This window comes from Asparagus officinalis, chromosome 7 (assembly GCF_001876935.1).
Source record: "Asparagus officinalis chromosome 7, Aspof.V1, whole genome shotgun sequence".
NCBI lineage: Eukaryota > Viridiplantae > Streptophyta > Magnoliopsida > Asparagales > Asparagaceae > Asparagus > Asparagus officinalis.
In genome coordinates this window covers 19,567,228-19,639,316 of record NC_033800.1, presented here as the reverse complement: position 1 = coordinate 19,639,316, position 72,089 = coordinate 19,567,228, and the positions used below count along the sequence as shown (strand labels likewise).

The 72,089-nt window shown below is 38.1% G+C and overlaps 1 protein-coding gene and 1 pseudogene across 2 annotated transcripts; both read right to left on the bottom strand.

Annotated features, from left to right (window-relative positions):
* On the bottom strand, positions 23,393-36,110 carry LOC109851018 (acid phosphatase 1). 2 transcript variants are annotated; one of them, XM_020421122.1, is made up of 4 exons: positions 36,069-36,110; positions 24,981-25,375; positions 24,282-24,494; positions 23,393-23,770 (listed from the first exon to the last, which is right to left on the bottom strand). In XM_020421122.1, the coding sequence occupies exons 2-4, from the start codon at positions 25,358-25,360 to the stop codon at positions 23,593-23,595; spliced, it is 771 nt and encodes a 256-aa protein (XP_020276711.1). In that variant the 5' UTR covers positions 25,361-25,375; positions 36,069-36,110; the 3' UTR covers positions 23,393-23,592. The 2 variants fall into 2 exon arrangements, with proteins under 2 accessions (XP_020276711.1, XP_020276712.1); XM_020421123.1 differs by lacking the exon at positions 36,069-36,110 and having other exon boundaries at positions 24,981-25,430.
* On the bottom strand, positions 36,689-57,599 carry LOC109846786 (annotated as a pseudogene).

The following is a 72,089-nucleotide window of genomic DNA, read 5'->3' as shown; positions in this document are numbered from 1 at the left end:
ATCGAGTGATCAAACCTTCCTACAGTTAGGGTCATCTCAAACTCCTGCTTGGTCAAACCTTCCTACAGTTAGGACTAAAACCACAACTCACTCTCGATAAATGAGAAATTCATTCTTAGTTCAGTAATCAAACCTTCCGACAGTTAGGGTTATCCGAATCTTTTCGATACTCAGAGTGGAGATCCCACTCTTAGTTTCATCTTTTCGGAGTCTGGGGGTGGAGATCCCACCTTGAGTTTCCTTTCTGACTGTAGATAGAATATAAAATTCTTCCTCTTCAGTCCCGGGGGATAGAATATAAAATTCTTCCTCTCCCGTTTTCTAGTCCGTCTTTGTTCCGATAAAAGACACAATTCCCAACTTCCAATCCGGGCATTTTGTGCACGGGGAATGTTATCTCAACTCCTAAATAGAGATAAGTCTACGCCTAACACGCGTTGCCGGTTTAGTCTTTCACCGATTGAAAAAGACACCAAGGTCTAAACCTGGGGAATTTTATCCCGAAGCCTAAGAAGGGATGAGTCCACACCTAACACGTGTGGCCGGGTAGCCTATTCCTGTAACAAAGGCGAAGCCTATGTATTCGACATCATAACACGAAGTCTAAGAGAATTCACTCTCTTAGCACAACGTTACATGCGGAACGGATTTAGATAATCCGCATGCTAGCCCGATTTTAAACGGTAATCGGTAAAGGCACATCAAACCCGTTGAGGGCTGGGGGTTTGCCAAAAATTCCAAAGTCTATGTCTAACACGCATGGCCGGTTTAGTCTTTCGCCGATTGGAAAAGACACCGCAACGTTCGACGATTCGAAACCTTAGGGTCAACGCCGGTCAACGCGTAACCCTAGGTCAACGCCAGTCAACGCGTTGCGATTAAACAGTCAATGTTCGACGTTTGAAACCCTAGGGTCAATGCCGGTCAACGCGTAACCCTAGGTCAACGCCAGTCAACGCGTTGCGACAAAAAGTCAACATTCGACGTTCGGAACCCTAGGGTCAACGCCGGTCAACGCGTAACCCTAGGTCAACGCCAGTCAACGCGTTGCGACCAAAAGTCAACATACGGTGATCTGAAACCCTAAGTCAGCACAATATAACAAAGATAGTCAGTTCAAAGTCAACTCAATGACACAAGCCAAACTCGACTCACTGGTGGTAGACTCGAGACTCCGACGACGGCCAGGCGATAAACGCAGCGCCGGAAGAACTTCGGTTATTCGTCAAAGCATCGAATAGACCGAAAATCGAAGGAGCCAAGAGTTGAAGCTAACTACAGGTCCTTTACGCCGACTGAAGGCTGGACCAATCACATCCAAAGTATTCTAGCCTCTTCTATAAAAGAAACGAGTCCGGAACGCTTTGGAGGGGGTATCTGTAGGCATCGAAAATTACCTATAGGTCTCCACGAACAGCTCAGTGTTAAGGAACGATAATGAACGTCACTATCTGGTTCACAGGAGTTCGATTGACGTCGGTGAACGCTTGAAGTGAATCGACGAACTACGTGAGCTGACAGAATTTCGGAATAACGAAGGCACAGGCTAATCGAGAGCCCCGCGATGTTTACAAAAAAGAACAACGCCTTTCGTGTCTCGTTCGTTCTACAGATAATCCAACCATCGGGGCTGATAGAACTCTTCGTCAGAATTCCAACGCAATTCGAATCACTAAAATCCGAGTTCGGACGGAGAAATTACAGCGGAGTGTCTCGGATTTTTGGAGACACCCCAGGGGTGTCCTAGATTTTTGGGGACACCCCAGGGGTGTCCTAGATTTTTGGGGACACCCCAGGGGTGTCCTAGATTTTGGGGACACCCCAGGGGTGTCCTAGATTTTTTGGGACACCCCAGGGGTGTCGCCTATAAATAGAAGCCTTAGGCCTCACTTTTGGGGATCTGGATTTTTGGAGAATTGGCGAAGCCCTGCTGGAGTGAAGAGTGATCGAGCACTTCAATACAAGAGAGTTCTTCATCAGATCTGCATCACCCGCATCCGTTCCTTAGCATTACCCCTCGTCGGTAATCCTAAGAAGAGCAAATATCTCGCTTTATCCGAGATAGGCGCTCCAAGTTTCTAGATCTCCTCGCGGATCGACGAAGCTCTGCCCAATTTTTCTGGATCAGATCTGATTGCCAGGTAGTCCACGGATATCGACGTCCCCGTCACAGGCTAAAGACCTACGCAAGCAAGAGACGATAAACGGATCTTGTGTTTATTTTCAAGAAAGTTGTAATTTTTATTTTCGTTATTTGAATTCATTTGTAACGTTTGAAGTTTTAATGAAATCAATGATGAAGGCAACTTTTGACGAAAACAACCCTGAGATCAAATTTGCTTTTTGGATGAATAGTAATCTGAGAGTTACTATCGAGGCTGCGCGGATTTTGAGGGGATAGAGAGAAAAAGAGAGGGAGAGAAATGTTGAAATTCTCGATAGCTCGATTGTCCGATTGTAATGATTCAAAAGCCAATGTTTTCAGAACGACGTCGTCGTCAAGGGTACGGTGTTGATTTCTTCACGTGTGTTAGAGATTTGTGATGAGACGGGTTTTAGGGTTTTAGTGCCCTAGAGGTAACGATGTATTTTTTCTCTTTGTGATTTGATCCTCAAGTTCGGGTGTAACTTTGAGGGATTATACTCTCGATTCATAGTTGAATATTGCTCTCTGGATTACCCCGTGGATGTAGGCATAATTTGCCGAACCATATTAAATCTTGGTGTTTGCTTTCTTGTGGTATTTTTCTTGGTGCTGTTATTCATTTAGTGTTTAATTCTGCAGATCAATTTCCATAAAATTTCCTAACAAGTGGTATCAGAGCTCTGGTTCGAGGAGTGCTTTGGGATGGAAACGATGGAGAGTTTTAGCACAATGATGAAATTGGATGGTTCTAATTAGCAAATATGGAAGTCCAAGATGAAAGATATTTTGTATTATAAAGATTTACATGACCCTATTGAGGGAGATGCAGCTAAGCCAGAAAAAATGACTGATAAAGAATGGGAGAAACAATATAAGAAGGAAATTGGTTATATTCGGATGTGGGTCGACGTTAGTGTGTTTCATCATGTATTGGGTGAGACTAATGTGAAGTCTCTTTAGAAGAAGCTTGAGGATCTCTATGAGCAGAAGACCGTAGGAAACAAGGTGTTTATTATGAGGTGGTTGGTGAACTTGAAATTCAAAGAAGGAAGGAACATAGCAGGACACTTGAATGAGTTCAAGAGCTTGATTAATCAGTTAGCTACTATGAAGATGACTATCAATAATGAGTTACATGCTTTATTGCTATTAGGTTCTTTGCCAGACAGTTAAAAGACACTAGTTGTGACAATCAACAATGCAGCTCCAAATGGTGTTTTATCGATGAGTATGGTTACTAGTAGTTTATTCAATGAAGAGACTCGGAGGAAATCTACCTGCACAGATAACTCACAGGCACTTGTCACAGAGAATAGCGGCACGATCAAGTACATGAACTAGTCCAGAGGTTGTGGCGTATCCAAGGGCAGATCAAAGTCTAAAGGAGAGCTTGTTTTCATTGTGGGAAGTCGGGTCATATCAAGAAGAATTGTTGGGAATGGAAGAAAGAGCAAGCTAGGAACAAATATGAAAAGAAAGATGAGAAGAAGAAAGCAGATAGTGATACTACAGCTACTTTGTGTGAGACTGATGTTATTCTCATCTCCTGGGAAGAAGACTGTATGCATGTTACAAGTCAGAATTTCGAGTGGATAGTGGATACATCAGCTACATGTCTGTGACGCCCCTATTTTCACACATGGCTGCAGTTCAAGGTAAATCCAGAGATGTCAAACCTGTCATGCACCCACACTGTGTAATAACATATTTCACTAATCATAGTAATATCCTCTAGTAGAATCAAAAAGAAGTGTATGTACAAAACATGCAAAATAAGGTAAATAAATACAATAGACATGGTATAGAAGGATAAATCTCATAAATAAAACCATGTCTCAAATGAATAAAACTGTAAACACCTAATCTCTGAAATAATATAAAATATCTCGACATGAATCAACTAGAAATGTAACTAAGGCTCATAGCCTTTACAAAATGAAATACAACTCAAATAACTGAATGGAAACATAAATCTACTGTGGAGCCTCTACTGATAACTAATACGATGATGACTATACAAGAACTCCGTCATCCTACGGCTCTCTGAAACTTTGAGCTGCCTAAAAAGAAATTTTAAAACAAAAAAAACAACAATAAGAGTGTCAGAGCGCTACATCAAGATCACCTCCATCCGCCCCCAGGGGATGAGGAGCGTCAGAGCGCTATAGCAAGATCATCTCCATCCGTCCCTAGGAGAAGGGTTGCTAGATGAAGTGGAGGCTCTACCTATTAAACATAGTCTACCTAGATTATTTTTCCCGTATCTAATAGAGTTAATATTTAGACACCTACAAGATGAGACGTAGTACGTCGAACGAAATAATCCAAACAAGAAAACCCTCATGTATATATCATATGTCTCAAATTGTAGATGTCTAAACATTAACACCAAACTAGAAATAAACAATCTAAATGAAATCAATAATTAGAAACCCACAACACGAGACTGGCACGTCGAGTGAAATAATCCAAACAAGGAAAACCTCATGTATATACCATATGTCTCAAATTGTGAATCGCTAATCATTGATCCTAACCTAAGAATAAAATAAAGTAATACAAAAAGTAAAGACATTCATAATATCATATTTATAATATCTTTCACTATCATTGGGAAGATAAGATGAATATCAGCATATAACTTCGTGTACTTTTAAGGGCAAAGTACATCGGTCATATATCTCAGCAATGAGTCATATACATAACTGACATCCGCCAAAGACTCAGGCTATCAACAATTGTCTCAATGCAAATCCTTGCAAGATTCTAGTTCATCGCATCATCATGCGGGACGGACTACCCGGTCGATATCCTAACAGTGTACACGGGTCATTAGTCTCATCGCATCTCTGTACGTAACACGAGTGCGGGATGGACTACCAAGTAGGTATCCTAGAAATACGACTCACAAGCCTCATCACACCCTAGTACGGGATGGATTGCTAGATAAAGCATCCTAAAACCGACTCAATGACCTGTACTAATAGTATATCGACGTACTACTCCATGTAGCACTGAGCGGTGCTCATCAACGATATCCAACATGTATATAAATGTGTAATCAACCTTTATCTCAAGTGTAATCAACGATATCCAACATGTATATAAATGTGTAATCAACCTTTATCTCAAGTGTAATCGAAACAAAATTCGTCATAATCCCCTTTCATGTATATAAATGTGTAATCAACCTTTATCTCAAGTGTAATCGAAACAAAATTCGTCATAATCCCCTTTCGGGATACTTGTGGTGTGCTACGACACTATTCAGGTGTACCCATGACTGTACATGTATCATCGTGCCGCTCGATCCCCACGATCGCATTAAAAAATGTAAGAAACAAAACTACATATCAAAAACACATGACTTTACCGGTCGACCGCCCCCCAGGGCGTCGGTCGACCAGCTAGAGCAATATCTGATTCTTAGGTTTTCAGGTTTGCATAATTTGTAACTATATTTAAACACTTATTTATATCATCATGATACATATAACAATATTAAAACTTGAACATTAACTAACATAAGATTATCTCTATAAAAATTAAACTTTTGATTTAATCTAATTAGGGTTAACATCCTAATTAATCAATTTCTCGAATAAAACATTAAATTTGTCCACAAGATTAACTGAACATGATAAACTACATAATTAACAGAGATGAAAAATTATTTAAACATGTTTACAGAACTTATTTAAACATGTTTACAGAACTTAGGTTTCACAAACCTAGGGTTTAAACATCTCTCTTTTACATGAAAACTCAATTAATAATAAATATAGGGTTTAAACATGATTAAGACATGATTAGCAAGTTAAAAACAAAATTAAAAGTAACCCTAATGATTATAATCATATTACTAACATAAACAGTAAGAAATAAACTTCATATCTATCATTAGATTAAGATTTAACCTCAAAAATCATGTTTTTAAAGTATAGGGTTAAACTTCAACATGAAATTCATCATTGTAATTAATAAAAACTTAATCTTTACTAAGAGAAGGGTTTGGAGGAAAATGATCTTGCCTCAAACACTGCTGTAAAAACTCAACGATGTAAGAAAATAAGTTCTCCCTTGCCAAAAGCCGACAAACTCGCCTTCTTCTCAGTGTTTGCTTCATAAAGCTCTCAAAATTCACCAAAAAGTAATCTAGGATTTTTGAGGGGAGAGGGTGGCTGCTAGGGTTCAAAGATTTGATAAAAAGAGAGAACTTTTGTGAAAAATATAGATATTTATAGAGACAAACTGGAAACAAACATGTTTGACCCGAACCAGTAAACCTAGTCAGACTAGGAAAATAACATTCGATATTTTGGCTATAACTTTCTCATCTAACCTCAGAATGAGGTGATCTAAATTTTTTTGGAAAGATATTAAAAAGTCCTACAACTCTTGTCATTTGAGTATTTCCAAATTCTTACTGTATCGTTGTGTAAAATATAAAAACTTTTAACTGGTCATTTTTTCAGATTTAAGCTCGTGCATACCGTGCATGATTTCACTCCTATATTCATATATATATATACATTGGATTGATCTTAAATCTATCCATAGTATACTCAAATATCAAAATATGTTATTTATCACTATATAACATATTTATTATTATTTTTCACATAATATTCAAATTTTATGGGGTTTTACAATGTCATGCTACCTCCAATCAGAACCTTTTCATATCGTATAAAGCAGGTGATTTTGGCAATGTAAAGATGAGTAATACTAGCTACTCGAAGTGTTGACCTTCTTGTTTTGATGATGTTTAACAAATAATTTACCACTAATATTGTTTGTCTAGTATTTGTGTTTTCTTATTTATTATAGATAAATAACAAGTTAGAGGATGGATAAAATCGCGCATTCATTCACGATCATATCTAATGGAGGTTGGCAGAATTGTGGAGTGAAGCCTACGCAATTCAAAGTTAAAGATTCAAGTTCAAGCTTCATCCGCAAGTATACCAAGATAGAGCTTCGTTGAAGATCACAAGCTTGGGTAAATTTAGTTTTAGGTGTTATATTATGTGTGTTGGTACTTTAAGCTTAATATAATATGCATACACATTTTATTGGTTTCTTTATATATATATATCATATCATATAATATAATATTATTATTTTATTAATATATATACTACTATTATATATATATATATATTATAATAACATATATATATATATTATATATATAATAATATATATATTTTATATATATATGATCATATGAGAGAAAATGGTATACTTGGTACCAAGGATCCTTGGTAGTGACGTGGACACATCTTGTCCAACATCACACCTTTAATAGAGGAAGCCTGCAACTCCAAGGGTTGTAATGTATGGACAAGAGTGTCCACATCATCTACCAGGATCTGGACCCAAGTATAACCCATAGTTCCTCTTATATATATATATATATATATATAAAGTATATACTATATACATAAGTTAAGTTTTGGTTTCTATGTATATTTAGTTATATATATACATACATGGTTTTGAGTTTTCAAGTTTTAATATGAAACAATTGAATACAATTGAAAATACATTTCTTGTTTCATACTTACATGCTATATATGATTTCATCAATATCATTTTATTTAGTTCAATGAAATCATGTTTTAGTGCATTATATGTGTATTTTGATAAAATACTATATTCATTATTTATAGACTTCATAACAATAGTTTATATCTTTTTTCAAGTCTATAAAATAATTTTGTATTGTTTCAAAACATGGTTAAGCTAAAATGTCAAAACTCATATGTTCATATTTTTATGTTTTGGACTATTTTACAAAATGATGATATTTTTTATTTGGGAGGTCCTTTTTGAAAACTAGTTTTTATAGCATGTTTATTATCATGTCTACAATCATTTTCCAAAGTTTTATATTTTTTTGAATTTATTTGATATTTTTAAACAGGGTTTCAAAATCATCAAACTGTTTCTAAACCTGTTATTTCTTATATCTGTTTGCGGTCAACCTCCACGGTCGATCGCGCCTGTGATTTTCCCTTAGTAGCCAGCAAAGACTTTCACGGTCAACCACCACGGTCGACCATCAGTCTGAAAATTCCCACGGTCGACCGTAAAAAATTTTGGAATTTTTCTCAGACTCAAAAGTGGCTCGCGGTTGACTGTGAAAATTCCACGGTCGACCGTCATTCACCCCAATGGTCATTTTGGTACAGAATTAGATTTCTGATTCTTAGGCTTTTTGGTCTTTTCCTTTGGGGTTTTTGGCTGAGGTTTTGGGAGGCTATAAATACCCCCCTTGCTCTCATCTTTCAAGTATCCAAGAAAATGTTTTAAAAGAGTTTAACAAGGGTTTAAATTTGTTTTGTGTTTGTTTAAAAGAGTGTTTAAGAGTTTGTTTGTGAAGAGAATTTCACAAGAGTTTGAGGAGATCATCAATCTTGTTTGGGCTTCAATCTACATCCCTCCACTCTTGTTTTAGAGAAGTTTTCTTAAACTCTTTATCTAGCTTGTTTATGCTTAATATGTCATATTTATTTTGCTAGATTAAATTGAGTTTAGACTTGTTTTTCTCATTGCTTACACACACAACCATTGAGCTTATTGTATTTTCATACTTAGTATAATTTGGGTTGTGGGGAGTTGTAACAATTAAGAGTGAGCTACATTGAGTTCTTATCTATTGTAGAGATCATATTTGTTGTTACATTATTAGTGTTGTAAAGTTTTCGGTGAGCTAGAAAACCGAGTGTGAGGAGTGAACGTTGATGGGTGAGCGATGAAAACCGACATTGTGAGTAATTGTGAACGTTGATCGGTGAACGTTGAAAACCAATATTGTGAGGTATAAACGTTATTCGGGTGAGCGTAGAAAACTCGGTTGTGATAGTGGATTTCTTCCTGGGAGTGGGGAGCGGAGACGTAGGACGGAAGGTCCGAACTCCGTGATCATATTATGTGTTTGCATTGTTTATTTGCACTATCACTCTTGTTTTGTTTATTATTTATTTTACCCTTGTGTTAGTTTATATATCATTGCTTATATTTCATCGTATACATCATTGCTAGGATATATCCCTTTGCTCTTTGTTCATATTGATTATTCTTACTTGTAACATATTGTATATCTCTTTTGCAAGAATAATTTATTAATAATTTTTAATTGGCATAAAATCGGATTAGATTAGCATAAGACCCTAATCACCCCCCCTCTAGGGTCTAACACGAAGATTATGGAACTTGATGATATATACTTGCAGATAGATATCGGACTCACATTGGTCTTGGAGAATGTGCGACATGTTCTCAATTTATGACTCAACTTGATTTTGGGTCTTACTTTGGACCAAATGTGATATGAAATTCAATTTGGTGGTAGAAAATGTAAAATCACCAAAGGCTCTTTTGTGGTGCCTAGAGGAAGTATATGTTGCAATTTATATAAGACTCGAGCGAAGGCTTCATATAATTCTTTGAGCGTGGCTCAAGACGGTGACACTCTCAGTTTGTGGCATAAGAGGCTCGGGCACATGAGCGAGAAGGGGTTGTAGATATTGGCAAAAAAGTCTCTAATTCCCTTTGCCAAAGGTTCATCACTCACCCCTTATGATTATTGTTTGTTTGGCAAGCAACATAGAGTTTCTTTTAGTAAGCCATTGAAAAGAAAAGATAATATCCTAGATTTAATTTATTCTAATGTTTGTGGTCCTATCGAGGTGGAGTCATGGAAATAAGTATTTTATCATATTTATTGATGATGCATCGCGGAGGATGTGGGTCTTCTTATTGAGGACAAAGGATCAAGTGTTTTTAGTCTTCTAGCAGTTTCATGCCACGATGGAGAAGTAGACAGGAAAGAAATCGAAGTGTTTGCACACCGATAATGGAGGGGAGTACACTTCCATTGAGTTTAGATATTATTGCTCCAAGCATGGTATTTGACATCAGAGGACAGAACCTGGCACACCGTAGTATAATGGAGTTGCAGAGAGGTACAACAGAACCATTATGGAGAAAGTCAGATGTATGTTGAAGATGACGAAGTTACCTAAGAGTTTTAGGGCTAAAGTTGTTCGCACTGCATGTTACATAATCAATAGGTCTCCTTCGGTTCCTTTGGGTTTTGATATTCTAGAGAGGGTTTGGTCTGGGAAAGATATTTCTACTCTCATCTGAAGGTGTTTGGTTGCAAGGCATTTGCACACATTCCAAAGGAGAAGAGACAGAAGCTTGATGATAGGACGGTTTCTTGCATCTTCCTTGGTTATGGAGAAGATGTTGGCCTTCTTGTTTTGATGATGATTTAACAAACAATTTACGACTAATATTGGTTTTTGTATTTTGTTTTGTGTTGTTTAGTATACATAGAAAAATGAGCTACATTGATATTGAAGCCTATGCAAATCAAGTCAACCAATCAAGTTCAAGCTTCATATGATTCATTCTTGGTATACTTAGTATAGGTTTATATGTAATGTGTGCAAATTCTTCAAGCTCAAATTTACACACATACTTATTTATGATATTTCTCAAATCATAGGTGTTTTTATGCAAAATATGTTTTAATATACTTTGGACTATACAAACATTATTAACATATGTTATTAAGTCCATAAAAACATTACACAAGTTTTCAGAATTTGATTTGAGCTAAATGTCAAAAGTAACATGTTTATAAACACATGTATTTTAGTATTTTTTGAATATTTCTGAGATTTCACAAATGATAAGAGCAAATTGAAAAATTCCTTTTCCAACATGTTTATATTCATGTTTATAAACTTTTCCCAAATTTTATATTTTTAGAATTTATTTGCTATTTTTAAAAGAGATTTAAAATTCGTGATTACTATTCATTACAGGCTGAAAACTTGTTATCAGTCGATTGATGAAACTGCTTGTAATCTTTAAAAGTTTCTATTTTCTTATTCGGTCGACTCATCAGTCGATTGATGGGTCATCAGTCGACTGATGAACTCTTCAGTCGACCGACGAGCTGTTATCTTCCTGTAACGGTCAGCTCGTCAGTCGATTGATTCAGCTCATCAGTCGACCGACGCCTGTAACGGCTATTTTTTTAGACTTTTGTATTTTTATCTTTTTGCTGGGTTTTCTTAGTTTTTGGGCTTTGATTTTCATCCTATAAATTCCCCTCACTATTTTAGTTCTTGAGTACATCTAAGAGGGTTTTAACAAAAGTTTTAAAGGGTTTTAAAGTTTGTTTCTTCTCAAGTTTGAGTTTGGTGTTTGTTTACAAAAGAGGAATTTAAAGTTTGTTTCTTCTCAAGTTTGAGTTTGGTGTTTGTTTACAAAAGAGGAAGCTTGCATTTTCAATTGAGGAATTCATCCTCAATCTTGTTTGAGTTTGGTGTTTGTTTACAAAAGAGGAAGCTTGCATTTTCAATTGAGGAATTCATCCTCAATCTTCTTCATCATCTTTCGTGTTTAAGAGAAGTTCTTCTAACTCTTTTATCTAGCAATTTATATTAATTTTTTATATTCATATTGTTGCTAGTTTGCTAATTGAGTTAGATTTCATTTGAACTCATTTTAACACACACATCCCTATTTGAGCTTTTAGTATTTCATATATTATATATTGGGTTGTGAGATTGTGATATTGTGAGAGTGAGCCTAAATTGTGTTCTCATCTATTATAGAGAACAAATCTTGTAATTGAGCCTTATTGTGAGAGTATCACTTTGTAATACACATTTACACCGAGAGGAGTGCGTGGTGAGGACGTAGTCGATACCAAGAGGAGTGGCGTCGGTAGTAAAGCCGAGTACTTGAGGGAGGCGATACGTGAGGACCAACACTTGAGGTTGTAGTTTGTATATGTACATTGTGAGTGTCTTATAGAGTTTTTGGTGAATTAGAAAACCAAGTGTGTAGAAAAGTTCCAGCTTCCAAACCGGGTGTGTCGTGATAGTGGATTCTCCCCGAGAGTGGGGAGCGGAGACGTAGGTCGGAATAACCGAACTCTATGATCATATTATTGTGTTTGATTTGCTCTTTGTGTCCACTATTTATTTATATTGTTTCTTGTTTATTTTGCCCTTTGTATATATATCCTTACTTTAATTCAATCGAATATCTATCTTGCTAGGATATATTTATTAATAACTTTAATCGGCATTAATATCGGATTAGATTAGCATTGACCCTATTCCTCCCTCTAGGGTCTTTCAATTGGTATCAGAGCTTGGTGCTCTTGATTAGCAGCTTAATCGCCTAGAGTCAAAGTTCATTGTTCTTATATTCTTTTGCTAATCTTGTTTTGTTTTTTTATTGGTACCTTGCTTGCATATATATCATGGACATGCATGGTGCACTTAGTCTTGGTTATGCTATTAACATTGCTCATAGAATTAGTAATTTTCCCTATGAACAATGGTGTGCTAGATTTAACATTTTTGCTAGATCTACAAATATCGATATATGAAAAATTATTGAATGCGCTTGTATTGTAACTAGTACGGAGAAATCTAAGTGGAGTAATAATTATAATAGATTGTTTGCTATGAACAAGTCTTTGTTAGAATTTCTAATTGATGCCTTTGGCTTATCTTTTGCTAACAAACTTGATTCTTTTGATAATGGTTATACGTTGTGGAAATTAATAGAAGTATATCAAGGGGACTTGGAGGCAATCCGACAACATTTGGAGGATTCGACTTCAGGTTCAAAAGGAGCCTCATCTTCATGCATATGACCACTAGGCGATAGCCCTAGTGAGGTACGTGAGTCCGACAACGATAATGATTTTACTTTTGATGAGCTCGCACATGAATATGAAAAATTATTGCATGGTCATAAGAAATTAAAACATAACTTTAAAGAATTAAAAAGCAAGCATGTTCAATTAAAATCCGTTCATGAGTCCCTTGTATCTAAGTTTGATCTCATTGCAAGTGAAAATGTTAATCTTAAAGAATACAATGAGAAATTAAGATGGGATATTGCAAGTTTGACTCATGACAAAAAGAATACCATGTTAGAAGTAGAGGCTAGTAAAAATGAATTAGATACTCTTGTTTGCTCTACTTCTTGTGACAATGCACATATTTCAAATGATGAGTTGAATCAAATAAAGAAATAAATATCATCCTTAGATTCAACATTACATACATACATTACCAACAATAAAAAGCTTATGGACTTGTGTGCAAATTCCCATGAAAACACTTCTAAGAAACCTATTCACTATGCACACATGTATAACAAAATTTACAAGTGTTCTATTTACGGCCGAAAAGGCCATATTGCTAAATTTTGTTATGATGCACAAAAACCCACCATGCCTAAATATATTGATCCTTGTACATCCCATCAAGCTTCATCATCACACACACTTGTACATGCACCTATTGCACATCATAAACATGCCCACGTGTACAAGTGTGATTTTTATGGTCATTCGGATCATTTGACCAAATTTTGTTTTGATTTGAAGAAGGTTTCTCATTTGCAAAATAATTTTCAAGATAAACCTATTTTTGCAAATGATTTTCGTGCACCACCACTTGGTCAACATAAAATTTTTAAACCCTTTCATTGAACCCATTGCAATCGAAAAAGATATTTATATGAGTATTGTTTTAACCATGTCTGTGCACCATATACGCCCAAATGGGTTCATAACACAAGAGACTTGAGCTTGAACGATAAGGGTCATGTCCCTAGACTCTTCGGTACAAGAGTAATTGGGTACCAAAACATGTTTGATCTTTAAGAATAAATTTTTTAGCTTTTTCGTTTTTCATGTTCTTAAAGACGATTTTTATTTAAGTTCTATAAACAAAATTGAAAACGATTTTATGCTTGGTATTTGATTTGAAAAGTTATCATGATTCTCTTTTATAGATTTTCATGTTTTCATCCTTTATGAATTGATACAATTTTTATCAAGATGAGTTTTCTATGTCAAAACATCATTTTTGTTATTATACATGGTTTTCAATTTTTAAGTTTGAACAATGTGTTTGTGTTTATGAGTTCATTATAAAACCACTTATATGATGATATTTATGTGTTTGTGCTTATGGATCATCTATTTGTGCTTTATAATGAATTCTGTATGTGGATTGATCAAATTTCACAAAGAAGGTTCTATTTATTAATCAACCATATTTTTCTTTATACTTTGTTCTTGAGTTTACATATGAGAGGATTATACTTTAGCAACCCCCCTCCCCCCGGATTTATTGATCTTTAGTTTCATATCATGTTTACCGGGTATTCATATGGATTGAAACGTGCTTGTTATGATTTGTTTTATCCTAAGCATAATTTTCCTTAATCTTTGAGGATAAAACACAAAATTGTTTGACATTATATTTGGCATGGTTGTGCATATAGTAAAGATGTTTCTCATATTCAAATTGATACAAAATATCTCTTAGTGGATATCTTTAACTAACCTTTTCGCCAAGAGATTGTTTATAAGAAATGATTGAGTACTCTTGTCTTTTGAACTCAAATATTTTCTTGATCATTTCTTCATTAAAACAATATTTTATGCTTTTTCCATGAACTTTCACTTGAAATCTCTTTTGGTATCATTTATTCATGAATTCTCATAATTTTTCTTTCATGAACAAAATTTGTGTTTTTCATGAGTAGCTGAAATGTTTTGAAGTGAAGGAAAAAAGAACACATGGTTTGCAAGTTGAAGAAGAGCCTCTATGATTTGAAGCAGGCACCAAGGCAGTAGTACAAGAAATTTAACTATTTCATGTTGAGTAATGGCTACCAGAGGATAGTTATAGATTCTTGTGTATATTTTAGGAGATTTTTTGATTCTAGCTTCATTATCCTTTTGTTTTATGTGGACGATATGTTGATTGTTGGTTAAGATAATCAGATGATCAGTGGAATAAAGAAGGAGTTATCTAAATCATTTAACATAAAAGATTTGGGATCGGCACAACGGATTCTTGGTATGGATATTACTCGTGCCAAGAAAGCCAAGAAGTTATGATTATCACATGATAAATATGTTGAACGGTTGCTTGATAGATTTAACATAAAAGATGTCAAGTTAGTAAGTACTCTCCTTGCAGGTCATTTGAAGCTTATCAATAAGTTTTGGCCGACTACAAATGAGGAAAAGAGTGAGAGAGATAAAGAATATTCCTTACTCTTTAGCTATACCAAGATTTGCTTGCTTATGGTATTTTCATTGGTGTCGCTATTCATTTAGCAAATACCAAGATTTGGGGGTCAATTTTAGGATTTAGGATTTAGGTTTACGGTTGTAATTGGGTTTTAGTGTTGTAATTAGGGTTTAGGGTTGTAATTGGGGTTTAGGGTTGTAGTTAATAATATTTTTTAAATTTTTTGCATTTAAATGATATAATTTTGTTTTGCATAGGTTGAACAATATGATTTTTATTGTTTGCTCTTATGGTGGAACGATTAATTATGGAATGAATAATATGCCAATGTACGTCGGAGGGGTGACAATCAGAAGTGTGTTGCTTTATTAATAACAAAGGCAGAATATATTGCAGCCACAGAAGCTGGTAAGGAGATGGTTTGGTTGAGAAGATTTTTGCAGGAGTTACGTTTGCAGCAGGACAATTATCAAGTTTTCATTGATAGTCAGAGTGTTCTTGATTTGAGCAAGAATTCTACATTCCACTCCAGAACAAAACATATTGATGTGTGATATTATTAGCTCAGAGAAGTTATTGAGAAAGAGGAGTTAATGCTATAAAAGATTCACACGGATAAAAATCCAGTAGATTTTTTAACGAAGATTGTTTCCAGAGAGAAGATCGAGTTGTGTCGGCGATTGGTCGATATGAACTCCCGTTGAGGAGTTACAGATTGGGATAACTCCTCGTTAGGGTGGAGGAGGAGATTGTTGTGGGTCCAGCCCCAATTGAGTCCCACAAGAACTAGGCCAAATTGGTTGTATCCTACTAAAAAAGGATTTGATGGACCTATTCCTAATTCGAATAGGAAAGGAGGACCTAGGGATAAAATTCCTTTATAAAAGGAGTTGGGCGTGAAGAGAAAAACCCTTAGATTAATTTTTCTTTTTGGATAAACAGTAACCCGAGAGTTACTGTAGAGGTTGCATGAATTTTGAGTTGAGAGAGAAAAAAAGAGGGAATGGATAGCTCGGTTATTCGCTTGCAGTGATTCAAAAGCCATTATCTTTAGAATGACGATGCCGTCGAGGGTATGGTATTGATTTCTTCACGGGAGTTGGAGATTTGTGGTGAAACGAGTTTTAGGGTTTTGGTGCCCTAGAGGTAACACTATATTTTTTCTTTATGATTTGATCCTCAAGTTCGGGTATAATTTGAGGGATTGTACTCTCGATTGATAGTGGAATATTACTCTCTGGATTGCCTCGTGGACTTAGACACGATTTATCGAACCACGTTAAATCTTGGTATTTGCTTGCTTGTGGTATTTTCATTGGTGCCGCTATTCATTTAGCGTTTAATTCCGTAGATTAATCTCCATAAAATTTCCTAACAAGGCCAAGGATTCCAAGATGAGGCTCGATCATTTAGGGGGAATAACTTGCTTCTAGGGTCATATTCCAGTGAAGAGGAAGATGAAATTTTGAGATAATTGCAGATACATTCTCGAGAGTTAAACCACTTATGCCCCTGCTAAACATTGTTATTAGCACTTACACCCTAATGTCTAAACAAATTTTCTCTGATATCTACCCTTTAGGTTCTATAAGTTATTTATAATAGAGAAAGAAGGTTTATTATGGACCACAATAAGGGTGCAAATTGTAGGAGAACGCACCTCGTCGGTGACTCGTCGGCGACGATGAAGATGAGGCGAGGCGAAGTCGCCTGCATGTAGAGGCGAGGTCGAAGAGGGTTGGAAGCTCACCTGAAGGCGAGGTGGATGACCCGACTCGCCTGATGGTGCGGTCATGCAGGCGAGGGTGCTCGGATGAGGTTTGTGCAGGCGAAGGACTCGCCTGAAGGCGAGGACGAGTGAGGTGAGGTCGAGACTCGCCTGATGGCTTCGTGTGCGGGTGTACGGGCTGCCTGTTGATTGGAATCGGAGCTTGCTTGTTTGTGTGGGAGCCAGCTGTAGACAACTGGAAGAGGGGGCTCACCTAAAATTTCCCTAGGGTTTCCCTATAAAAGGGAAACTCTGTTCTCGTGAGCTCTTTGTGCAGATAGAGCGCGATTTAGGAGTGTTGATTTTCTCTGGCGACGACTCCTCATGTTCTCTCTCTGTTTTTTTGTTTTAAGCCCCATATTGTTCATGTTCTCATTATTAAGGGAAGAGGAGTTGGTGATATTAATTGGGGATTTGAGTTAATAGAGAGAGAGAGAGAGTATTTGAGCATTGATTTTAGATTAAAATCAATTGCTATTTGTTTGAGAGATCTCAAGTTTGAGATCCTCTCTCTTATTTATAATTTCTTGTTTTTAATAAGAAATTATTATGTCGCTCCCGTGGATGTAGGCAAATTTGCCGAACCACGTAAAAATCTAGTGTCTTGCATTTGTGGTAATTATTTTTGGTTGTTGATTAGTGTTCCAATCTTATTTGTAATTGTGTGCCTTCGATTCCGCTGCACACAACAAGTGGTATCAGAGCTCCGCATTTGGCTTGGGGTTCGTTTTGGAGAAGAAAGGTAGGGTTTGGATTCTCGTTTGAAGAGATTGGATTGTCAAGATGATCGAAACAAGTACATCGGGATCGTCTCTATCGAAGGCGATACAAGGGTTGAGCATTAATAATACAAAAATTAATGTTCAAAAATTTGATGATAAGATAAATTTTGGTTTGTGGAGGTGTCAAGTGATGGATGCATTAGACACCCAAAATTTAGAGGAGACTCTTGAATTACAAGAGAAACCCAAAGATATGGAGGATAAGCTTTGGAAGAAAATGAACAGTAGAGCATGTGGAGTTATTCGATTATGCTTGACGCCGGATCTCATTTATGATGTGATCAACGAGACGTCGACGAAACAGTTGTGGGAAACACTCAATGAGAAGTATTTGACGAAGAGCATTGAGAATTGGCTTCACTTGAAGAAGAGGTTTTACTAATTCAAGATGAAGAGGAGAGTTTCCATTAGAGAGCATGTCAATAACTTCACAAAATTGCTATCAGATATGGCCAATGTGGATATCATGATAGAGGATGAAGATAAGGCAATGTTGTTGCTATGTTCATTACCAGAGGATGATTTTGGTACATTTATCCTTACGATGATCAATTATAGAACCACTGTCAGCTATAAGGACGTGACCTCAGTATTGGTGAACTATGAGTTGAAGAGAAGAGATAGTGAACCCTCCGAGAGGGCATCGGGAGATGCATTGGCAGTGAGAGTCCGTAGTCCAAACCGCCGTCCATTTAATCGCTCCAAGTCGAAGCAAGGAGGTGGCTATAAGAGTGTTGGTAAGAATCAATGTCGCTTTTGTAAAGAAGAGGGACATTGAAAGATCGATTGTCCCAAGTTGAAGGCCAAAGCCGGGAAGAATAAAGGGAAAGCCATACAGGTTTCAGAGGTGAATGTTGCCAAGGCTAGTGGCAATAATTCAGATTTAGATTTTTCGGGATACTCATGTCCATCATTACCGTCAGTTTGTTATGCCGACTCTACGGAGTGGATGTTGGATTCAGGTGCTATATACCATATTTGTCCTAGGAGGGATTAGTTCTCTAGCTTTGATGAGTTGGAAAGAGGGGATGTCGTGCTCATGGGTAATGATCACGTATGTCCTATCGGTGGTGTTGGTATAGTTCAGATCCGGATGTGTGACGGAGTGACTCGGGAGCTGAAGAAAGTGAGATTCGTTCCTCAATTGATAAAGAATATCATTTTACTTGGAACTTTAGAGGCAACAGGCTATAGGATGATCTTGGAGAATACAACTCTGAAGGTCACGGAAGGGTCCATGGTGGTAATACGAGGTGTCAAGAAAAACAACATTTACTACTTGAAGGGAAAGATAGTAACAAGGGGTCTGGCAGCTTCGATTACCACAGAGGAAGATACTACCAGCTTATGGCACATGAGATTGGGACACACTGGTGATAAGTTCCTGCAGGTATTGGAAAAACAGAGGCTATTGAAGGGTGCAAAGACCTGCAAGATGGAGCTGTGTGAACATTACTTACTTGGGAAGAAGACAAAAGCGAAATTCGGCACCACAATTCACAATACTCAAGGTATATTGGATTATGTTCATACTGATGTTTGGGGTCCTTCCAAGAACACGTCTCTTGGTGGGGCTAATTACTTTATCACTTTCATTGATGATTATTCTAGGAGAAATTAGGTATACCCCATAAAGCATAAACATGAGGTTCTGGATATATTTGTGGAGTGGAAGAAGAAAGTGGAGCTGTAGACATATAGAAAGGTGAAGGTACTCCGTTCGGACAATGGTGGAGAGTACAAGAGTGATCCATTTCTACAGTTTTGCTGGGATCATGGCATTAGACGACACTTCACAGTTAGGGAGACACCACAAAAAAACGAGGTGGCCAAGAGATTGAACTGTACCTTGCTGGAGAAGGTGCGTTGTATTCTCTCACAGAGTGGATTGGCTAGATTCTTTTGGGCCGAGGCGTTGGTTTATACGAGCCATCTCGTGAATATGTTGCCGTGCACTACGATACATGGAAAGAATCCTATGGAAAAATGGTCTGGTTCAGCGGCTAGTGATTATGAGTTGCTTTGGATATTCGGGTGTCCAGCTTACTATCATGTGAATGATGGGAAATTAAATCCGGGAGCTAGAAAAGCAATCTTCGTGGGCTTTAGAGATGGAGTTAAAAGCTTCAAGTTGTGGGATCCACAAGACAAGAAGATGATCATTAGCAGAGATGTCACGTTTGACAAGGCTCACATGATGAGATCTCAGATTCCTCAGTAGGTGGAGGAAGGCCAGACTAGTGGGGTATCGCAGCAGGTGGAGAATGATGTAACTCCACAGACTTCAAATAGCACTATATCTATTAAGATTTCTACAGAGGTAGTACTAGGAGGAGATGATATGACAGATAGGCAGGTGGAGGATACAGTAGATATTGGGACTTAGGAACATGATCATGTTCAGGAGTCTATTACAGCTAATAGACCAAGAAGAAATATTCGTCGACTAGCTAGATATGATGATGTCATGGTTGCATATGCTTTATTAGCAGAAGTCATTGATGATTTGGTTCCTTCTACATTCAGGGAAGCAGAGTCAAGCTCTGATTCGATTAGGTGGAGGGAAGCTATGGAATATGAGATGCGGTTTCTTCAGAAGAACGATACTTGGGAACTTGCAAAGCTACCGAAGGGTAAGAAGACTATTGGATGTAAGTGGGTGTATGCAAAGAAAGAGGGATCTTCTATTGGGGACATTCGGTTCAAAACCAGATTGGTTGCCAAGGGATATGCACAGCTAGAGGGCGTTGATCACAACGAGGTATTTTCACCTGTTGTGAAGCATTCGTCGATTCGTATTTTATTAGCATTGGTGGTATAGCTGGATTTGGATTTAGTCCAGATGGATATTAAGACAACCTTTCTATATGGAGATTTAGAAAAGGAGATCTACATGACACAACCTATGGGGTTCAAAGATGTAGGAAAGGAATAATTGGTATGTAAGCTGAAGAAGTCTCTGTACGGATTGAAGTAATCGTTGTGACAATGGTACAAGAGATTCGATGGCTTCATGATTGGCCGAGGGTACACGAGAATCCCATATGACCCGTGTGTTTACATGCACAAGCTATAGAATGGTGAATATATTTATTTGCTGTTATATGTTGACGATATGCTCATAGTTTTCAGGAATACTTCAGCTATTAGAAAGTTGAAAAAGGAACTGTCATTCGAATTTGAGATGAAGGACCTTAGAGAAGCAAAGAAGATATTAGGTATGGAGATTGAGAGAGAGAGGGTGAAAGGAAGGTTGAAGTTGACACAGAGGAGTTACTTACAGAAGATGCTGAAGAAATTCAGTTATGATGGCAATGTCAAGGCTGTGAGTACTCCATTAGCTCCTCACTTTAAGCTATCAGCTAAGATGTCACCTGTTTCAGTTGAAGACCGTGAATACATGTCCAAAGTTCCATATGCTAATACGGTGGGTAGCTTGATGTATGCGATGGTGTGTAAAAGGTCAGATTTATCACAGGCCGTGAGCATGGTATCAAAGTACATGCATGATCCCGGAAAGGGTCATTGGAAGGCTGTGAAGTGGATTATATGGTATATCAAAGGTACCATGGATGTTGGTTTGGTATTCAAGAAGAATTAGAAGAATGAGCAGGATTGTATTGGTTATGTGGATTCCGATTATGCGGGGGAGCTTGACAAACGCCGGTCTACTACTAGATATGTGTTTACACTAGCAGGAGCACTGGTGTATTGGAGATGCATACTTCAGTCTGCAGTGACTCTCTCCACTACGGAGGAAGAGTATATGGCGTTGACTGAAGCTGTGAAGGAGGCTTTGTGACTGCAGGGGTTATTGGATGACCTGGGGATTGCACAGGAGATCACCAGGGTAAATTGTGATAGCATATCAATTATCTATTTGGCCAAGAACCAGGTGTATCATGCCCGCACAAAGCACATTGATGTCAGATTCTATTTTATTCGAGGCGTATTTGATGATGGAGACGTCGGATTGGAGAAGATCCACACAAAGGACAATCCGGTAGATATGTTGACCAAAGTTGTCACCGGAGTAAAATTTGGTCATTGTTTGGAATTGTTGAACATTCTTCATTGTTGAGGGCCTTTGGAAGCCATTTGGTGAACTACGTGAATGCTTGATTCCTTAGGCAAGAGGATATGTAGGCAGTCATTTATGATGCAGCCGATTTGGCGAGTAGATACCGACGTTTGGAGAGTGGTCTCATTCTCATTTGGGTTCCTGACTTGTTGTGGATTGAGTCCATTATCGTGAATTGCTTCACTTCGTATTGGACACAACAAGTGGGACATTTGGTTTGGTTGGTGTCGGCTCAATTTTGGAAAAACTTCGCCGAGGTGGAGATTTGTAGGAGAACGCACCTCGTCGGCGACTCGTCGGCGACGGCGGAGATGAGGCAAGGCAAAGTATCCTGCGTGTAGAGGCGAGGTCGAAGAGGATTGGAAGCTCGTCTGAAGGTGAGGTGGATGACCCGACTCGCCTGATGGCGAGGTCGTGCAGGTGAGGGCGCTCGGGCGAGGTTTGTGCAGGCAAAGGACTTGCCTGAAGGCGAGGACGAGTGAGGGAGGTCGAGACTCACCTGATGGCTTCGTGTGCGGGTGTGCGGGCCGATTGTTGATTGGAGTCAGAGCTCGCCTGTTTGTGTGGGAGCTAGCTGTAGACAGCTGGAAGAGGGGGCTCGCCTGAAATTATCCTAGGGTTTCCCTATAAAAGGGAAACCCTGTTCTCGTGAGCTCTTTGAGCGGACTGAGCGCGATTTGGGAGCGGCGATTTTCTCTGGTGGTGGCTCCTCACGTTCTCTCTCTATTTTTTTGTTTTGAGCCCCATATTGTTCATGTTCTCATTATTAAGGGAAGAGGAGTTGGTGATATTAATTGGGGATTTGAGTTAATAGAGAAAGAGATAGTGTTTGAGCATTGATTTTAGATTAAAATCAATTGCTATTTGTTTGAGAGATCTCAAGTTTGAGATCATCTCTCTTATTTGTAATTTCTTGTTATTAATAAGAAATTATTGTGCCGCTCCCGTGGACGTAGGCAGATTTGCCGAACCACGTAAAAATCTGGTGTCTTGCATTTGTGGTAATTATTTTTGGTTGTTGATTAGTGTTCCAATCTTGTTTGTAATTGTGTGCCTTCGATTCCGCTGCTCACAACACAAATGGATCTAATAAGGATCAGATACGATACTTAGCATACTTGTAGCTGCTTAGCAATCACAAATATGTTTATATAGATAAGGAAAGCACAGATACTTAGTATATTTGTATCTACTTACCAATCACAGATATTTAGATAATGAAACCCGTATGATACCTGTATCAAATAAAATCAGATACAAATATGGATCAAATAAGAGAGAGCATATACGGATACAAACAGATATGAAAAACACATATAAGATCATACCTGTAAAGATAATATTTTGGCAACCGTATGATAAGAATATATCTTTCGATCATCAAAATTTACCTCAAATACGTTAATCTAATATCAAAACATTGCAACCGTATGATCAATATATATTCAAATAGTTCAGATATAGATCCAGATATTTCATAGTATATTCATATTCGTCCTATCAAATATATCCACAAGCACAGATATTTTTTCGCACCCCTAACGACAATTCATCGATAGAAAACTATTTCCTTTTCATTTCATAAGTTGCTTTTATTTTGAAAACCTTAATTTGATTTATGATGAAGCTAAGAAAAGCAAGAAAAACTTGTAAATATTCAAGTATGGCTTACTTTGGCCACACTCCGAACATAGAGAACATGCATACAATTTGCTTCAAGGGACAAAATACATTGGATTAGGCAATTTAAATGTACGATCACCAGAACAATCTCCCATCAAATCGCTCCATTGATCTCCAATGTTTCCTCTGATTCTATAACCCTCGTCAACCAATTGCTTTCTCATTGAAGATTTGAACATTGCTGCTCCCATTCCTCTGTATAATGGATTTCTACAGTATTTCAACAAAAGAAATGGAATGAAAACTAAGAAACCAATTGAAAAAAGTATTGGCATCAAAAGAATAATTATGGTTAATCCTTTGGTAACTCAAGGTTTATCATATAGCTGTGCTTTGTAATTAAGATAAAATATAACTGAGGAGTGGAGTGTTATGAATTTTCATATCTCCTGCAGAGAACTATCATAAACTTGTTTTATCGTCGAAAATTGGCATGGCTATTTCGAATGTTTTTCTACAAATAATAAGAAAAACAATCTCAATTAAATGGTCTATTTTAGTTTTCTGCATAAGGTATGAGAATTTGCTTCTTTTTTTTTTGGTGATAAGAAGCATAGCAAAATTACCATGACTGTTTGAAATGTTTCTATATACATGATGAGGGGGGAAAATCTCGGCTATATTAAAAGGTCTAATCTAGTTTCTGCAAAAAGGATGAAATTTTGTGGTTTTTGATAGTTTAAGACAAAAGAGGGATAAGAAAATGTTTTTAATGAGGCACCTCATGATCAGCTTCTCATAGCCTAGAAATCCTTGCATGAACAAATTCTGAGTTGTTGATAGTCTTAATGTTACTTCATCTCTTCCAGTAATAAGAAAAACCTTGTAGCCACTTTGTAGCAACCTTCTGTATAATCCAAGAACTGCAGGAATTGCTGGGCACATTCCTCTCTCTGCCCAGCTCTTAAAGGACATAGGATCATATGGAACACCTCTGGAAAAAAAAAATTATATGTCGACTCTTTATTATTATAATATAATGCAAATATACAACTATTAATTAAAGTGCTCCTCAGCTTATGGAAATGTTCAGTTTTCATCTTCAACGTCCAAAAAGTTTATTTAACTGGAGAAAATAAGATAGATAATATATATGAAGAGAAAGGAAGAAAGGAAAGAAACGTAGTGTATATGGAGATAAGAGGAAGATTAGAAGGGAAAACAAACAAATCAATTCCTTAAAATTTTATTATGTTCATGCATAAGATTAAAAGAAAATTTTCTGTCTTTTTGCAACTTTGCATAAGTATTATATAATCCCAACTGATGCTACAACTAGTTATCTGAAAGACTCACTGGGTTCTCTCTAACTAGTTCCCGAAGAACAAAATAACTTCTTTAATTTGACCAAAAACAATCTACTTAACATTCAAAACTTTAACTCAAGAATTACGCGAGTACAGGAATGAGGAATACTTACCCAAAGCGCTTGTTCCCGTAGTACATAACATTTGAGAGGCAAGTGTCATCCACATCAAAAATCCAAGCATCCTTTCCATCATCAGAGGGCACAGTTTCATCTAAATACGCGAATATTTGCTGGATAACAACTCCAACATCGCTATTATATTGACCCCCAAGCATGTAGTTCTCAATATACGTGACACATTGAGGAGGAACAGTATGAAAATACCGAACATTGTTGGCCTCAACTCCAACTCTCCAGCTGAGACAGTAGCTTGTGTAATATGGCATCGGGTACGGGTAGAACCCTGGCATTTTCATTGCAGGGGCTTGAGAGAGGAGGTTGGCGAGGATTAGAATTAAGAATTCCCATATCGGCCTTATCAGCTGCATCATAGTCTAGCTTGCGCCCTGCATGTTGTAATGTTTATATTGTTGAGAGAAGTTCCAAGTATAGGTGGGTTCAGTAACAGGGCAAGATGCCGAGAATTTGTTTAAATTGATAAACGATACATAATATACATGAAAATGAACTACAACAGCTTTTTGAATCAAGGTGTCACACATTGATCGCACGATCAGGTGATGAAAAGCGTGTGCATATTTGAATCGATTTGATTTAAAGCTGTGGTATCTTAGAAAGTTAAAGTTCGTTTTGAGAATGTTGAGGAGTTTGAATTTGATTGGGAGGATGTGTTGGCCTTAAGTGGGGATGTAGTGTTTCATTTGATTTACATGAGATTATCTTTTACTATTCTTTTGACTCGGGAAGTGTTTGGTCCAGATATACTCTGAGAGGGACCCGAATGAATCCAGATGAGGAAATTGGGCAGCCAAAAACAGAGTTTGGAAAAAACTTTAACAGAAAAGGAAGATTTTTCTTTTTTAGTGGCCTCTTTATTCTTCATCCACTCTAGAGCGTTGGTGGAAGCAGTTGGTTGCATGTTATTGATTTTATTTGTACTTTCTTAGGTTAAGGATGTGCAAAAATATTAAAATTTTAGTTTCTTTTATGAGATTAGTATATGTGAACTTAACTATAGATTGTCATCATCCCATCTCTCGTCCACAGCCACCTAAAGAAAAAGGTTGATATTGTTTTCTTCCTTTATTGGAGTTCTTTGCTGTTGACATGTTAGTATTAGTTAGGACTTATTTGTAAGTTGTGTAAGGGGCCTATATAAAGCCCAAGAGATCTCATAATGAATTAGGGTTTTCATTTACAACTTGGTATCAGAGCCTCCACAAAAAAAAACCCTAACCCTAGCCGCCGCCCCCCCCGCCTCTCTTCCCAATGCAGCTGCCGTCTCCCCTTTGATCACTGTCCGATCAGACCCCCCCCTCCGCCTCTGCAGAACAGCCCCGCCCTCGCTGTTCCGCCTGCAGGCAACCCGACAACAGGCCCCCCCCCTTCGACGCACCTGGAACGCCCCGCTCTCTCCTGCTTTCGACCTGCAGCAACAACGCACTTCCCGCCTTTGACGCCTGTTCGCGACAAAGACGCGCCCCCCCCCCCTCCTTCCCTGATGCGACGCCAGACGAACGCAGTACCCCGACAGCCGCCCCCCCCCCTTTTTTTGACCGCCGCTTGCTGGCGCTATTGTGCGACTCGAGTTTGGCATGGGTTCCCTCGACTCAGTCCTCGAACTGATGACAGGAAGAGTATATATCTCACAGCGATGAGATATATCACTATTTTTTGATTCTAGTTTCCTCTGAGAAACGAGAATTTGTTGGAGATCGTACTCTTGTTGTGCAGCACAAGTGCTGCCGAAATTTTCACTGCGCACAACAAGGGTTTGACGGTGTTGGGTCTGAAGCTTGATCGATGGAGGAGATCATCAAGAAGTTGAACCCTGCGGAGGTCTCAACTTTGATGAAGTTGATGAAGTTGTCGGCTGATGAAAGCGCGACAAGACCATCGAAGAAGTTGGAGCTTCCGACCATCGATCTGAAGCTTGATGGACCGAGTACCTACCTGAGTTGGTCACGACGGGTGAGATACACCCTTGCAGGGAGGAACCTGGAGGGTTACTTGACCGGAGAGAAGACAGAACCGGATGAGGACTCGGGAGGACGAGATGAGTGGAAGTCCACTCATATGTTGGTGTATATCTGGCTTCTCAACTGGTTGGTCCCGACGATCGCCGCCACGGTGGATGGCATTGAGAAGGTGAAGGACGTTTGGGAGAAGTTGAGGAGGACATATGCTAGAGTGGAGAATAACCTAAGGGTATTCCAGATTAAAGGAGAGATCGACGCCACAGTCCAGGGAGAGAGGACTGTACAGGAATATGCTACAGAGTTGGAGCGCCTGTGGCTGGATTATGATCATTTTTTCCCTCGGGCTAGCTGCAAGGACCCGGGATGTAAAGAGCGGGGGGCCTTTCTACAGGAGAGGACTATGGTGTTTCTCTAGGGATTGACATCAGAGTTCGCTCAGAGAATCGCATTGCTGCTAGCTCAGCCGAAGATTCCCACGCTTGAGGAGGCTGTCTCTGCTATGATCCAGGAGGAGACTCGCATTCGGCTGCAGGCGGGGACAGGTGGACTTCCTGTGGTGAAGTCAGCACTGACAGCCTCTAGCAACACTGGATCTAGGGGAGAGACTCGACAGTGCTACAACTACGGCGTGGACAGTTCGGAGGTCGTGGTCGTGGCCGTGGGGGTCGACGAGGTGGAAGAGGAGCAGGGAATCGGGCGAATCTGACGGTAGCAGAAGAAGAAGAAGCTGAGGTGGTCTTTACTGAGGAGGACCGTGCTCTCCTGGCGATACTAAGGAAGAAGCAGCAAGTAGCAGGGGATGGAGACTTGAGGAGCGGGACTGAGGAGGCATCCACTTTGTTCTTCGTCAGAGGCAATACTGCTACCTATGCTCATCCGACCAAAGGTACTGATGACATACATGTTCTTGCTTCTATGTCTCCCAACAGATCATCAGAATGGATAGTCGATTCCGGCGCGTCTCGGCATGTGACAGGTAATGCTAGTGAGTTCTCATCATATACTCACTTAGCATTACCTGATAGTATTCAAACAGCTGATGGTATATTTCAGTCGGTGGTTGGTAAGGGTACAGTCGATTGTACTGGTTCTGTAACTTTGTCCAATGTTTTGCATGCTCCTTCATTTCCAGTCAATCTTTTATCCATTAGTTCTATCATCCTCCAACTAAAATGCATCGTCTCTTTTGATATTCCCAAGGTAATCTTCCAGGAGAAGGGGACAGGGCGGAGACTTGGGACTGGCACATGGCGTAGTGGACTGTGGTATCTGGATCGTGAAGGGCTGGATTCCACATTGGTATCAGTCGTAGAGGAAGCAGGAGCATAGAAGTTCTCGTGTATTTGACTTGGTACATTCAGATGTTTGGGGGCCTTGTTCCACAAGTTCTATGAATGGATACAAGTATTTTGTTACATTTATTGATTGTTTCTCTCGTGTGACTTGGTTATACTTGATGAAGAATAAGAGTGAAGTGTTTGGGTGCTTCCAAAACTTTCATAGGAATGTTCAGACTCAATACGGAGCAGTGGTGAAGATATTGAGGTCGGATAATGGAACAGAGTATACCAACAGAGCGTTTGAAGAATATTTATCAACTCAGGGAATACATCACCAGACGACCTGTCCATATACACCAGCTCAGAATGGAGTAGCGGAAAGGAAGAACATACATCTTTTAGAGTTTGCTAGAAGCATGATGATCTCTATGAATATCCCAGAAACATTGTGGGGGCAAGCAGTGTTGACCGCAGCAGCGCTGATCAACAGAATGCCCTCGAGAGTGCTGGATTGGAAGTCTCCGTGTGAGACATTAAAGAGAGATAATGGTGGGATTCTTCCACTTAAAGTGTTTGGCTGTGTGTGCTTTGTGAAGGACAACAGGCCATCTGTCGGGAAGGTGTTAGACCAACGGCTCAGGGGGAACTACTTACCTATAGTAGGAAGGGGAAACAAATTGCGGGAACAGTATCTACAGTGCCACTGGTGCCAAGTCCCTTGCCAACGCCTGTCCCGACTCCTGAGACACCTACACCACCACCAGATTCCTCTCAAGGTGATTCCATTCCTCTTCCTACTCATCCCACACCAATAACTGTACGGAGGACTACTCGCAGTAATGCGGGAAATCCTCCCGATAGATATGGTTGGGATCTTGCTCAGTTTGTATCATATTCTAACATCCACCCTGCACATGGAGCATTCATTGCATCTCTGGACTCTGTTACTATACCTAACAATTGGCAGGTTGCAAAGAAGGACCAGAAATGGAAAGCTGCTATGCACGAAGAGCTAAGGGCCCTTGAGAAGAACCGCACTTGGGAGTTAGTAAAGCTACCAAAAGGGAAGAGAGCAATTAGATGCAAGTGGGTCTTCACTGTGAAGCAGAATCCAGATGGACAGGTTGAACGCTACAAAGCACGTTTGGTGGAAAAAGTATATAGTCAGACATATGGCATCGACTACGATGAGACTTTTGCACCGGTGACAAAAATGAGCACTGTTCGGACCTTAATCTCTCTGGCAGTAAATGGTGGATGGAAGCTACACCAACTAAATGTGAAGAACGCATTCCTTCATAGAGATCTAGTGGAGGAAGTATACATGGAGATACCACCAGGATTCGGTACAGATCAGACAGTGGGAAAGGTCTGCAGATTAAAGAAGTCTCTCTATGGGCTAAAACAGTCTCCTCGTGCTTGGTTTGATAGATTCAGGAGGGCTATGATTGGTATGGGGTACCAGCAAATCAGCGCCGACCATACCGTGTTCTCTCGAAGAAGTGGGGGTCACATCACCTTGCTTGCAGTATATGTGGATGATATGATTATTACAGGAGATGATGAGAAGGAGATTGCCCAACTCAAAGTGAGACTGGGTAAGGAGTTCGAGGTGAAAGATCTTGGCTTGCTTAGATACTTTCTTGGAATAGAGATAGCTCGAGGAGCGGAGGGGATCGTCCTATCCCAGAGAAAGTATGCACTGGATCTTCTCAAAGAAACAATAATGTTAGGATGCAAACCTGCAACTACACCGATCGACCAGAAGTTTAAGCTGGGTGCTGAAGCTGGAGAACCAGTTGATCGCGATAGATACCAAAGGCTGGTGGGCAGGTTGATCTATCTGTGTCACACACACGTCCCGATATCTCTTTTGTAGTGAGCGTGGTGAGTCGCTACATGCATGATCCAAGGAAGGGTCATATGGACGCAGTGTACCAGATTCTAAGGTATTTAAAGAATGTCCCCGAAAAAGGGCTAATCTTCAGGAAAAATGAACACATGAGCATTGAGGGCTATTGTGACTCTGATTGGGCTAGTTGTGCTGATGACAGGAGGTCCACCTCAGGATACTGTATCTTTATAGGAGGCAACTTAGTCTCGTGGAAGAGCAAGAAGCAGTCGGTGGTGGCGAGATCGACAGCTGAGGCAGAGTATAGAGCTATGGCCTTAGGAGTTGCTGAGTTGCTATGGTTGAAGAGTATGCTGGTGGAGCTGAAGCTGGATCAAGGAGCTAAGATGAAGTTGTGGTGTGATAACAAGTCAGCCATCAGTATCGCCAACAACCCAGTGCAGCATGATAGAACCAAACACATCGAGATCGATAGGTTCTTCATCAAAGAGAAGTTGGATAGTGGACTACTGGAGCTAAGTCATGTTTCGACTAAGGACCAGGCAGCAGATTGTCTGACTAAAGGACTTAGTTCAGTAGATATGATTAGAGGATGTGACAAGATGGGCTTAGTAGATATCTTTCGCCCATCTTGAGGAGGAGTGTTGACATATTAGTATTAGTTAGGACTTATTTGTAAGTTGTGTAAGGGGGCTATATAAAGCCCAAGAGATCTCATAATGAATTAGGGTTTTCATTTACAACTTTTGCCCTATAGTTTGAGAGGTTAATTTTTTCCTCTCTTTTTTTTACGCAAAAGTCATTTCAGATCACTCCTTTCTTCTTATAGTATTAATCTTCTTCCCTCATGATGTTAAGTATGAGGCTTTTTTCTTTTTTCTTTTTTTCAAAACAACAACAACAATTACAATTTTGTTTCCAGCTTGCAAAAATGACTACAAAATAACCCTTTCTATTTCAATAGAGTTTCTCATCCATACTTGCACCTATATAGCTACCAATGATGGAGGGATCCACAATATTGACCTATTGATTGAAGACAAGTATAACCCTACACTTTGGATTAAGAAAATTTTCTTGGATGAATTGGATTCTCCAATACCAAAGGAGAATTAAAAAAAAGACCCTTTTAAAAAAATAATTAACAAAAATGACATTTTTGCTCAATAATTAGCAAAATCAATCTGTTTTTTTACCAACTCATCAAGGCTGACAAAAAAGAGTTCGATTTTGCTAAATTTTGTGTTAAAAATACACGAGACTATTAGTCCCATGTGTTTCACGAGACTAGTAGTCCTGTGTGTTTTCAACACCATGTATGAACATAAAAACCGCATTCGCTTAGCTCCCAATAAATGAGCAGCGCCCCAGCAAATACACAAGACTAGTAGCGACGTCTATTTGTCAGGGATATATAACCCAGCCATGCCCAAAAATCAGGGCACATCCGCACTCTCTCCCCCACCTCTCAAATCTAGCAACCCCTCTCTCTGCCCTCCCTCACAAATCAACCCAAACCTCTCCCTCAAGTCTCTCCCGATCTCTACATCAACTCTATCCCGCTCTCTCTCCCTCACCCCATTCATCCTCATCCACATCACCTCCTTCTCTTTCTCCCCCTTCTCTCCAAACCAAAACTGAGGCTCATCCCCAAAATTTCTCTCTTAATTCACTCTGCCATTGTTGAACTCCAATGCCGTCTAACCTCTCCGACGCTAACGAGCTCCGATGCTGACGAACTTCAACTCTTCATCAAGGTAAGATTTTCTAATTTTGTATACCTTTTAAGTTACAATTGTAGTATGAAAATGGCCCTATATTTTGAATAGTTTTATTTCAATTTTGATAAATAATATGGTTTGGTTAAAACTAGGATTTAACTAGAAATTCAATAGATTAAATTTGATATAGAGGATCTTTCAACTACGGTTTAACTAGAAACAATATATATAATTTAATTTATGAAGTGTAATAGATAATTTGCATATGATGAATGGTGAACATAATACTTTTTATTTGCTTCTTCAATGAGAGGCTGAGTGTTGGAATGAATAATATGCCTATATATAGGGAGAAACTAGAAAATGTTCATGTTATCTAAAACATGCAACTTCGATGGAATGATAAAAAATGATTAGAATTAACCATGGAGAGTATGCAACTAAGGTGTTCTATAATTATCTGATAAATAAAAAAAGAATAATTATTGTAGAGATCACCAATGATCAAGAAATGATTGACATGATACAACCCTATGAAAAGCAAATCTCAATTGAGTTGTTTATTGAATTTTTTCAATATTCAGTGTTGCCCAAGTTTCAAATGCTTCGGAAGAGTTCTGCTGCGTGGTTGACTTAGAAAATAACTCGAGCAAATTTATTTCATCCCCAAGTGCCTTGCACTTAAAAATGACTTGAGTGAAATTGCATGGACTCAACTACAACATTTAAGTAGGTCTTCCCATTGTGCAACATCAAGTGACATGTTCCACAATGCTTCGGGGTCATGTTACGGATAATTTATCGGTTGGTTCCATTGTAGAAGAGGACAAGGATGTAGATGATGATTATGAATAATTTGAACAAGAGGAACGATTTAATAGCATGCAGTATGCAATTGGAGGAATCCATGATGACACCCATTAGATAGCGATTAATTGGTAATAAATTTCCTATGTTTGTTTCATGCTTTTTATTATATTCTTATTGATTCAGAAAGAACTAATATGTTACCAATTGTATGTGCATGCATACACTATGCTTCTCGAGCCGCTTAGTGATGACGTCCTCTATAATCAGTCACAACATTGTTCAGAGACTATATCATTTTTAGAGGTAACAAAACTTAAGGCATACATGCATGAAAGCGTTGTAATTTCTTTTTTTATTTTATACTCTATTATTATTTGTGATTGTTTTGTAGAGAGGACCAGAGCTAGTTATGGTTGATCATAGTCTCAGATATACACGTTGGACACTTGAGGATGAGCGTATGATTACTGCGGTAGGCCAAGCCAGTTCTCACATGCTCGAGACTACGCTGGATGAAATTAAATTGGTCACTACTTAGTGCATTGATTGATAGATGAAGGTCAAAGATTAACATTTTTCATCTATGTATGAGCGAGTCGAGTATTACTCTCTAAGACATATCAATAATCCTTGTGTTACAGGGACAGATAGATATGCATGGTGCCGAGTTTGTGAAAATTGTTGGGAGTAACTCCACCCTCATTGCCCAGGAGAATGTTAGATTGAAGTGGCTAAAAGATACTTTCTCACACTCGTTGCTAGAAGATGCATCTCAAGTCATGATCCAGCAACAAACACGTGCATATATTTTGCACATGTTCGTGACGCTTCTTTTTCCTAATTCTAGTAAAGATAAAATGCATTTGAGGTAATATAATTTGTTATTTGAATATTTATATAATCGAATTGTTTACTTGAATAGAACTAAATGCGTTTTTTAATATGATAGGTGGTTACCACTTCTTGAGAACTTAGACACTTGGGGGACATTATCATGGCCTAGTCCTGTTTCAGCATACATGTATAGGGAAATGTCCAAAGTGGCTTTTAGACAAAATAAAGAGTTCAATAGGTGTCTGACTGTATTATAAATTTAGGCATGGGAGAGACTAGTTTTGAAACTAAGATTATGCGAGAAACGAGTTTTAGATAGACAGATTCCACTGGGCTGCAGGTACACACTTTCGAATCTAACTAATACAAACTTGATTTAGAATTTTAGTTACAGTATTAGATGCTAAAGTTTAATCATTCACGCAGATGGAACGTCCAAAGAGGATATGATGTGACCCTGACAAGATAGCTTGAATTTTATAGAAATGAGCTTGATCGCATGAAATTTTATCTTATATTGAAATTTAATTTAAGAAAATTTAATCTACCGACCACTTTCAAAGAGTTACTAATATGTGGAATATTTTCTAGTTCGAGTGGCAGCCATATCGTGAGCATCGTACCTCATCTACCACTAATTTGCACAGAGGGGCAAGCTATATGGAGAGCAAGAATTACTCTCATATACTTTGAGATTGTGGAGATGCATGTGTCAGATCGTGTGCTTAGACAGCTTAGTTTGGCACAACAAATTTCGTAAGAAGTTGAAAGAACAGGGAGAAAGGCCAACAGAGGTGGGCATCAGATAAATTGGAAAAATGCGCATCATCAATACATACAGAGATGGAATGCTCGACATTTGAGTCTTGTGGAACATATTGACTCTCCTCTGCAAGAATCAAATTATATCAGTTGGTATTTGGGTATTTCTTGAAGATGGATAATAAATCAAACCACGACTCTAGTTGATGAACACAAACAACATACCCTACAACGGAGATATGTGCCAAGGGGTATAGATGATAGAGAATTTGTAAGTAATTTACTATTAAATCCATTTATTTGGTATTACTACACACACACACACACACACATTTTTACGTATTTGCAGATAAATGTTATGGATGATATTGAGGGCATTGCAAATGTGAGCCTAGCGCTTTCTGTCACAGATCTAGGTGTACATGCATCTCTGTATTAGCGGATAGTGCAGAGGGTTCATAGAGATTTTCATCGAACTCATGTGGATCTTTATGATGGTCGTGAGGAGATGGCGCAGGAGGATCTTTTATATGCACACCGACCAAATAAACGATGACGAGATGGATCTTGTATGCACAACAATGAAGCTGGTCCGTCACAGTCACACACGCAATCGGAGAGCGAGCTCGTACAAGCTCAAGTTGACGGAGGACGACGACGATCTGAGTGGGTGTGAAAGGGAGATATAGGGGGAAATGCGGACTTCTATGTTGTATGTGATACTTTAATAGATTTTCTGCATGGACTCCATCTGTGAATAATAAACTTGATATATTTGGATTTGTGACAATATTTTGGCGTATGGATATAAAATGTGTTGCCGCAAAATGTTATCTATTGTGTTGGGATGTTTTGGATTGATTATATGTGTATTAAATCATGTTTATTTCTTAAAATTTATAAGTTATATAGGGCTTATACTGTTTAGATATGTATATGGGGTGAATTTAATTTTTTTTGCATATGAAATATTGTATATACGCAGGATATAAGTTGGAATAGAAGCGTGCATGTTTCATGCGTGTTTTGGGCTTTCTGTAAAACACATAGAACTACTAGTCCCGTGTGTTTTCTGAGACTATTAAGAAAACACACAGGACTAGCAGTGTCATGTATCATCTGATACTGCAAAGAAAACTCATGGGACTATTAGTCCCTTGTGTTTTCTAGCTTGTGCTTAGGAAGTGACTAGCGAACGCTAAACACATGGAACTAGAAGTCCCATGTGTTTTCAACGCTAAATTTTGTAAAATCGACCTCTTTTTGTCCAACCCTAGCGAGTTGACCAAAAATAAGCCGATTTTGCTAATTATTTAGAAAAAAATACCGTTTTTGGTAATTATTTTTTAAAAAGAGTCGAAATTCTCCTTCCATGAATGGCTAAATGTGACCGTGTTACTAAAAGATCGTGGCAAACTGATGCGTAGGAACTTGTACTTTGGAGTGAATCCTTCCCTGTGATAGGCTAAGAGCCTAAATAAGCTTAAGATACAGCACCTTCAAATTTGGGAGAAAATAATATGCCTCTTACCATTCGGAGAAGGAAAAAAAAATAGCAAAATCATATTAAGAATCCTAATGCATGCATAGATAAATATATTGAATGAAATACTAATATATGAGAGGCAATGTGTACATGGAAAATGGACAGCCTCCTCATGTTCTCGACTCATGAACAGCAAAAGGAGGCGCCCCAACCAATCGGTTTCTTTCACAACTCAACTACAACACTCCCCAACACATGGCGTGACACACATAGATGTATTGTGAATAAAATGAAACGCATACAGACAGAGGCGCGCATGTATATAATGTATAAAGGAGGGAGGGAGAGAACTCAACTCCAATGTAGCCTACCAGCAGCAATAGCGGTCACGTTCCTTTTGCAATCCTTTGAAGGAAAAAAAAAACCCAAAGATGAAGAATTTATATAGGAGGAGAAAAGGGAGCGTTGCTGCCGTGACATGGAAAAGAAAATGTTAATGGGCAACGCTTTTGTTATGGGCCTCTGCCTTACTCCACAGTTCCCAATTTGGTGCGCCGAAGTCGGTCCCAAATGCTTGCCACGTGGCTCCACTAGCCCTTCACCATTTGCATCGGCCCCATACTTTCAAATTACACAATAATCACGCCACCAGCATTTTCAACTACAAAATGCGAAGCCTCGTCCAATATTTTGACATTTTCGACAAAGTTGTTTGCCAAAGAATTGGGAGCGTTTTAGCCCCAAGATTTTGATAATGAAAAGCATGCACACATACACGCATGCAAGAACCTAAAACCGAACGAAGTGCATTTTTATAAGTCAACCTGTGTCTTATCAAGCTACTCATCTCTGTCAAAAAGGATATACGAATAATACACTTCTCTACCCCCAATAGCATGACATTTGACTTCACCACACCAAAGTTTTTCTAAAGAGAAAATATAAAGCTATTACACCAAGAAAGGCACGATGATGAACAGAGTTCAAGTTGCAAGTTGCAACTGCTAGTTGCTATTATCTCATTCTTTGCCGACAATAATAGTAAACAGATAATACTGTGATTCAATACACTGCAGAATATTTATATACTGTGATGAAATATCCCGAAATTTTTGAACCTTAGCAACGTAGCCTTCTGTCTGACTTCCTTTAATAAAATATATGTTACAGGTTTTAGTAAAATGTGCGGCCAAAACTTTATATCTAGCAAGGCCACAGTGATAGCACATGAAACCATGAAGCATCTCATACCTTGCCATCCAATTTCGCGACAATTAGAAAAGAAACAGGGAGATTCCGAAATCTTGCTTCAACTTGGTAACTGTTGACGATGAGCTGAGATATTACCTAGGATTTGCTTGATGCCTCAGTACCTTTTCTGAAGCAAAAGCATGCAAATTAGACTAAAGCGTCATGAGATATCATATATGAGACATTACAGGGTTAATTGCACATGGACACCCTGTACTATCGTCTAATTGGATAGAACCTTGACTTTTTTTTTACCTTTTTACCCACAAGAGGTCTATTCGTTCAAAAACAAATTTCACTTTCTCTGAGGGTAAAAGAGTAAAAAAAATCACTCATGCGGTCTATCTGCAACAATAGAACTACAAGACATCTATCCGCAATTGGGCGATAGTACGGCATGTTAAAGTAAGAGAGAGAATCTTGGATAAATTTCCCTTAAGTTGAATATTGAGTGTGCACATATATTTATACAAATAGAGGAGGGTGAGGTGTGTTCTCACAAGCAATGTGGGAGTAAAACCCACTACAATACACTATTATCAATAGCCCCCTTCAAACTCATGTTGGATTAAACAAAGTGAGTTTGCGTACAAGAAACTGAAACCGATGAACATGTAAGGCATTTGTGAAGAAATCTGCAAGCTCGTCAGCGGATGAGACATGATGAAGTAAAATTATCTTGTCCTTGATAACTTGGTGACAGACAAATGAGCGTTGATCTTAATATGTTTGGTCCTTTCATAAAATACTGGATTATTAGTAATCTGGATGACACTCTTATTATCACAGTAGAGAGGAGTAGGAGTCGTAACAGAAATATCGAAATCACTCAATCTGGATGACACTCTTATTATCACAGTAGAGAGGAGTAGGAGTCGTAACAGAAATATCGAAATCACTGAGAAGGCGACGAAGATGAATAATCTCAGTAGAGAGGAGTAGGAGTCGTAACAGAAATATCGAAATCACTGAGAAGGCGACGAAGATGAATAATCTTTTTAGTTGTTGTGGACATTGCACGATATTATGCCTCAGTACTGGAAAGAGCAATAACATCTTGTTTCTTACTTCGTCAGATAATAAGGGAATCACCAAAAAATATACAATAACCTGTGATAGACTTTCTGGTAGTAGGATCACCAGCCCAATCAGCATCAGAATATGCACAAAGCTCTAACTTAGATGTAGCAGGAAATAAAAGAGAGCGAGTGCTAGTACCCTGGAGGTACCGAAGAATCCGTAATAAGGCAACATAGTGTACAAAGACGTGGGGCACTAACAAATTGACTGACAATGCCAACAGCATGAGAGATATCTGGTCGAGAGATGCACATATAGACCAACAAGATGTCGATATCGGATAGGATCAGATAGAGGCTCACCATCGGTAGAGCAAAGTTTGATATTTTGCTGTAGTGGAGTATCGGCAGTTGCATCGTCAGTTAGCTCAGCTTGATTTAGAATATCCGAGAGATACTTCTGTTGAGACAATAGTACACCCCGCGGGCCTTGAGAAATTTCTAGACCAAGAAAATACCGAAGAGATCCAAGATCCTTCATGTAAAACTGTTGTTACAACTGGTATTTTGCGTATTGTATACCTGCCACATCATCATCTGTAATGATCATATCATCTACATAGATGAGTAATAAAACTCTGCCACGCGATATAGTACGAACAAACAGAGAAGCATCTTGATGACTTTTCATAAAGCCCGCTTTGAGCACGGCATCGCGAAAACACTCAAACCAAACGTGGGGTGCCTGCTTGAGACCATAAACAGTACGGCGAAGGAGACATACATGTCCTAGAGGAATATTTAACCCTGGAAGCGGTTGCATATATACGGTCTCTAATAAAGAGCCATGAAGAAAAGTATTTTTAACATCCATCTGGTATAAGGGACAACGATGAGCAGCAGCGATCGCAAGGAGAATACGAATAGTAGGCATCTGAGCAACAGGAGCAAATGTCTCCTCATAATCAATACATTGTTGTTGAGTAAAACCTCGAGCCACTAAACGAGCTTTTTGACGTTCAATGGTGCCATCAAGACGAAACTTGACCTTATAAACCTATTTACTGCCAACAAGAAAGATCCCAGGAAGACAAGGAACAACATTCCAGTTATGAGTTTGCTGAAAGGTTTGAAATTCCTCAGCCATAGCCTGTCGCCACTCTGGAATTTGAACTGCCTCTTGAAAGGACTTTGGTTCAACGGTAGTATGAATGACAGCAAGAAAGTTATGAAAGATAGGTGAATAGGAAATAACCGAAGCATACCAGACAGGCATGACATGTGGGCGTTTGCCTCGACAAAGAGCAAGAGAAACCTCAGGCGGGAGAGATGCTGGCGTATGTGTGTGGAGATCAATAGTATTTTCTGGAGTGAGAATTATGCCCACAGGATAGGGATTAGATGGTGTAAGAGAAGGCTCGAGTGAGGAAGAGTCAACAGAAGGAGAGGGAGAGATGTCAGGGAGATCTCGAAAGGAAAACTAAGGTGAAGAAGTGGGTGATGCAGTTGACGAGGAAGCATGATCAGTAGATTGGAGAAAATTAAAGTCATCAGAAGTAGAATAATATGGAGAATCATCTTCGAACTGAACATGACGAGATATATGAACTCGACGAGTTGTAGGATCATAACAACGATAACCTCAATGTTCTGAACTAATTCCTAAATAAACACAAGAAACAACTCTGGGAGACAATTTATCACGTTCGTGAGATGACAGAAGAACAAAACATCAACAACCAAAAACGCGGATTAGATCATAACGGGGAGGATGAGTATAAACACGACTATAAGGAGTAGCATCGGAAAAAAAGCTAGATGGAGTGATATTAATGACATGAGTAGCGGTGACAATGGCCTAAGCCCAGAAATGACGAGGAACAGAGTAAGAAATGAGCATGGATCGAGCAGTATCAAGGATATGACGATATTTGCGTTCAGCAACACCATTTTGCTCATGAGTGTAGGGACATGATTGTTGAAAGATAGTCTCATGAGAGGACATGATAGAGCGCATGATAGAGGATAGGTACTCTTTGACATAATCAGAATGAAAAACTTTAATACGAGATTGCCATTGTGTGAAAATCATAACAGTGAAGGCTTGATATGCAGTAAGTACGTCAGAGCGATTCTTAAGTAGGTAAACCCATGTAAAACGAGAGAAATCGTCGATAAAACTAACATAATATAAGTAGCCAGATGAAGAAGACAAAGGAGCTGGCCCCCAAATATCAAAATGTACTAAATCAAATAAGAAAGTGGATACTGATGTACTCATTTTAAATGGTAAAGTAGTGAATTTAGACAATTTGCAACCAGTACATGACTCAATACTAGAACTAAATGATACAGAACCAAGTAATCCAGACTGAATAAGACTCTTCAGCCTTTTATTAGACATATGACCAAGTCGTCTATGCCATAAATTAACAGGAAGCGAGATAGAGAGTTTTGATGAACGAACTGAAGCAACAAGAGAACGTGGATGTATGGACTCTGAAAGGTGGAGATATTCCAGAAAATACAGCATGTGCCTCCTACGACCCGCCCTAACCGTCTTACCCGTCTGTAGATCCTGTACAATACAAGTATTAGAAGAAAATGAGACAAACAGGCCCGCCATGCATAAAGAGCTAATAGAAATTAAATTCAAGCACAGTTGAGGAGCCACATAGACGGGACCCAAGTGTTAGACGACCAGATGGATCATTTTGTGGGGTAATAGAGCCATACTGAGTAATGGACAATGGTTGTCCAGCAGCTGTGTAGATAGGAGGAAGAGGATGAAGTGAAGACAGAGGATAAAAGTGAGACATTACAAGTTATATGAAAGGAACAACCAGAGTCAAAAATCCAGAGATCATTCATACCAAAGACCGAAGGATTAGCTGAAAAAACAGCAAAATACATACCAGAGAGTTGTGCGGCGGATGTAGAGGTGATATGTTGAAAAGCATCAAATTGACGGTGAAGACTTTCAATAGCTTGAATAGTAGAGTCTGAAGTAGTAGAAGATATAGCATTGGCCAGCAATCCTGGTGTACGAGAGGGTTGAGACTAAGGGGGTCGCCGACCACGACCAATACTTAAGGAACGTAACTCAGGATGAAGCTTGAAGTATGTCTCAATACGGTATCCTTCATTCTTGTAATATTTGCAAGAGAGCTTAGATCGAGCCTGTGGAGAAGTATGATTCATAACAGGAGCAGTGACAGGTACAGACAGAACAGTCTCGAGTGAAGAGGTAGGAGTGTCTGTTGACAAATTGAGTCGTGATGTCTGCTGTCGGGTCTCATAAGCAGTGAGAGCTCCCATAACTGAGGCCAAAGTCGGAAATTAAGGCTGATAAAGTAGTTGATCAGCCATAATTGAATATTCATGAAGGGACTGAAACAGTTGATGCACCACAGGCTAGTCAGTCTTCATATGTGTAATTACGTTCAAGAAGCATGGAGCATAACTCTGTCCAAAAAGCTTACATTTGTCCAAAATGGGACTACAGAGATGAACTATCTTTGCATTGTAGAGCAATACGTTGCAGAAGATATGCTTCCCGTGCACCCGAGCACTCAGTGGAACGCTCAGTGAGACGAGTCCACATGGCTCGAGCAGAGGGAAGCGAACCAATCTCAACAGTAAGACCAGAGCCAACACATCGAGTGAGATAATTCATGACACGAAATTCCTGCAATTACCAGTCTGAACTCTCCTTGACATAGAGAACACGAGCAGTCTGAAAATTGACATCACCACTACCTGAGACAATAGTACTAGATGAAGCAACAGTGCTGATGGACAATGAAACTGGTCCCGTACTGGTGAAATGATCAAGCAAACCAGCGTCACGTAAGGCATTGGTGGCAATGGTGGACCACGCTGCCAGTCACTTTGATCATTGAGAGGAAAAGGTGGTTTGGGAATCTTCTCCAAAGGAGCCATAACAGCAATGTTGAGACGTTAAGACGTCGAGATGGATTAAAACGGCGATGTCGTTACTAACTGCGAAACGGCAATGCCGTTCGTTTGAGGCCGTGAGACGGCTTGAAACGGCGATGCCGTTAATTTGAGACCGAGAGATGGTCTTGAAACGACAATGTCGTTAAAATAAAATCCGAATGTTAGAATGAAACCCGAAGGTTTAAAATAGAACCCTAAGGTTAGAATGAAACCCGAAGGTTAAATGAGAACGCAAAACGCGTTAAGAGGCCGCAAAGCGGCAATGCCAAAAAATCTGGCAGATGAACACAAAAAAAGCGTTAAACGACTGCAAAGCAACAAGACCAAGATTTGACAAAAGAACGCAGAAGGGTTAAAAATATTTTATTGAAAGGGAAATAGCCCTAGCTCTGATACTATATTAAAGTAAGAGAGAGAACCTTGGGTAAATTTTCCTTGAGTTGAATATTTAGTGTGCACATATATTTATACAAGTAGAGGAGGGTAAGGTGTGTTCTCACAAGCAATGTGAGACTAAAACTCACTACAATACACTATTATCAACACGGCATTTATCCGCAATTAACCAATAATTATAGTATGCTTAAGAAACAGATCAGGAAGTAAAAAAAGGAACATGATGTTTCTGTTAACCAGTCTTACGGTTCAGATATGCCTTTGTAACCCTCCTTCTCAAGTAGTTTTGCTAGTGAAATATCACCTGTTTTATGATGGTGCCATTTTCCTAAGCATATCAAACACATATGGACTTTACATGCTTATTATTCTATAGACTATTGTATATTAGTGATAGCTTGCGGATCTAAATAATGCAGAAGCATAAGCCTAATCAATGGGAGTTCAAGTGCTGCTTAGGTAATTTGATGTTGTAGCACAGAGATATAAACTAGTGTACTTCATAGTGATAGAAAGTGCAACCCTAATCAGCAACCACTTAGAAACAGTGATGATACCCAGGAGAAATTCCATAAAATATTTAGCACTTTTTATTTATTCCAGAGAGAAATTTTTGATGCAAAAAATATTTTACTTGTACGAATATAGATACTACCAGAGGAAATCATAGTAAAACATAGTTCTCGACTGCAGGCTACTTCAAACAAAGAGGTGAATTAAGAAAAATGGTAACTTTAATAACAACGTACGCCGGGCATAAAATAAGGATTAGCATTTTATCCTTCAGATCTGAGTTTCTTACCATTATATGTACATAATTTGGCTTGATATAATCCAAAAGACGTTGGTAGTGGGTGATCATCAATATTGAACCTTGAGATGTCAAAAGCATATTCACCGCTTTTGCCACCCCTTTAAGTGCATCAACATCTAAACCAGAATCAATTTTGTCTAAAATACCCAAGTCTGCCTTCGAATCCTGAAAAATTCCGATAATATATATGTCAACAAAAGGCCATTTGAAAATCAGCTATTTACATAGGATGAGCTGGATAACAACATAAAACAAACAATAAGCAAAGGAATCATCAATTTCATGAGTGGAATATGCACTTCCAATATCAACAATGTAGTGCTGAATTGCATATCTCATTGTAAAGCAGTATATATGCATGCATTGCCTCATCAATAGCATGGATCCAGATCTCCACACCCCTGCTCCATAAACTTTCAAGAATTTCCTGAAGCGAACAAAATCAAGAGAACTCTGAGCAATGATGGGACCAAAGTTATGAATCATATATTATTTATAATACACCATAAGATGTCCAAGTCAAAATACAAGATTCAAAAAGACCCATGATATACAATGTTTTATCCTAGTTATTGTATCCTATGATGCACGGATACGGATACAGGACACGGATACGACACGGACACGAATACGGGATACGGCAAAATCCAAAAAAATAGGATATGGGGATACGGCAAGGATTTTAAAAAAATATTATTATATATAGAAAATTTTATAAAATTGAACTAACAATCTAAAATATGAATCTATCATAAAATAACAAGTTTGTAAACAAAAAGTACCTCAAAATAAAGTGGAAGCTGAGAGATTGAGAGAGAGGATTAGGGTTAGGGTTAGTGTTTTTTCTTATTTTCTTTCGTTTGAGTCAGCTGAGGATCAAATCGAACGGGAGATTTGAGAAATAGGGATGGGTTTTTTAATCGAACGGTTTGGGTTGGATTTTAACAACCTAACCCACAACCCGAATGAATCGGCCTTCGGCGAATCCGAGTCGTGTCCGAGCTCCTTTGACCTTGTCCGAGCCTAATTTGACCGTTGACCCATGTTGGACACGGATTGACCGTGTCCGACACGTGTCGTGCACGTGTCGTGACGAATCCGTGTCCGATTCTAGTCGGACACGGATTCGTGGCCTCCGGGGGCGAATCCGTGCTTCAGATTTGTATCTACATGTCAGTTATTCCCATAATTCTCCACCCTCAGGGATTGCAGATATAGCAAAAGATTGTTATAATCTATGAAAACATGAGTAATGTTATGAGACTATTATAGAGTATATAATTATAATTCTCAATCCTCACAACTCCATAATTTTGTAGTAGTGGAAGGGCCTTTGAAATGGCATCAAACCAGCCGAGGATTAGTCCCCCGCCACAAACTTAAAGCGGACTATATAAAAGAAAATAATGTTGCAAGAGTTCAGGTTTCGGCCCAAAAAAGGGCACTCAGACTGCAGGGGCATGTTAGAGTATAAAATTATTAATCCTCAATCCTCACTACAGCTCCAGAACTTTGGTGTAGTGGAAAGGTCCTTTGACAGAGACATTGCTATAATTGATACAACATGATTAAGAAGGTTTTTGGTACATAATAGTTTCCAATTTACAGAAGACTTGACCACGGCTAGAACTTTTTATGAGGAACAATGACAACAGAATGACAGCTCTATAAGGATAATTGGGTGCAAGCAGCATTATGATGCTTGGTTATGGGTATTAGGCAATGTACCCAAACTTATCACAAAATCCAGCATGCAGCTATATTGCACAGAGTTAAATACCACAAGGAACTAAGTAGAGTGGGTGGGTTCATCACTAAATCCCACTTTGGTTTGACGCCGAAGGTCTAGAAGATGGGTTCCTTCTTCTTCCTTGAGTATTAAGGTGGTTTCCTTACGATTGACATGTCATCCACGTTCCACTTGTGAATTTTTCCCACTCTCCACTTCATGATAGATGGTTAATGCTTACAGAGATATGGGGAATAATTATTTGTACTTGAGCTCGTAAAATGAAAAATGAAAGTTAATAAACCAACATGACTGTGGGCTGGATGATGCTCAGAACGTAATCTTGTCAGTAGACTCAAAAATTAATTGTAGCTAGCATTTTTAAGATAAAACTAGCTAAAATTCTGTAATTAACAGTCTTCGGCTGGAAAGATACTAGGATGGGTGGCTGTTAAGACCATCCTTTCTTGGGCATTACATTGAACCTTCAATTGTTTATCAGAGAATCAAACCATTGACTTCAAAGTCGTTGCAGGCTCTTTCTATCTCATCGTGGTAGTTGCATCTATTCATAGTCCCATGTCACTTGTTTATAAGTACTCCATACTGAGAGTGGGTGCCCGACACAATTATTCACATGTTTTAGTGACAAGATCTACTCAAGATTTTGCAGGTAGCATCCTTCAAAGCCACCATGCTCTGGCTGTCCGAACCTTATCAAGGTTCGTAACGGCACATAGTGAAAACACCTTCAAACATCTAGCATGGTCCATACTATGGCACCAACTTGCTGTCTTTCCTGTACTGAGTTACTTCACTAGACCATGGTAGTTTTTGTATCAAAACCGATGTATTATGATTTTCTAGTAGCTACCAAATTTTCAGCATTATTTACTAAATTAAATGTGACCCAAGTCTCTAGTAAGGCTTGCTCCTTTGCTTATGTTAAAAGCTAATTTAAGAGATTCAGGATAAAGTGGGACCAAATTTTCTCGTATCAGTATTAATAAAAAGGTTTAAAAAATTCTGTTACATGTTTAAAGGTTGTCTCCTAAAAAAATTGTCAAATGAGAAAACCTGTGGACCAACAACAATACATGGATTCTTCAAATAAAAACTGAATCTATGCTTATCAATTTGCTCACTTACTATCCTACGCAACTTCAAAAGAGATAGTTAATAGAAAGAATGCTAATAAGGCATTGATAGAAGAGAGGTTGATAGTGCACATTATAAAATTTTATTCTGCTCTCCTTGAAAGAATATTTCTCATTGCTGTTTAATGATTACAACTTAAGTCCCTGGCTCAGGTATTACAAAAGCGGATTGGTAGCAGGTGTTCCCTGGTTCGAGAACAGTGTACAGCCCTTTTGCTCCAAAAAAAGGAAGAAAAGCACCTAATGATTTCTCATCTACTTCCAGCGCTCAGAAGTGTAAAAAATAAAATCTATCATTGTCGACAATTAAACTCTTATACTGTAACAAAATATGCATACAGAACATGATTGAAGTAGAATAAAAAGTGCAGTAGATCAAAATCCGATTCAAGAACAAGGAAGCAAGATGCAAGAATCAGAATCCAACAATTTCAAAATGAGAAGCAAACAAAAATCTAGTTGAACTAATAAGGACAAAACTTACACAGACCTCTAAAGGAGATAGCTCTGGTTGCCCATGCTTTTTTCTTTTATAACATTGGCTGCCATAAGCAGAAAGTCCATGTTGCTAACTCCTGGTATCTCATTTGGGGTCTGAAAACTCATGAAGAGTCCAGCATGAGACCTCTCCTCTGGCTTTAGTTCAAGCAAGTTTTCACCTTTGAAGACAACACTAGCTTCTGTTATTTCATAATCTGGATGACCAACAATAACCTATAATAAATAAGGACCCGCTCAACGCTTTGTGAAGCTAGATAAATTTACCAACATTGATTACCTGCTGCACTAAAAATAATGAGGTGCAACAAAGGTTAAGTGTTGAATTATAAGAATCTAAAAGGTCCTATAAAAATTACCATAAAGATTCTAGTCAATCACTGAGATCCAGTAGAAATACTACAAGTCTAATCTCATTATATGACGGGATAGTAAGACAAAACAGACATTATGTTTGAAATAATTTGTCAATCATCTTAGTAAATAGTATGTAAATAGGTTCCACCAGCCTAGCATAAAATCAGGTCAATCATAGAAATGACAGCTTCATGCCTTAATCCTGGCCCAATTACTCATATCTGATAGTAAGCTTCGCCCAATTACTTATATCTGATAGTAACCTTCACATGATAGCTTATTTTTGTATTTCCAAATACTTTTTAATCTTTAGTTCTTCACTATTTTTTTATTCTAATACATGAGAATTAAAGTACTTAATCATTCAAGTGTCAAGAAATAATTGTTGAAAAGAATGTCAATATGCCCTAACATCACAGAGGCGGTATTGATTCCAGTAATAAATTGTTAGACTGCAACCCATTAGCTTAAGACTTTGCATTAAGGTGGTTAATTGATCGCAAGAATCATGACCCACGTGTATGGGTTCCAGGTCAAAGCATGCTTTCAAATTATGCGCATAGCTATGATATATAAAAGCAGTAGCAATTATCTTGTATGTTGTACACACATGGTTTAGCATGGGTGGTGGTAGTTTGTGCCTGTATGCAGGGACGTTGTCTGTATACTAACAAATAACAGATATTTAAGAAAAGGTCAAATTCTATTATTATTTTTAGCTTCTGATTTTTGATATGAAGACAACAGAAAGATATAATGGGAATATCAAAATGAAGCAAATGAAGTATAACGACAGCTTGAATAAGACCATCTATCTAAATGGAAAGCCGAAAATATGCCTATGAAAAATGGAAAACTATATCTAACTTCTCCTTGCAACAATGGACAATAGCATCGGGGCAATTATACTCAGGGAATGGTACATGCAATAACTCTGCTAGCGTTGTGTTTATTGTCAGTATTGTCTGTCCCAAGCTAGGATAAAGGAGAAGGGTTGTGTTAGGTAGCCAACAGCTAGCGTAAAACATAATCGGATCCACATGAAAAATAAATTCTATTATATACTCGTTGGGGCGTCCCCACCGCGACACGTTGCATCAATGCCACCCAGATGCAATGATAAGTAAGCAAAGGTGGTTTATTAGGCCATCCCCCGAAAGTAACGCATTACATCGATGTCACACCGGTGTAATGACAAGTAAACAATGGTGTTCTAAGAATCTACAATTCTCTAATAGGTTACCTAATGGTATTAGGCATAAACTAGAACGGTCTAAGAGGAAAAATGGTAGGAGACTTTTACAAGAAAATAGAATTAGTTTAGCTACTTGAAATATAGGTACACTTACCGAAAAGACTATGAAATTAGTGGATGTCATGCTTAGAAGAAATATAAATATAATTTGTTTACAAGAAACTAAATGGATAGGAAAATTCTAGAGAAATTGAAAAGACCAGATATAAACTTTGGTAGATATAAACTTTGGTACACGGGAAAAAAAGAATAGGAATGGAGTGGGAATTCTTGTAGATAATATAATAAAACAAAGTGTTGTAGAGGTAAGAAGAGTTGGAGATACTAATAAAAGTTGTCTTAGGTGTAGAGGTTATTAACATTATTAGTACTTACGCACCACAAATAGGCTTGTCCGAGAGTACTAAAAGGAAATTTTAGGATAGATTAAATGAATTAGTACAAGGAATCCCAATTTGAGAGAAATTATTTATAGAAGGGGATCTTAATAGACATGTTGGTAAGGATAATAACGAATATGAGAGGATACATGGAGGTTTTGGGTATGGAGATAAGAACGATATGGGTAAATCAATTTTAGAGTTTGTAATATCGCATGATTTGATAATAGCAAATACACTTTTTAGAAAAAGGGATAAACACTTAATAACCTTTAAAAGTGGTTTTAGTAATAGTCAAATAGATTTTTTCTGACTAGAATAGTGGATAGGTAAATATGCAAAGATTGTAAAGTTATACCAGAAGAGAGTTTAAGTACACAACATAGATTGATGGTCTTAGACATATCTATTAAGAAGTAGAAAAACTAACGTGAACAAGAGACTAAGAACTAAATGGTAGAATTTAAAAAGAGTGAATTTAATACATTTTAAAGATAAGCTAATAAAAGAAGGTATATGGAACATAGCTAATGAGACTAATATTATATGGAATATCATGTCTTCTTGTATTGGAAAAGTGGCTAAAGATATATTAGGAGAATCTAAAGGTTGTAGATTAGACAGTAATGAGAGTTTGTGGTGGAATGAGTGTGCAAAAGGTTATTAGAGAGAGAAAAACTTTATATAAAGAGTGGCAAAAGTGTAGGAGTAGGAAAAACTTAGAAAAAAATAAACTAGTAAGGAAGGAAGTAAAAAGAGCTCTAAAGGTTGTAGATTAGACAGTAATGAGAGTTTGTGGTGGAATGAGTGTGCAAAAGGTTATTAGAGAGAGAAAAACTTTATATAAAGAGTGGCAAAAGTGTAGGAGTAGGAAAAACTTAGAAAAAAATAAACTAGTAAGGAAGGAAGTAAAAAGAGCTATCAATTATTTAATGATAACTAAATAAGTGAGTAAAATAGAGATTTTAACCATATAGTGAATGATAGGAACTACAGATATTGTCAAAAAAGTAGGATTAGCGAGGTTAAAGATGCTCTAAAGAAAATTAAATGTGAAAGAGTCGTAGTATCAGACGACATCCCTTTTGAAGTTTGGAAATGTCTTGGAGATATAGGCTTAGGATGATTACGCATAGCTATGATATATAAAAGCAGTAGCAATTATCTTGTATGTTGTACACACATGGTTTAGCATGGGTGGTGGTAGTTTGTGCCTGTATGCAGGGACGTTGTCTGTATACTAACAAATAACAGATATTTAAGAAAAGGTCAAATTCTATTATTATTTTTAGCTTCTGATTTTTGATATGAAGACAACAGAAAGATATAATGGGAATATCAAAATGAAGCAAATGAAGTATAACGACAGCTTGAATAAGACCATCTATCTAAATGGAAAGCCGAAAATATGCCTATGAAAAATGGAAAACTATATCTAACTTCTCCTTGCAACAATGGACAATAGCATCGGGGCAATTATACTCAGGGAATGGTACATGCAATAACTCTGCTAGCGTTGTGTTTATTGTCAGTATTGTCTGTCCCAAGCTAGGATAAAGGAGAAGGGTTGTGTTAGGTAGCCAACAGCTAGCGTAAAACATAATCGGATCCACATGAAAAATAAATTCTATTATATACTCGTTGGGGCGTCCCCACCGCGACACGTTGCATCAATGCCACCCAGATGCAATGATAAGTAAGCAAAGGTGGTTTATTAGGCCATCCCCCGAAAGTAACGCATTACATCGATGTCACACCGGTGTAATGACAAGTAAACAATGGTGTTCTAAGAATCTACAATTCTCTAATAGGTTACCTAATGGTATTAGGCATAAACTAGAACGGTCTAAGAGGAAAAATGGTAGGAGACTTTTACAAGAAAATAGAATTAGTTTAGCTACTTGAAATATAGGTACACTTACCGAAAAGACTATGAAATTAGTGGATGTCATGCTTAGAAGAAATATAAATATAATTTGTTTACAAGAAACTAAATGGATAGGAAAATTCTAGAGAAATTGAAAAGACCAGATATAAACTTTGGTAGATATAAACTTTGGTACACGGGAAAAAAAGAATAGGAATGGAGTGGGAATTCTTGTAGATAATATAATAAAACAAAGTGTTGTAGAGGTAAGAAGAGTTGGAGATACTAATAAAAGTTGTCTTAGGTGTAGAGGTTATTAACATTATTAGTACTTACGCACCACAAATAGGCTTGTCCGAGAGTACTAAAAGGAAATTTTAGGATAGATTAAATGAATTAGTACAAGGAATCCCAATTTGAGAGAAATTATTTATAGAAGGGGATCTTAATAGACATGTTGGTAAGGATAATAACGAATATGAGAGGATACATGGAGGTTTTGGGTATGGAGATAAGAACGATATGGGTAAATCAATTTTAGAGTTTGTAATATCGCATGATTTGATAATAGCAAATACACTTTTTAGAAAAAGGGATAAACACTTAATAACCTTTAAAAGTGGTTTTAGTAATAGTCAAATAGATTTTTTCTGACTAGAATAGTGGATAGGTAAATATGCAAAGATTGTAAAGTTATACCAGAAGAGAGTTTAAGTACACAACATAGATTGATGGTCTTAGACATATCTATTAAGAAGTAGAAAAACTAACGTGAACAAGAGACTAAGAACTAAATGGTAGAATTTAAAAAGAGTGAATTTAATACATTTTAAAGATAAGCTAATAAAAGAAGGTATATGGAACATAGCTAATGAGACTAATATTATATGGAATATCATGTCTTCTTGTATTGGAAAAGTGGCTAAAGATATATTAGGAGAATCTAAAGGTTGTAGATTAGACAGTAATGAGTCTAAAGGAGAGAAATATATATATATATATATATATATAAAAGCTTGCTAAGACTAGAGAAAGAAAGAGTAGAGATTTGGGTAATATTATGTGTATTAAAAGTGAGGATCAAATAGTTCTAGTGACTGATAGGGAAATAAAAGAGAGGTGGAGGAGTTTCTAAAGGAGAGAAATATATATATATATATATATATATAAAAGCTTGCTAAGACTAGAGAAAGAAAGAGTAGAGATTTGGGTAATATTATGTGTATTAAAAGTGAGGATCAAATAGTTCTAGTGACTGATAGGGAAATAAAAGAGAGGTGGAGGAGTTACTTTTATCAATTGTTTAATGATAACTAAATAAGTGAGTAAAATAGAGATTTTAACCATATAGTGAATGATAGGAACTACAGATATTGTCAAAAAAGTAGGATTAGCGAGGTTAAAGATGCTCTAAAGAAAATTAAATGTGAAAGAGTCGTAGTATCAGACGACATCCCTTTTGAAGTTTGGAAATGTCTTGGAGATATAGGCTTAGGATGATTAACTAAACTATTTAATAAGATTATCGAGATAAAAAGAATGCTGGATGAGTGGAGGATTAGTACTTTGATACTGATATATAAGAATAAAGGGGATATACAAAGTTGTTCAAATATCGAGGTATAAAATTCATGAGTCATACTATGAAATATTGGGAGAGGGTAATTGAGCAAAGACTAAGAAAAGAGACAAGTATATCTGAAAATCAATTTGGTTTTATGCCTGGGAGGTCAACTATGGAACCTATACATATTTTGAGACGGTTGATGGAGAGATAATAGAGAGAAGAAAAATGATTTACATATAATTTTTATCGGTATAATAGAAAAGCTTATGATAGAGTGTTTAGAGAGGTAATGTGGTGGGTGTTAGAAAAGAAACACGTATCTAATATATATATTGATGTGATTAAATATATGTATGATAGAGTAACAACTAGAGTAAGAACTAATAAAGGAGAGACTAAACAATTTCCTATTATCATAGGTTTACACCAAGGGTCAGCTTTAAGTCATTATATTTTTGCATTAACCAACTTACTAAGCACATTCAGGATGAAATCTCATAGTGCATAATGTTTGCCGATGATATAGTATTAGTTGATGAAACTAGAAGATGCATTATTTTTAAAGTAGAAAAATAGAGATGAGCTCTTGCATCTAAATGTTTTAGAATTAGTAGAACAAAAACAGAATCTATGGAGTGCATTTTTAGTAAAACTAGGAAAGGAAGAGAGCCTATGATACATATTGATGGCCAATAAATACCTAAAACTAATCATTTTCGTTATTTAGGATCAATCATTAGGCATGATGGTGAGATAGAGGATGATGTTGTGCATCAAATTAAATCAGGATGGTTGAAATGAAGTAGTGCTTCAGGAGTCTTATGTGATCATAGAATACCAATAAAACTAAAGAGAAATTTCTATAGGACGGTTATAAGACCAACTATGCTTTATGCGTCAGAGTATTGGACAATTAAAAAACATGTTCAAAAAATGTGTAGCAAAAATGAGAATGTTACGAAGGTCTTGTGGGCATACATTAAAAGATAGGATAAAAAATGAATGCATCCGTAGTAAATTTGAGGTTGCGTCTATTGAGGATAAAATAAGAGAGAATATATTAAGATGGTTTGATCATGTACAACAGAGACCCCTTAATGCACCGATTAGGAAAAACAATAATATTAGAGTTAATAGGGCAAGGAGATCTAGGGGTAGACCTAAAATGACTTGGTTAGAAACAATTAAGAATGATATGATTAAGACTAACTTAACGGATGAGATGACTCATAACAAAATGGAATGAAAAAATAGGATTCATGTATCTGATCCCAAACATTTGGGATAAAAGCGTGGTTGTTATTGTTGTTGTAAATGGTACATGCAATCAACTCAATTTGCATGGAAAGGGGCAACCAGAATATGAAAAGGGGTGCTGCCAAAGACAAATCTCAAAACGAAGGCAATAGGCCCAAAACTAAATCTAATCTTTGTGCTAAGTATCTCAAAGAACATCAAATTTTTCAATGTAATTTTCTATCCCTTTTCCATCACTTCTGAAATCACTTGGTCAAATTAAATTTAATCTGTGAACAACTTTAGTCCCTTACCCATCACTTCTGAAATCACTTGGTCAAATTAAATTTAATCTGTGAACAACTTTAGTTCGACAATGTTACGAGTACTTGCAATCTTCTCCACCTCATAACAACAAAACTTTTGCATTCCTTCTTCGTTTGTTCAAGCTAAGATCCAAGACATGAACATACTCATGGGAAAAAGAAATTTTCAGAACAGGAGGGCATTGAAACCGAAATTCTCCAACAGTTAATTAATTTCAAACATCATTCAGTTTCACTTAGTCCCACATCGACTACATGGGGAGTAAATTTATTAAGTTCCCTCTAACAGCCAGCTTTTAGCAGTGAGCTCTCATAGATCTCTCACAGACAATTAGTTTTTTGCTTACGTTTGTGCTATATATGGTGTAGAGACATGACAGCATAGCTAGTTAACATTATGAATCATAACTTTTAAAAATTCCCCATGTCATTTTGCAACTATTTTGACTGTGACAGAAACCAAAATGTCAGTATTTTCTGTACTTTGATTCCTGATTTCAGATTCTAGACCAACACAAAACTCCTAATAAACCCAAATTCCAATTGACCTCAACAAGAAGACAATCATTCAGTTTATGCAAGTTAAGAGGCACTAAAAAAATTCTACAAAGATCTCACCTTTGACAACGTACTCTTCCCCGATCCATTCTCTCCCATAATCGCATGAACCTCAAACCCATAAACATACTAATTTCAACCCCAAAAAGAAAAAGAAAAAGAAAAACCATAGGCCTAATCGAATTATTCCGAGTTTTTGACCTCACTCTCGTTAATAATAAGATTGACGCCACGTAGGATCTCCTGCCTCGACTCCGCGATCACTGCCCTAAGATTCTTCACCTCCAAGAGCACCTTCAGCGTTGCTCCGCCGCCGGCGACCGCGGCGACTGGGGAGTCAACGGTGAGTGTGGCCCTGAGAGAGGGGAGGGTTTGGGGTGCAAAGATTCGATTTGTGTTTTGGCGGGAAAATGTAAATGGGAAAAACTTCGAGCGGTCGGCTGTAAATCGATTTGTGATCTTTTTTGCGTTTTTTTTGGTTCTTACACGAGCTCCCGATTTGAGATGAAGGGTCAGGCCGTCAGGGATATTCTCAAGAACCCAATTTATTTATTTCAGATTGGGTTTTTCGTGTTAGTCCCTCGCATCATCAGCATTTTGATATTAGTCCCCCATATTGCATTAATATGTTGAGGGGCTGTTTGGTTGGTTTCCCTCATTATAAGAAACACATTTCCAAGCTATGATATTGATTTTCATGTATTTTTGAAGGTTTCTTAAAGTTCGTTTGGTTGGTCACAAAAGAGGGTTGGAAATAAACATCCATTGTTTGTTTCACAACTTTAGAAAAAAGGAAACTAAGAATAGGAAATATACCAAATGCATAATCAAACCAAACAGTCCCCAGATCTAACAAACCCTAGCCAAGATCCAACGAAACCCTAACCTCAGCACCGGAGCTCGGTTCCTCGCCAAATCGGATCGTCCGCGGTTCGGCGTCGAAGATCTCGGCGTTGCCGATCATTAGAAGTGAGACGAGACCGATGATGGCGACGAGCGAGGGATCAGCCTCCCATTAGCGCTCGACGAGCTCGACGATGACCCAGTATTGAAGCGAACGACGAGCTCGACGGCGACAACGAACGACGAGCTCGACGGAGGCTTGCGGTATCCGAAGGGAAAGCTGCTTCTACCTCAGTTTTTCTTTGACGGAGAGAGGCGGTGGAAGGATGGAAGTAGAGAGGTCGAAAAAAAAGGAAGAAGAAGAGGAAAAGAGAGAGATAAGACGGTGAGCTGGCAATAAATATTAATAACTCAGTCCTTCTCCATCCCATTTCCGAGCTTATAAACGGGAAATGGGGTTTTCTGTTTTTCTGAGGTGGCAGCTGATTTCCACGGAAGTTTTCTTTAAATTTGAGGTTGAAGCAAACTGAAGAATAGAAAAACTAAATGGGTTTTGATTTCTTACTGTCACAATGTCAGAGCTGGAAACCTATTTCAACTACTTATTTATGCCAACCAAACAGCCCCTGAAATTAGTCTCCGCGGTGTGTTGGGTTTCTAAATGCTCAGTAATATTCAAAGTTTCAACTTTTTTTATGGAATGAAAGTTATACCCCTCCTTCCTAATAATCAAACCCAAGTACCCGTTAAACTTAAAAAACGATTAAGAGCCTTAAATCGAACCCATTTCATTTGTCATCTACTCCAATGATCTACTAGCTGTGAACTATTTGTCCTCAACTGCAATTACTTAAATGCTACTTCACTCAGATCTTGTGGGGAGTCTTTGTCATCGGTCTTCAGCGAAGGGTTAGAGTGGGGGTTTTAGTCGATTCGGGGGATTATAGGGGCGAGATCACAATTATGACAAACGAACCCCTTTGGGCCTGTTTGTTTGCACTGAAGTAACTGTGAAGTAGCAGAAGTAGAGGAAGTAGAGGCTATTTTTGCTACTTCCATATAAAAAATGTTGTTTGTTTCTCCGTAAAAGCTACTTCCGTTACTTCCTTAAAAGCTGACGTGTCATCTAGCTGTCATCTCTATTTCCTTAATATTTTTCCGGCTCCAATGCTGTGAAATACGGCGGAAGTGATTTTTAGGGTGGGGTCCACGGAAAAAAATTATCCCCAAAATATTTTTTCAACTACATATTCTTCTCCTATCCTCACACAGCTGATTCTCTCTCTCTCTCCTTAAAAAGTAAAGTTATGAAAGGGTTTCCTCAACCGAGTCTTCCCGAAATTACTTATATCCTCACAACCGATTAGTTCCTGCGTGAAAGGGTTTCCTCAAGCTGGCGGTAATTCTAGTTCCCGCCGACTTCCCAGCAAAAAACGCCCTTCCTTCTTCATCTTCTTCCTCTTGGATTCACCAAAAAGGTATGTAAAGGTTAAATTTTGATCTTTTATTGTAATTAAATTACATCTTTTGCAAAAAAAGAAGAAATACTGGTGGTTGTATTTATTCGTTTGCTGTTTTTCTTTAGTTTCCACAAGCAATTTTATGTGATACTATTCTCCTTAATTTTTGCCCCTCATTTATTCCTCACAAAAACAAATTTTAGGTTTAATTTTACATAGTTTGTTGATTTCCATTTATTTTTTGTGGTGAAAGGACTAAATCTTGACTTGGGCTTGTAATTGGATTGATTCCGGTTCTTCAAAAAATGTACTATCAAGTGATTCAAAATTACAATGATTTCTAATGTAAATAGGACCAGTGTTTTCTCCTTGCATCATCCGAATAAGACCATCATCCGAATACTAGCTTGGTGTAATCAGCCATTTCGTGAACTCGAAGATTTTTTTTTGCAATGGCAATGTTGTCTGTTTTTTGTCGACTTACACAAATGAATTCAGTTCCGAGTGCCAGTAACTCATATTTCAGAACTTCATAGGATATATTAGCAGAGCAAATACATCTAGCTTTTGTTGTTCAGAAACTACATATAGTTGCCCGTACCCTTGAATGTCATCGAATAGGTTGCCATCGAATATTTCTTCTTCTGCTCAAATGGAAGTTCAAAAAATTTGGATACAACAATCTTCAGTTTTTGAAGCACCTCTGGTGATATTCCATGATTGATTAGCTACAATGTTGAATTGACATTATCAAGACTTATTGATAGCTTTTAGCAATGGGTTTTGTCTTGTGTAAATCTTCATGTTGTCAGCGTACTATTTGATTTATGGAAGAGCAAGGTCGAATTTGGAAGCATAAACGCTAGGACTAATCACATATCTGTCCCCTGTACTATAGGACACATATTACCTCCTTTTTATTATCACTTTCAAAAACATAGTTATCTTTTTGTTATTTGTATCTGCCATTTGGATGTCATGCAAGTTTCAGACAGATCATTTGAAATTTGAGGTGTTACCGAGATATCCTCTATTCTCTTATAGTTACATGTGTGGAACGTACACTTATATAATACAGAAACATATAGCAAGGAGATAACTTCATTTAGGATTAGAGAGATTAGAAGTAACAAGTGGTCAAAGCCTCGCATGTACTGAGGACTATACCACACGTCTCATATACCTGGAAGAATCCCAATTCTCTACAAGCCATATCGGGCTTGCTGAGCTCGCCTTCATCAGGTTCGGAAAGCAAATGCTACGATTGCTTTCACATAAAAAACTCCAACATACTGACATTGTAACAGGCATCCATTTTCTCATTTGCATCCTTTTAAAAGCATTCCACCAGTTAAAGACAACAGCGGCTTAATATAGTCATACTATTATAAAGCAAATAGTAAGAAGAATCAAATTATTAAGGTAGGCAAAGTCTTCTCTTGCTTCCAAAAGCAAATCGGGACCTTCTCAATAGGCTTTAACTTGACTACAAAGAGTTCTATGCCAGTGTAACTAGGATGTGAGAATCATATTTATTTTTGTCGATGTGAGAAATAAATTGGCGAATTTTTATAATAACCATATGCGCTGACTTTTTTGATTTTATAACATTGTTTTATTTGTTTTATGTAGAATATGGAACCTTCAAAAGCTAGAGATGCTACACTAAGTTGCTTTGCTGCATATGTGTCATGTATAGTGTGTGCTTACTTTATGTTGTTTGAGAATAAAAGAGAAGTAACTTCTAGGGAACCAACCGAGTTGAGAGATTCATTGAGAAATGCTTATATCTACCGATTATTCTATGGCGGCAGAACATTTGCATATGACTACTTAAGAATGGATAGAGGTCCATTTTTTAACCTTGTTCGCATGTTACGAAAGTCTAGACTTCTTAAAGATACCATATATGTTTCCATCGAGGAGCAAGTTGCTATGTTTTTACACATAGTAGGGCATAATGCAAAAAATAGGGTTGTTGGTATAAACTTCGTACGTTCAGGCGAAACTATTAGTAGGTACTTCAATGCAGTCCTCGTGGCAATATTAAAACTAAGACCATTACTAATGAAGCAAGCGAGTGGTGAGGTATCCGATGAGATTCGTTGTAGATCAACTTGGTATCGTTGTAGATCAACTTGGTACCCTTGGTTTGAGGTAAAGTGGATTATGTTTCAATCATTTATATATATACTTCTTAAGGTAATATGTAATATAAAATGGCGAATTTATATGTTGTGTATGTTTAAATGGTCAGAACTGTATTGGTATGATTGATGGAACACACATTGCTGCGTCTGTCCCTGATAATATAGTTGCTCGATTTCATGGTCGCAAAGATGGTCCCACACAAAATGTGCTTGCAGTTGTTACACCTAATAAGCTATTTTGTTATGTCATGGCTGGATGGGAAGGGTCCGCTAATGACTTTACAGTTTTAAGGGATGCATTGTCTATGCCTCCTCCAAAGGGATTGCGTTTGATAAAAGGTAATAAAATGTGAACTAAAATTATAAACTATTTTATTAGTTTAAAAAAATTTGTTAATAATTTGGTTTCATGTTAATATTGTAGATAAATATTATCTCTGTGATGCTGGATATACGACAATGCCTGGTTTTATTGCACCTTATCGTGGCGTGCGCTACCATCTTAAAGAGCAAGACGGTAGAGAACCATTGAACCATCGAGAGCTAATAATGGTTATAAAGTGTATAAGACATTTAAAGCCCCTGCTTTCAAAAAGGCCGTTGAGCATGTGAATTCTCTCTTTGGAGAAAATTATACTACATACAATGTCGAGAACCACTTACGAACCCTCAAAGATAAGTGGAAACTTATTTGTGAAGCAAAAAAACTTAGTGGAGCCGGATGGGATGAAGAGAGTAAGATGATTACACTTGATACCACGACATATGCTGAGCTTATCGAGGTATATTAATTTCTTAATCTTGTCCACCAAGTTAATTCAAAATTTTCTTTTTGATATATTACATTAAAAATCTCTAATTTTCTTATAAACAGAGACATCCAAAATACAAGCCTTATTTGAATTGTCCAATTCCAAGATATGAAGAGCTTCGCATTATTTGTGGGGAGGATCATGCTACTGGAGAATTCAGAGAGACAAGTTATGACCCTGACATTGATAAAGAGATTCCAACTATCAAGAAATTTACTAGCTGGCATGATTGATTTAATAAAAAGTTAGTATGTCCATACCAGCAAAGTGATGACCTTGGTGTTCTTGTGATCTTTAATGTTCAGTGCTTGCCTCGTGTCTCTAGAGTTTATTCATTCATTATTCATGGTGAAGCCATAGTTCTTTTTGCTTATGTGGTATGTATTCTCAACCCCATATGTGTTAACTTTTTCACGACTTGGACACATTGATTGCCATTGTTGTTCAAATCCTTGCTTGTGTAGTTAGATATGACAAATTATATTGGCACCAAATGATCAAAATAATGTCAAAGATTACTGTTCTGTATGGACAGACATCTTCCTGATCTTGTTGCAAGCACTTGTCTCTTGTGTTCAAAATCTGTCCTTTTTTGTAATTTGACTTAAACTCCTATTCTTATTCTTATTTAATGACTTGCGAAAATCCATGTGCATCTACAACTTTATCTTGTTATGTGCTGTCATGTTTGTGCTCCTTTGAGCTACAACTTCAATCAAGGATTCATACATAGTAAAACATTATACATGTAATTATTATCATCTTTGGAAAGGACCGTTATCCACACGAACTTCAAGCCTCGTCAGTTAAACTAACTTCGTCTGCTTGATAAATCTTGTCAGTTAAAACAAAGTTCGTCGGTTCAACGAACATCGTCAGTGAAAATGAGGTTCGTCAATTATTCGTTTATATTTGTTACTTAAGCAACAAAACTTTTGTAAAGTTGCTTCCTGATTGGATAGTTGTCATGTTTGTGCAACATCAGAAGCAATTCCAGCACTCCTGAATACTGATGTAGTGTAATATACCACATCATTTATACCACCTAGTTGCTGAAATAGGAATAATGCTGCCCCCACGCTAACAACTGCAGTTTGGAAAATTAGTCACAAATATTAGGTCTATATAAATGACCTGAAAAACCAGAAAGCATACACGTTGTTTCCTTTTCCATTTGTTTAGTTTGTGTATGTGTCTGTGCTTTATGCATTCCTCCATCGTTTTCTTTTTCTTCAACTTTTCCATTTGTTTAGTTTGTGTATGTGTCTGTGCTTTATCCATTCCTCCATCATTTTCTTTTTATTCAACTCGTGATGTGAGCGTTCTAACTTTTAAGCATAGCAATGCTCATGTGATGTGTTATAATACTTTCATTTCTATTTCTATTTCAATGACAATCCAAACAAGAATAAAATGGAAACAACATGTATTAATTACTTCCTAATAATATTTCCAAATATTATCCAAACAAAAAAAGTAAATGAAGAGGAAAAAGTTCTACTTCCATTACTTCTAAAAATATATGAAACAAACAAAAAAAAAATGCTATTTCCGCTACTTCTTATTTCATAGTTTTGGAAGTTACTTCCATAATCTACTTCTTACTTCCAATACTTCCATTATCCAAACGGGCTGTTTGTTCCGTTTCCCCCAGAATCCAAAACCCACTTTCCTTCACTTAGGGGGTGTTTGGCAATCTGAAAGTGAATTTAAAATATGTAAGTTTTTTTTTTTTTTGCAAATGTCTTTTATATCCATGTCAGCACGCAAGTGAAATACAGTGTTTGTTTGAAAAATTAAATTATTATCGAAAGTGCAATGTGAAGATGATGTGGCAAAATAAGATTAATTAGAAAATATAATTAAAATTATTTAATTAAATTAGTTACCTTTTTGTCACTTTCATGTGACTTCACCACTTTTTTAGGGGAAGTCAAAATTACATTAAATCTTATGTGGCAACTTTCTTACATCTCACTTTCATAACCACTTACATGAAAACAAACACATTAATTATTAAATGAAAGTAACTTTCTTACTTTCATCTTTCACTTGCATGCAAACAAACACCCCCTTATTCACTTTCCCCCACTTTTCAAAACCCACTTTCCTCCACTTTCTCCATTTTCCTCCAATAATATTGTGACAACTCATCCCATCACATCTCATTTCATACTTTTAAAAATAAACAAAACACAAGAAATGAGTCACATCAATCAACTTATCTAACTCACTTTCCCCCACTTTTCTTCATTTTCCATCATCTTTAAAAATTACTCACATCATCTAATAATATGGTGACAACTCATCACATCTCATTAAAATTTTCTTCCATCACTTTCCTCAAAAAAACAAGGAAATTGATTTTACTAAGTATGTGTCACATCATCCAATAATATAATGACAACTCATCTCATCACATCTATTTTCCCCCACTTTTAAGAATGAACCAAACACAAGAAAAGAACCTAAACAAGGAAAGTTGAGGAAAACATTAAAAATTACTCACATCAACCAATAATATGGTGACAACTCATTTTCTCCCCCACTTTCGGTTATAGTATTGACGAATCAAACCTTTGAAAGTGGAGGAAAATATCAAAATTCACCTTCTTTTCCCCCACTTTCCCCCACTTTCGGTCTTTTTTTGCGAAACAAACAGGCCCTTACCTTTAGATGAAGGAATGACAATTTAATGGGTGAACTAAAATGGGAGTAGGTATCTTGTTAATTACTCTGTCATGGTATGGTTAGGTTAATGTGTTTTGAACGAAAATAGCAACAAAGTGACTAATATCAACATGTTGATGCGATTTGGGTTGGTTTAAGGAGTTGTCTAAATTTTGCACATAATTTTGCAAATAGAGGGAAAATTTTAAAAATTGAGATGCCCAAAACGACCCTCACTAGCCATTTATGAATGATGTGGAACTACCCTCTCACATGTGAATAGTCCTAATGAGACTCGGACTCCAAAAATGAAGAGAGATTGAAATTCAGTATATCCAAAATCTAGCTAGAGTTTTAGAATTTATTAATTACATTATCATATCATATCATATCATACTCCATTTAAAAGTACGAGTTCGAGAAAATCTTTCCATGGTCAATATCATCCTAATTTTTTTTTTGAATATTACATTGTTATCCTGATCTATTCTAATCCTAATCTATTCTAATTATTTCATCTTCTTTGAATGGGTAATTAAATAATTTATCTTATTCATAATGAGACTTAACATGTTATTGGATAAAGGATATATGTTTGATATAATTCAAATCCTTTACTTATTTTAGTTCGCAGATAATTCTAAAAAACATATGCTAGCTGTTCGCGGGAAAAATCGTGTCTTTCTTTGTAATTGATTCCATTGTCATCTTAAATAACAGCTTTTTGAGTTACAAAAGATCCGGTCTTTTTTTTAGATCCGGTTACAATGAAAATCAAAGAAAAATAAACAAAGATTACAACTTTCTCCTTTTGTGTCGAACGAATCACGAGCTCCTGTTTTGCGGTCGCTCGCTTTTGTGGGTTCTTTGCATGCGCCGGGGTTTATCCGTGGACCACTACGCGATCTAGATCCGGTCGGATCTACGCAGTACGACGGGTATTATTTTACGAAGGAAATAATAGCCGGGGGGGATTGGTTCACCAAGGAAACAATCGCCCAAATCTCGGGATCAAAGACCAAGCTTTGATCCGGAGTATGCCTGCGTAGATCTGAGATCCGGTCCTCTCGAACTCTTGCCTTATTTGGCGTTGACGATCGCCGAGCACCAGATCTGGATGAGCAAGTCCTCGAAGTCCTAAAGTTTGAATCTTTCTTAGATCTGAGTCTTCAATCCAGCAGGGCTTCGCCTCCAAAAAATCCAACCCTTGAACAGTGGCTCGGTTTCGGCCGAGCCCCTCAGGGTGTTTGGGTTCCTGTCGTTTTGTCGTTGTTCCCGTTTTGTTCGTGATTCGGTTGTACGGTTGATTTGTCTGGACTCGATTTGTTGACCTGATTTGGCAGTAAATCCGATTCCTGAGTTCGAGTCCGAAACCGATCTTGATTCGGTCGTGATTCATCCGAGTCCGCTCTAGTTTGAATGACTCGTTGACTCCCCGAACCGTTGGCTTGATTCCGCACGCGAATGGATGTATTCCGTTGCTTGCGTGCGATCCGTCAACCTCGTCGCCTCGTTGGTTCGTCGGTTTATGTCGAGCTGTGCTAAGGGACCTATAAGCAATTTTATACGCCTACAGATACCCCCTCCAAAGTATTTCAGCCTCATTCTTTTATAGAAGAGTCTGAAATACTTTGAATATGATTGTCCCAACCTTCAATCGGTGTAACGGGACCTTGGAATGGCTTCTGTTCTTGATTCCTTCAAATGATTGTCCCAACCTTCAATCGGTGTAACGGGACCTTGGAATGGCTTCTGTTCTTGATTCCTTCAATCATCCAGGCTATTCGGTGCTTTATCGAATGTCTGTAAGAGTTCCGGTGCTGCATTTATTGTCTGACCATTGTCGGAATTTTAAAATTGAAGTCGATTCCTGATTTTCTAATCTTTAGCTGACCATCGATTGTTGGCGTTGAGTCTTTATTTGCGACGCGTTGTCCGGCGTAGTGTTGTTGAGTTATCCTTAAGAATATTTATAAAAATATTCTCCAGGAACTTCTCAACCAAAAATAGGGAATAGTTTATACTCATATACCTTATTGGAGTATTAAGAAGCAGTTTATACTCGTATACTTTTCGGAGTATTGATTCTTTCATTGCAACGCATTGATCGGCGTTGACCTAGGGTTACGCGTTGACCGGCGTTGACCCTAGGGTTTCGAACGTCGTACGTTGACTTTTTGATCGCAACGCGTTGACTGGCGTTGACCTAGGGTTACGCGTTGTCCGGCATTAACCTTAGGGTTTTGAACGTCGTACGTTGACTATTTGATTGCAACGCGTTGACTGGCATTGACCTAGGGTTACGCGTTGTCCGGCGTTGACCCTAGGGTTTCGAATGTCGTTGGATGCTCAAGTCACGAGACCAACTAATGAAGCTGATGCGTCTGTGACTCTCGTATTTATAGGATTTTTGGCAAACCCTCAGCCATCAACGGGTTTGATGAGCCTTTACCGACTACCGTTTGAGTCGGGCTAGCATGCGGATTGTCTAAATCCGTTCCGCATGTAACGTTGTGCTAAGAGAGTGAATTCTCTGAGACTTTGTGCTATGATGTTGAATACATAGGCTTCGCCATTGTTACGGGAATAGGCTACCCGGCAACGTGTATTAGACGTTGACTTATCCCTACTTAGGCTTCGGGATAAAAATACCCCAGACTGGTATTCTGGTGTCTTTTTCACTCGGTAAAAGACTAAACCGGCGACGCGTGTTAGGCGTCGGCATATCCTTTCTTAGGATTCAGGATGAAATTCCCCATGCGTGTAAGGCATGGATTTTGGTGTTATTAATAACAACCTGCCACAATGTTGAATATGTGGACGGATGTTCTTTTCAACGGTTAAGAACTAACCGGCAGCGCGGGTTAGGCACAGACTTATCCTTGCTTAGGTTTCAGGATAGAATACCCCAGAATCGAACTCTGGTGTCTTTTTGTACGGAAAAAGACTAAACCGGCAGCGCGTGTTAGGCGCAGACTTATCCCTGCTTAGGATTCGGGATAAAACTTCCTGTACCTGTGAGGCACAGATTTTGGGATTTGAAAAAGGTGGTGTCTTCTCTTGGGGCAAAGACGAACCCGAAATGGGAGAGGAAGAATTTTATATTCTATCTCCCGACACTGAAGAAGAAGAATTTTATATTCTATCTTCAGCTGGAAAGGAGACTCGAGGTGGGATCTCCACCCCCAGAATCCGGAATGATGAAACTAGGAGTGGGACCTCCACTCCGAGAATCGAAAACTTCGGATGATCCTAACTGTCAGAAGGTTTGATTACCGAACTAAAGGTGAATTTCTCGTTTATCGAGAGTGAATTATGGTTTTGACCCTAACTGTAGGAAGATTTGGCCAAATGGGAGTTTGAGGTGACCCTAACTGTAGGAAGGTTTGATCACTCGATTTGAAAGTAGACCTCTCATTCATTGGAGGAATCGAGAGGGGATTTTGACTGTGGTCCTAACTGTAAGAAGGTTTGACCAAATGGGAGTTTTGAGACAAAGATTCGGATAACCCTAACTGTCGGAAGGTTTGATTACCGAACTAAAGATGAATTTCTCGTTTATCGAGAGTGGATTGTGGTTTTGGTCCTAACTGTAGGAAGGTTTGACCAAGCAGGAGTTTGAGATGACCCTAACTGTAGGAAGGTTTGATCACTCGATTTGAAAGTGGACCTCTCGTTCATTGGAGGAATCGAGAGGGGATTTTGACTGTGGTCCTAACTGTAAGAAGGTTTGACCAATTGGGAGGTTTGAGACGATCCTAACTGTAGGAAGGTTTGATCGCTCGATTTGTGGACCTCTCGTTCATTGGGGGAATCGAGAGGGGGAGAGTGTTGAGTGCACAGACGCGGTGAGAATTTGAATGGGAGTTTCTTATTCATCATCTTGCTGTGGTGACCGGATTATCCCTAAGAATACACTATATGGATTTCTTTTGGGAACTTCCCGTTACATGAATCATCCACCCCCAGCTTCCTTTGCAAAACTGGGTATGGTATTGTACTCAGTTGGGTGTCCGGGTTATCCTTAAGAATATCAAGCATGGTATTCTCCAGGAACTTCCCGTGAAAGAAAGGAAACAGTTTAGACTCATATACCTGTTGGAGTATGTAAGGAAGCAGTTTAACCTCATGCACTTGTTGGAGGATTGAGAAACAGTTTATACTCGTATACTCTTTGGAGTTTTGCCGTTCTCAATTGGCTTACCTTAGCGTTATGACGCCGGCTTCAACCAAGGTCTGAATGCTATTCTTGAGAGCAAAGCAATCCTTGGTGGGATGAACGACCCTCCTGTGGTATGCACAGTACTTTGGGTCCGTAGTGTTGTCAGCTTCCTCCTGATTTGTGATAGGTGGTAGCTTGATCTTGTTACCTTCAAGGAGGGATTCGAAGATGGCTGGAACGTCTTCGTCCTTGAAGGAATACTCTCTTTGGAGTCTCGGACCCGAAGTCTTTTGCTGCCTTCGGGATTGCTGTTGTGACGTTTGATTAGCACCATCAGCAGCTGCAGGTGCCTTGCCCTTACCACGAGAGGCGAAGTTTGAGTTGAGCGGATTAACCGTCGGTCGGTTCCTCTCGGCCTTCTTCCTTCGGAGGAAGCGTTCGGCTTGTTCACCGCGCACCTTCAAGTCTTTCCAAGTGTCAGACGGTGCTGTTCCCATTGCTTCCAACACGTCCAGTGCAAGGTTGTTGTGGCAAGTCTGGAGGATGAACTCCTCAGTGATCGGGTCCCGACAATTCAACGCTTTGTTCCGGAATCTTTTGACGAAGGTATCGACTAACTCCCCGTCTTTCTGTTTCTCATCGAGCAATGATCCGATAGATATCTCGGTGTCATCGTCGAAGAAATTGGTGAGGAACATGGTCTCCATATCGTCCCAGCTGTTCACGCTACCTGGCTTGAGGCGGCGATACCAATCGAATGCGGCTCCGCGAAGAGTGCCGACGAATGACCGCACCATCAGAGGCTCATTGCCAGAGATTACCCCCAGGTGTGATTTGAAATAAATCACATGCTGAGTAGGCGAACCCTTCCCATCAAACGGCGTGAAGTTAATTAGGTTGAACTTCGCCGGATATGGGATCGATTCCCACTCTCTTGGGTATGGACAGGGAATGCCTGTTTTCTTCGTCTCTTGAGCGGAGATCAATGTGTTGATTTTTCTCTCGAGGTTCTTGATCTTCAGACTTTTGCCTGTGTTTTCGTTAGCACGATTCTGAGGCGGAAGTGTGGCATTAAGACTAGCATCCTCATTACTACCCCCTGCATTGATGGGAGGATTATTGGCATTGTGAGCTTCATTCGTATCCGTGTGATCCTCTTCCTGAACGACCTGGTTACGGCGGCTCGGTTCACCTTGCCGGTTCGTCAGTGCCTGAATTTGTTGCTCATGCATTTCTCTCATACTCTGCATGGCCATCTGCATTTCGAACCTGAAGCTCTCCTGTTGTTTAGCCATGGCTTCTTCGAGCATCTTGGCCACTTGTTCCACGCTTATCATGAATGACTCACGGGGTTGTCCTTTGCTGGACACCGTATTGTCTGATGCGACAGCAGAGCAGGAATCCGATTCTTCATCTTCTGACGGTAATCTTGTCCGAACCCTACCATAAGTTCCTCGTGTAATGGCTCCAGACTGCAGACGAGTTAAATACCAGGGTACTTCTGGAATTGACTCGGGATTATCCCTTGTCGATGCCCTTTTGCTGGTCATATTGGTAGTGACCCTCAGAAATTCTCCATCTTCAATTACCCTTCTTCTTTGTCGGAAGCGCCTAGACCTTGGTCTTGGCGTTTCGGTACTAAGCCTTTCGAACACTGAAATTCTCTCGGGGACTGCCTTGATGCAGTTGAACTCAGACAGTACCGCCCGAATGAGCTTTGAACAAGGGCACTGAGTTTCTAGCCTTCGAGGACTTCTCTTTCTGGCTTTGCTCGTACCACCAGCACGATAGTACAACTCGTCCGTTTGAAAGTCGGAGCAACCTATCGTGTGTTGGCACGATTTCTCAGGTATAACGCAATCATCATCAGACGATAACATTTCCTTCTGAGAGCGAATTACCTTCTTCGGGCTTTCGAGAGTCACGCGTCTCGAAACGCGCCTTTGTGGGCGTGAATCCTCGACGGGCTCCTGAACTTCAATGCGCAGCATAGTGCGCTTGGGTGCCATGATTTCTTTGTCATGTTGAGGGTTGCGGCGACCCCCAACATGTTGATTTGTTTGGGGCTTTCTTAGTGGGCCCAAATGTCCTTAGATTGGAGCTTTGCTTCGCTCCTCGGGAAGTGGACCGAGGCACTCCAAGACTGACTTCCTTTTTTGGGATGGTCCTGCGGGATCTCCCGGGGCAGTTGTGGAAATCATCGGCGGTTTGGAGTTGTAGCGGATCCCGTCAACGGACTCCATGGCCTTTGCGAACTGTTTCGCAAGGCGTTGACGTTGCCTTTGGCGGGCTCTCTTCGAGAGAGTCACCACGCCCCCTGCGGCAAAAGGGTTGGCCAGAGCAGATCCGACCTGGTTGGGGATTGGAGGAATCTCGCCCGATGCGACTTTGGCATCCAGCGGGACGAGATCTTCGTTGGTGTTTTCCACGTCTTCATACCAACGAGTTTTTCTCCTGGAGGAGAACTTGGACTTCTTGGACTTGCGGGGGGAGGTTGATCCGGACGAGGACGACAAATATTCCTCGAACTTCTGTTGGTCGAACTCGTATTCGACCTCCTCCACGACCGGGATTGAGATCCGGGGCTGCGACGCTCCGATCTCGGCAGCGAGAGCGGCGGCTCCCACTGTGGTCGTCAGATTGTTCGCGGGAAAAATCGTGTCTTTCTTTGTAATTGATTCCATTATCATCTTAAATAACAACTTTTTGAGTTACAAAAGATCCGGTCTTTTTTTTTAGATCCGGTTACAATGAAAATCAAAGAAAAATAAACAAAGATTACAACTTTCTCCTTTTGTGTCGAACGAATCACGAGCTCCTGTTTTGTGGTCGCTCGCTTTTGTGGGTTCTTTGCCTGCGCCGGGGTTTATCCGTGGACCACCACGCGATCTAGATCTGTGGGTTCTTTGCCTGCGCCGGGGTTTATCCGTGGACCACCACGCGATCTAGATCCGGTCGGATCTACTCAGTACGATGGGTATTATTTCACGAAGGAAATAATAGCTGGGGGGGATTGGTTCACCAAGGAAACAATCGCCCAAATCTCGGGATCAAAGACCAAGCTTTGATCCGGAGTATGCCTGTGTAGATCTGAGATCCGGTCCTCTCGAACTCTTGCCTTATTTGGCGTTGACGATCGCCGAGCACCAGATCTGGATGAGCAAGTCCTTGAAGTCCTAAAGCTTGAATCTTTTTTAGATCTGAGTCTTCAATCAAACAGGGTTTCGCCTCCAAAAAATCCAACCCTTTCAAATGAACCACCCTTGGCCTATTTATAGGCACCCAGATCTGTGCCTAGGCACAGATCTGGGCTGAGGTGGCTCGGCCACAAGTGGCCGGCCACCCCTGGGCCACCCTGAAGTGGCTCGGTTTCGGCCGAGCCCATCAGGGTGTTTGGGTTCCTGTCGTTTTGTCGTTGTTCCCGTTTTGTCCGTGATTCGGTTGTACGGTTGATTTGTCTGGACTCGATTTGTTGACCTGATTTGGCAGTAAATCCGATTCCTGAGTTCGAGTCCGAAACCGATCTTGATTCGGTCGTGATTCATCCGAGTCCGCTCTTGTTTGAATGACTCGTTGACTCCCCGAACCGTTGGCTTGATTCCGCACGCGAATGGATGTATTCCGTTGCTTGCATACGATTCGTCAACCTCGTCGCCTCGTTGGTTCGTCGGTTTATGCCGAGCTGTGCTAAGGGACCTATAAGCAATTTTATACGCCTACACTAGCCAGCACTTAAATTTTTTTGACTTTGTAAAAAATATCCACCAAGATTTTTAAATTGAAAAAACACCCCTATAAATTTAAAATTTTATTGAAACATTTTAAAAATTTTAAATTTTACTTATTTTAATTTAGTAAGTAATCTGAAAAACATATGCTAGCTAGAAATTAATTTTTTTTTAACTTTAGATAAAATATCTTATAAGTTTTAAAAATTATAAAAACACCCCTAAAATTATAAAATTTGTAAAAAAAATACTTTGTAAATTTCAAACCTCTAAACAAAGTAAAAATCTACAAACAACCCCCAAAAATTAATAAAATTTATAAAAAACACTCTGAACTTTTTACAAATTGTAAAATAAAACCCTCAAAATTGTAAAATATACAAAAGTCCTGATAATTTCCAAACTAACAGCACATTGAAAATATAAGAATTGTAAATATCCCCTACATAATTTATAATTTATAGAAAATACCCTCAAAGTTTCAAAAATTATAAATAAAAACTTAAAATTTGAAATTTACAAAAATACCCTTAGAATTTCAAACTCATTAGTAAATTAAAAACATAGGAATTATAAATAGTCTATAAACAATTTACAATTTGTAGAAAATACCTATAAATTTAAAAAATTACAGAAACCCGTAAAATTCATAATTTAAAAAAAAACATCATGAGAATTTTTAACCTATAGACACTAAAATGAACATATAAAATTACTAATAACCCCTAGAAAATTAAAAATTTACAAAAAACATAACTAATTGAAAATAGATTAAATTTGAAATTTACAAAAAAACCCTTAAATTTTAGTACATTAAAAATTACCCCTCCAAAGTTTGAAATTTTTTAATGATTTTTTATAATTTCTTAATTTCATTGTAATATTTAATGGTTTGTGTATTTGTAAATTACAAACTTTTAGGGTGTTTTTTGCAATTTTTTAAAAAAATTAGCATGTTTCTTTTATAGTTTTCTAAATTTTTATTGTTTTTTTAGTGTAATGCATAGATATGTCATTTAATGATGATATTGAAGAGTACGTCGTTCTTAAGATGTATCAGGTCATAACTAAGTGTGCACATCACTAATCCGAGAAAGTATAGTTTATATACACAAAAATTTTCAGACAATCTATATAGTGGTTAAAAGGATTTTGACTTTAATGTACTATTTTTTATAAATTATATTTAATATAAACCTGACATATAATTTTGATTGTGGTCATTATAATTTTAATATATTTGATTGATTGACTAAATAGGTATATAGACTATAGATTTTTTTACTTTCTCGTGTGAACTAATATTTTTGGCGCTTAATAATTTAAGTTATTACTTTTAAATTTAATATAAATCAGAGCTCTAATAATATTTATTTATTTACCTACAGGATAATACAATCTCAATTCCTTTTTTTATTTGAGATTTATTTCATAGTTATACGTATCAAATTAGTAACTAAAATAATAATTATTTATGCTTAAGTTAGGATGATTGTAGTTGGTCAGTCGCTATAGAATTTTCATGAAGATATATACCTTACTTTCTATAACTATCTGCACTACCAATGTATATTTTATAAATCTGTTGTTAATTTAACATATTAAATAATTTTTTCTTTGTAAAAATTTCTTCTTTGACTTTTGGATTGTGTAATCACTATATCATCATTCTAGCGTAGAAAGGACCTCACTCTAAATGGCTTCAAGCCAATATTTTAGTTAAACTAAAGTACATACTATTGCTACTATGTGTATATATTTTTTTAAGAAAGTCACGTCAACACTTTTTAAATAGAAGAGAATATTCTAACCTCTAATATTATCAAAACTAAATACAGCCAATTGAGTAATTAGCAAAAGAGAACTTACATCAGAAAAAAGTGAATAATAAGATAAAGAGGAAATGTAATGGTATTGCTACCAATAGCAAACTACAATGTAAAGTTAACCTATTTTGTGCAGCCCAACTACTACTATAAGCATCGAGGTATCCATATATATACTTTATAATTATTAAAAATAATCATATAATCTTATATGACAAAATTGATTTAATACTAAATAGTAATATCATTGTAATAATATTGTTATTAGGGAAAATTCTTCATGAATCAGTATGGTGTTTTTTACGATATATAAGCTATGCACTCCAAATTCTTGTGTCTTTTATAGAGCCAAAAA

What these genes read in the sequence shown, in the direction of transcription:
- LOC109851018 (XM_020421122.1), bottom strand. Translation starts at nt 25,360, where the DNA reads ATGATGCAGCTGATAAGGCCGATATGGGAATTCTTAATTCTAATCCTC. An exon ending in TACGGGAACAAGCGCTTTGG is followed by an intron (nt 24,495 to 24,980) that starts GTAAGTATTCCT and finishes TTTTTTTTCCAG; the next exon opens with AGGTGTTCCATATGATCCTA. An exon ending in TATGAGAAGCTGATCATGAG is followed by an intron (nt 23,771 to 24,281) that starts GTGCCTCATTAA and finishes GAAATACTGTAG; the next exon opens with AAATCCATTATACAGAGGAA.